At 40.3% G+C, this 72,089-nt stretch overlaps 2 long non-coding RNA genes and 1 other non-coding gene across 4 annotated transcripts in view; 1 reads left to right on the top strand and 2 right to left on the bottom strand.

Moving 5' to 3' along the window:
* Nucleotides 1-11,442, bottom strand: part of LOC144588285 (uncharacterized) — a 25,560-nt gene extending 14,118 nt beyond the window's left edge. The window contains exon 1 of one of the 2 annotated variants that reach the window (XR_013543780.1): nt 11,349-11,442. This is a non-coding gene — a long non-coding RNA (uncharacterized LOC144588285). Of the gene's footprint in view, nt 1-2,537; nt 2,582-11,348 lie in introns of those variants that run through there. The other variant, XR_013543781.1, reaches the window with a different exon arrangement.
* An 8,745-nt stretch (nt 11,443-20,187) lies between these two features.
* LOC144588287 (uncharacterized) lies at nt 20,188-52,351 on the bottom strand. The gene is made up of 2 exons (XR_013543783.1): nt 51,593-52,351; nt 20,188-25,934 (listed from the first exon to the last, which is right to left on the bottom strand). It is a non-coding gene; the product is annotated as an uncharacterized LOC144588287 (long non-coding RNA).
* Nucleotides 33,495-33,661, top strand: LOC140706195 (U1 spliceosomal RNA). Its single transcript, XR_012085872.2, has one exon. It is a non-coding gene; the product is annotated as a U1 spliceosomal RNA (small nuclear RNA).
* Nucleotides 52,352-72,089: the final 19,738 nt, after the last annotated feature.

A 72,089-nucleotide genomic window follows, 5' to 3' on the forward strand; every position in this document is an offset into this window, starting at 1 on the left:
CAGGTGTTTATATGCAGAGGCACATTCTGATTTCAAGCCATTTAGGACTTTATAGGTTATCACTTGGAACAGAAACGTATTGGCAGCCAGTACTATTCTTTTAGAACTGGTGTCATACATGGTCTGAAATACGTTCCTACTAGCAGTTTAATTACCATATATTGCATTCACTGCAGCATCCATGTCATCTTCAAGGAAAATCCTATATGAAGTGCATGACAGTATCTCAACTGAGAAGGTACAGTGTATGAACTACTGTAGCCAGGCTGTTGCTATCTGGGAATGTTCCTAGGTAATGGGCTGATTTTATGAGTTCTCCTCTTGCTCTTTCTTCATCTATTTGCCTTCATCTCTCCATTTTTTTCATCTGCTAGAACTGACGTAGCAATCAAAATAGGTAGTTAATTCAAGATATCAATCTATTTACAAACAATAAGGAAAGAAAGGTCTGCTTTGTGAGGAATTGAAGGAAACTGGGAACTGTAGTCATGCAAAGATGGAGTTTGTTAGGTTCTGTATAAGATGAATTTAAAAGCAATGACATGTCATGAGACTGTTTTGCAGAATTGCTTTGCCTGGTACTGAGGGGCCCAGGAGAAGACCAAACAGCATACAGCTTAATTAGGAATGAGATCTCATATGAATTATGGGCGGAAAGTTGTGTTACACCCACTTCAATTTAATTGGTTAACGGCCTGGAAGTGTCATAAAGAAGGTGGTCTAAAACATGTAGAACAATGGTTGTTCATGTATGTGAAAGTAATGTTTTTGTTGGTGAAGGAATGTTGAGGAATGTGAGAGGAGAGAGGTCTGCCTTTTGAAGAAGAGCGGGGAGAAATAGCCAACTTTTAGATGTGAACATGTAGTCAGAGCAAAGATGATTACTTAGCAAAGACTTTGTTGTTCTTATTTTACTTAGAAATAGCAGATTTATTTAATCATTGTAATGGATGGATATGCAAATTTTATTTATTTATTTATTCATTGATTCAATTTATACAGTGTCTACTCGGGGCGGCTTACAAAAATCATAAAATATCATTGAATGACAATAAAAACATTACAATCGCAATTGTAATCAAAGGCAATCATAATCATAAAACATTTAAAAAATAATATAGTATGATCAAGATGGGAATGAAAGAACAGAAAGATATAATTCAAGAATTGACAGGAGGGAAGGCCTGCTTGAAGAGCCAGGTTTTTAAATGGCTCTTAAAACACCCAGCGAGGGAGCCAGGCGGATCTCTGTTGGAAGGCTATTCTATAGTTGAGGGGCCACTGCCAAGAAGCTACAGCTGTATTCTAATGAAACTACTTCATTTTCTTAATAAAAACAAATAATTCTTCACCAGAGGACTGGTCTCTTGAAATGGCAGGACTTACATCTGAAACCAGAGGATTTGAGAAGGTCACTAAGTTGGTATTGGAAAATGAGTGGTCCTACATGACAAGGCTGTTGTGCATTCTAAGAAAGCACACAGTCAATAGTTTATTGCTTTGAAAGCAAGTAAAGGTTACTTTTAGGATCAGGCTTTGTTGGCTGGGTGCCAACTCCAAAAACAGATGTGGCATTTGTCTCTCAGGAAGATTGGAGTCAGTGTTTGGATATTGAAACTCCAAGAGCACTCTGTTGATGAAGGCAAACCTTGGGCCCAAGATAACAGGTTAAGCAGAGTCCTGTATCAGGCAGCTTCAAATCCTCCCTTCTAATAAGCAGAGTAAAGACATGGAGGTTTTAGGGAAAACACCACGAAAGTTTGATAAAGACTTATGGCATAATATATTCAGACTTCATATATTATTTTTCAGCATAGATCAGGCATATATAGCTTGTGTATAAATCTCTTAGAGCAACATAGACATTCAAAGAAGTAAAGGCCACCAGACTCACAACTGTGTGGCAATGTGCTGTTCTTACTATTTTGCTTATATAGTAAGAGCAGCCTATCACTATACACAAAGCAACTGAACGTAGTTAGCCAGTTTGTTCCACCTGCATGTCATCAATCATCCATTTTATATTGACACTTACAGGTATGACTTTGCATTTGTCATCCATTTTACATTCACCCAACAATATTACATTTAGCCCATTGTTCACTTGTTTAGGAACAAAGCCTGTTCATGGGGCTTGTACTATGCACATCTGAGGCCTAATGGACCTACCTCAGGCAAAAAAAGGTGATAGTTTTGTGCCCACAGTGACTCCCTGACCCATGATTTAGATCTCTTTAGGGAGAGTGATCGTCAAATGTTTGTATGTATATTAACAGTGAAAAAAATTCACTAGGTCACACTATGAGAGAGGTGAAAAAAGTCAGATTTCCAAAGCAGAGAGAAGGATCCTCAAGCTTGAAAACAATTTATCAATCTGCAGATGCAAAGCAGATAAAGGTAATGTACTTTTCTATTTATAAGGTTCAATTTTGCCCTTCTTATATGGTTGAGACCATAGATCCCCAAGAGGTTAAAATGCATTCCCTCTGATATAGGGTGCCCCTTCTAACATAATGGGTTGTAAGTGATTGACATACCAGCACTGCAGAGTTTCACAACTGCGCTCCTTGGCTGCTACACATAAAATGGCAATACAGGGCTGCAATCAGAATTGCATATTATAATATACAGTATCATGTGGGAGTCTGCTGACTTCATTACAGCTGAGCAAGGAGGTCACGTAGGCAGAATGCATCCGCTGAATGCCTAGCTCTTTAATACAGTTAATCTATGCATGTGACAGTTGTTGCCAGGCAGAACGTACTTGATGCCTCATTGGTTGTAATGTGATTCCTATGTAACCTAAGTTCTGAAAAAAGGGAGGTACCAGGCGTGGCCAAGGAAGTTTTCTTTTCCTACAGGCACGGCCGAGCATGCTTCATTTTGGAATCCCTGACTGCAGTCTCCATTGTTTTTCTTCAGAGTACTCTCCCGTTTACTGATGTTAGAGCTGGACTCTGACATGTGGTGCCTCGTGTGACTTTGCTTTTTGTTTGAACTTGCTTTTTGTGTAAGGCTTGCTTTTTGTGTGAGCTTACTTTTGTGTAAGGCCTGCTTTTTGTGTGAGGATGCTTCTTGAGTGCTGCCTGTTTTTGTGAGGCTCATTTTTCTGTATGAGGCCTATATTTTTGTGTGAGGCTTATTTTTTGTGTGAGGCTCGACAACTGAACCGGCTTACACTTACCCACGCCCTGGCAAGTGGTTACAGACACGTCAAGCATCCTTAAGGATCCCGGGTGAGTGTTTTTTGTCCAGGTGGAACATAGCCATTATAGGTTCATCTTTGTCTTCAGCCCAGAAACAATATGTGGATGACCTCCTCTATTTGCTAACTAAAAATGGACACACAGTTAGAAAGAAAGAGGTTGAAAATTTAGTTTTTGCCATAAAACAGGGGTGTCAAACTCAAATTCATCAGGGGCCACATCAGCAGTTTGGTCCCCATCAAAGGGCCGGTTCCGCGGTGCGGTGCCTGCCACCGCCGCTGCCGCCGTCGCAGGAGAAGCAGCAGCGGGAGCCGCCTGGTAGGCCTCATCGGCCTCTATCACCCCCAGCGCAGGCCCTAGATAGCTGATGTATTTTAACTGTTTGTGTAATAATTACACAAACAGTTAAAATACATCAGCTATCTAGTTCTGCTGTTTGATAATGTTGCATGAATAAATTCACCTCTGCCTCGGTGCATTGTTATGAAGACTCCAGTGCAAATGAAGAGAGGAGATGCTGGTCCCGTTGTAACTCATCTCATCCAGGAAGAGCAGGATGTTAACTAACAAGTCACCGCACCAGGACAGGCAACTCCCGCCCTCCCTCCGCAAACCTCTCTCTGACACACACACACGCACACACATCCCATCACCGTGACCCAACCCCAGGAAGAACAAATCTGTGCAACATTTTCCACTGAAACAGAAAGTGGTGCCAGAAGAACGGTAAAGATTTCAAAAAAATAAAAATCTACCTGGAGACTCTCAAAAGGAAACAAACGGAAAAATAACCCAGATACTAAAAAGGGGTGGGAGGGGAGTAAAAGTGCTCTTTTGCAGCCGCCATTTATTCGTTTAGTTTCTCCAATTGTTTAAATGTGTGCAAGAGGGGGGTGGCAACAGCAGAGCTTTGGGCTTTGCAGGACCGGAGGGTCAAGGCGCAAGAGCCCCCTTCTCCCTACCCTCGGAGGCCAGGACGAATATGTGAAATTAAAATAAAATCAGGCTCCTAGATCAACGGCGCCGGCGGCCGCGGCATCAAACGGAGGAGCAGCGGCGGTGGCGGCGGCGGCCTCCCCTCGGTTCCATGCAAGGCTCCGCCAGGCCCCTCTCCCGCCCGCCTGCCACCGCCACTACCCGCCCGCCCGCCCCAAAGACATGGGTGCCGCCCGGTTGAGGGAGGCTGAGAGAGGCCTCCTCCTCCTCCTCTGCTGTGGCCGCCGCCTCCTCCGCCTCCTGGCGCGGCTGCCTTCTCTCACATTCCCGGCAAGTCGGCCTTGGCGAAGGAGGGGCGCCGAGCCAGCGAGCGAGGAAACAAGCAAGCAAGTGAGCGAGGCCCGGGTTGCCGGCGGGGTGCGGTGAGGAGGAGGAGGAGGAAATGGCGGCTGAGGCAGCTTAGCTTAGGCTTGGCGGCGCGGCCTTCCTCTCCTGACTCTGCAGCGCCCGCTGTTTCCTATTGTCAGTCAGTAAGTTGCGGAGCTCCCGGCCATGGCTCGCTCTCTCGCTTGCTCTCCCGTGCTCGCATTCTCCGGCTGACACACACGCACTCGCTCCCCTCCTCCCGAGGGCGAGCGAGCCAGCCGCCGATGAGACGCCGACAAGTTTTTTTCCACCACCATTGAAAAAAAAGGGGAGGCTGCAAGGCTGGCGGTGGCTCCGCGGGCCATCAGATGAGGTCTGGCGGGCCGGATTTGGCCCGCGGGCCTTGTGTTTGACACCCCTGCCACAAAAGATATGTGTCATTGGGTGCCAGAAAGTGGCACAGTAAAGCTGGAAGATTGGTGTAAAATTGGCTGCAACTTTCAGAATTATCCAAAAATTTCATCAAGTGCTTTTTACATGGTGTCAGGTCCGTGCTTGTTTAAAGGGACTGACACCCAATAACATCTTATTTGCCCAACAACAAGAAGCAGGCTGTTTTACTCTTCCTCCATTACCTCAACTGTTGCCATCTGCTCCTACAGTGCATTTAGTGTCACTGCCTTGTTATGAGCCGCAAAAATGCAAACCTCCTGATATTGGACTTAATGACAATGGTGACTTTCTTGCCCCTGATTTATTTCCAGCAGATGATCATGGTCAAGGTCTAATTTGTTTGCTGCAACAGTTGCTTCTGCTTTATTGGATTCGGGGGATTCAAGCTCCATACACCCGGGCTATCCTTGATAATTTGGCTCAACAACGCCTTCTTCCTGCTGATTGGAAAATACTCATTAGGTCCTCGCCATGACAAGGCAACAATCCATGAAGGAAAGGGGATACCAGATAGGTAGGAGTTGAAAATGGTATGCAGGGGACCTAATCAGATGAGAATTGTTTTCTATAGGAAAAGGGTTTTTTAGGCACTGTGGAAGTAAAGGCACTCTTACTCTACTACAACACTTGTGATGGCATTAAAGAATATAAGATTATATTCTTGATTTTAAAACTCTTTTTATGTTGCTGCTAGCATAGTAAGCACAAGATTGCAAGTACCACTGAATTCTGAACATATTGTGCTGCTTTCATTTGGGGCTTTGCAAACCTTGTGCCTAATGTTGGCTCATGATGACAGAAGTGTATCTTCCCACACTATTTCAAAATGGGACACCTCCCCCCCCCCCCGTTGTAGCCATAAGGTATATCTGCTAGTACCAAAAGTTCTGGAAACAAGAAAGTTTTCATTGGGCAAGGATATACACAGATATGCTTCAAGAGGTTCTATCCACTCTAGGTCTTTTCAAGTTGTTAAACTTTTCACACTATTCCATTTACTCTATCTCTTTTAAATAGAGATGCCAGGGTCTGGATGTTTAGACATTATATGAGCAAAACATGTGTCTTGACTTTAGGGTGAAGGCACATACTTCCAAGATCAGGGTATCAGTCTCACAGAAATCAATAGGATTTCTGAAAGAATGGCTGTATAACATTTTAACGATAAAAGGAATTTACAAACATGTTGATTATTTCACTTTTTCCTCCTGCTGTTATTATTGACACTTCATTTCTACTATCAGTCTGCATCAATGAAGTCAGGAAAATGAATGACACCTGCTTTCTGAGGGGATGAAACACTGGAATCTACAGATGTAAAGGCTGCAATCCTGTTTAGCAAGTCACAACTAGTAAGTAAAACATGTTGGATCAATGAGACTTATGGAGAAATTAATTCACCAAATCTCCGCTGATTCAATGGGCCTACCCTATGACTTACCTTGTTATACAACAGGATTTCAGCCAAACAGTGCCTCTTACTTTTTGGTGTATCCCCCCCCCCTCAAAAAAAAAGCAGCTAAGTCCTCTTGGGCTTGGAAAACAATTTTTCAAGACAAGAGAGAAACAGAAACACTTGGAACAAGAACAAGACCATATATATGGGGAACAAAGCCACTTGTGAAGAGAATTACACTGTTCGGGATATAAACAATATTCAACTGGAGGGTAGTGTCCTTGAGGAGAAGATCTCTTGAAGAACAGGAAAGGATCTCTGAATTAATAGTCTGAAAAAGGGTCAGCAAAGATGTGATAGAAAAAAATCATGCCTTCAGTGAGAGAGGAGAGCCCTCTAGGAAGAAAAAAAATGCCCTCCAAGAAGAAAATAAAGCTTTCAGAAAAGAAGGGAAAAACTTTAAAGAGGAAGATAAGAACCTAGAGGAAAAGAATGAACTTCTCCAGGCGTAGAAGAAACTTCTACAAGGAAGTGACATCATTGCACAGTTTTTTTTAAAAAAAGGAACAACAAGCTAACCGAACTGAGGTGTATCATTGATGTTTACCACGGATTAAATATTAACATGAATGGCTTTAACTTGGTGTCAGCATTTTTAATTTCAGGATGCTTACAAAACCCTATAGTGACAGAAGCACATGCTTTCTGAATTTGTTTCTTGATCAGATTTATTTTCCAATTGTCTGATTACAAAAAAAAAAAAAAAAAACCTTCACAAATTTACTAGATTCCCCACAACATAAACATTATATCTGCATGCCTGTTGGTGAGATTTTTTTTCTCCTCACTGTTTCACTTCAGCAAAACCCTATATTTAAATGACCACCCCAACACATACCTTAGAGATTATTTGGTTTACAGAAAATCTTTGTAATTTGTTTAACTGAGTGTTTTCCAAATGCCACCCAAAAAAGTGAGACATGTAGGTCACTATAGTCAGTATCCTACCAAGGGTTTCTTGAGTAGAAAGTCTCCTAGAACTGAAATGTGTGATTATGCTGCTTACAAACAGCAATCTTGATGAAGAGAATGCCATTTGATTGCATAATAGCAAAAATAGTGCAAGAAACACAATCCCATGTAACTTCACTGGCGGATCTTTTTATTCTGCAGAAGCTTGATAGAATACTGGCCAGCATGTTTTAGAAGTACATCCAACTCCAAAAGTTTCTGCCGCAGAGTAATTTCCATTGACCTCACTTCCTCCCAAATGTTTGCAGACAAAACAGCAGCCAACAGTAACATATGAAAACTGGAGAATAAGCAATATTTTCTCCATCAAACTGCAATACTTTACAACAGGTGTGGTGATGCTGTAGGGCTGAGATGAGGTATACCTCTTTGTTGCTCCTCAGTCCTCTAGCTCCAGTTATTGCTTCAGGTTGGCTGTAACAAAGCTGGCAATAAAGCAAAGCTAGTTGAATTATATAATAACTCCATAGCAGATTTTCACTACAAAAATATCAATTTGCATTTGGCAAGGAAAGGTCTGTCATCAGTCCTTATTCAGTCCAGTTTCAAAAGGCATAAAGCCCACAGCATTGTGGGGAACACACAACCCCCAACCACCCATAATTTCTTTAATCAGGAAAACACAAGTCTCTGAAGAGGGCAGCCTCCTGTATCCAAGCAAATAAGCTAGAACTCCAGTTATTGGGGAACTTGTTCATGTGGACAGGCCATCTGGGTATAGAATCCTCCCCTCCTCAACTTTCAGACAGCAGTGTTTCCATATTTTTTGGAAGTCGAAGAGTTGGGCTAGCTTCCTCCTTTTAACTTTGTGATCCCTACATTATTTAAAGCATAATTGGAGACAGTAATTTTCCCCTACTTTCTGTTTTCTTTTTTTAATCCACGTTCTTTCCAATACAGCTATGAAGAAATTTAAGAATGTTGATAAATTCTCAACTATATCAAACTCTAATCGACTAATAACTCTAATACAACTATTCCTATCATCAAGAAGATCATCTTATATGTGCTTGCTATATAGCTGTTAAAGATTAGCCATCTGTCAGAAAAAAATAAAGTGCAGTGAAGATTGGCAGGTCTCAAGGTGCCAGTTGAAATCTCAGGGACATGTTATGCTTCCTCAGATCTTTTTGGGAAAAAGGCAAGACACACATGCTGGATGAGAAGAAAGTATTTTTTCTAATGCAACAAAGTTTAAAGCTTAGATACCTATCGCCAACCTTTTCCTGTCAACACCAAAGCTCGAAGACAAAGCACAAGGGTATTTATATGTGCAATATATTTGTCCAGTGTTGGTGGCACTCTTTTATGATAGCTCCAGTCCCTCATAGGAGAATTCAGAAGGTGGAATCTCTGAATCATATTTGACACCTTGACTCATCACCTGTGGTGTCCCTCAGGGTTCAGTTTTGTCCTCTATACTATTTAACATCTGCATGAAACCACTGGAAGAGCCTTGTGGCACAGTGGTTAAACTGCAGTGAAAGATTCTGCTCATGACCTGAGTTTGATCCTGACAGGCTCATGTAGCTGGCTCAAGGCTGACTCAGTGTTCCATTTTTCTGAGGTGGATAAATTGAGTACCCAGCTCATAAGGGGCAATGTAGCTTGCATAACTGAATTTTAAATTGCCCAGAGAGAACTTTAAGCACCATGAGGTGATATATAAGGAGCACATTTTGCTTTGCATAATTGTCCAGAACATGCTTTGCAAAATTGTCCAGAATTTGGGGGTTTAGTCTCAACTGATGATATGCTTGTTTAGTCGTTTAGTCATGTTTGACTCTTTGTGACCCCATGGACCAGAGCACGCCACGCCCTCCTGTCTTCCACTGTTTCCCGGAGCTGGGCCAAATTCATGTTGGTCATTTCGATGACACTGTCCAACCATCTCATTCTCTGTCGTCCCCTTCTTCTCTTGCCCTCACACTTTCCTAACGATGATATGCAGATGATACCAAACTCCATCTCTCATTTCTACCTAAATCTGAGGAAACATTTTTGGTTCTAGATGGGTGTCTGGCTTGGATGAGGATGAATAAATTTAAATTTAATCCAGATAAAGCAGATCTGCCTTTTACTCCTAGTCAGTAAGAGGCAATCAAGAAATAGGGATTTAAACTATAATAAATGGAGTTACATTCCCTCTGAAAACACAGATGTGTGGATTGGGTGTGCTCCTGGATTCATCCCTGAGCCTAGATGCTCAGGTTTTGGTAGTGCCCAGGAGTGTATTTGCATCATTACAACTAGTATGCAAGCTGTGCTCATTCCTATAGATGTCTTATTTGGCCATAGTGACATATGCCTTAGTTACATCCTGGCTTGGTTACTGTAATGCATACATGAGGCTTCCTTTGGAAAGGGTTTGGAAACTACAGTGAGTGCAGAATGTTGCAGCCAGATTGTTAATCGGGACATAACCCCCCTATTGAAGCAGCTCCACTGGCTGCCAGTTTGTTTCTGTGCACAATACAAAGTGCTGGTTCTAAATCCCTAAACAGGTTGGGTCCAAGCTATCCCAAAGACCATGTCTCCCTTGCTGAGCCTGCTCAGCTGTTCAGGCCTTTCTCTGGTACTACCATTCCCAGAGGTTCCTTTGTTGAAAACAAGGTCTAGGGCCCTCTCTGTCACTGCTTTAGGACTCTGGCATTTCCTCCTATGGGAATCTAGGCTGACCCTGTCTTTGCTGGCCTTCTGTAAGCAGGCAAAGACCTTTCTCTTCAGGTAGGCATTCATTTAGTGATTGCTGTCTTTGGGGGGATGTTTTAAAACAGGACTGTTTTATGTTTGTTGCTTCTCTTATGTGCTTTTAACATCAAATAGTTATTAATATGTTTAATTCTTCTAAATGCTACAATAATTATTGATTTAAGTTTTGGGGGCAAATAAATAAATAAATAAATAAATAAATAAATAAATAAATAAATAAATAAATAAATAAATAAATAAATAAATAAATAAATAAATAAATAAATAAATTGAAGCTCTGCTAGTATTTGTGGAGAACATGAGAGACACTGCAGACTAAAACAACCGGGAAAATCGGCAGTAGCTGAACATGCCCTAAAACAAGCTGGACATAAAATTCTATTTCGAAATACTGAAGTACTGGACAACACCAGCAATCATTATGTTAGACTGCACAGAGAAGCCATTGAAATCTACAAATACCAGCACAGCTTCAACAAAAGACAAGAACATTTAAAACTCAAAAAGCCTGGGTCCCAGCACTGAAAAATACAACCTGCAAAAGGTCAACAAACTCTACCCAGCTACAAGAACCAGTGATCACCACACACAAAAAACCAGCTAACAATACCCATCAATCACAGTGACAGATAATCTCTCCATCTTATCACAACAATACACCCACAACAAAAAAATATGCTGATCACCACAATCACCCATCTCCTGAAAAGGACAAAAGCTGATTCCACAGCTATAAATACTCAACTATCAAAACAAACTGCACCAGAGCACAGACAGAGTTCTGACTCCTTTCCTCTGAAGATGCCAGCCATAGAGACTGGCAAAACGTTAGGAAAAAAAACTGTCAGAACACGGCCAAAGAGCCCAAAAAATCCACAACAACCAAAAGCTGTTTTCTCCCTCTGCTTTCAGGTTCTCATATTAACTGGTTCACCATTTTTAAACAAGATTCTGGGTACATTTACTCATGTACCTCTATTGTATTCTACAAATATTTATTGAGCAATAGATTATAAAGAACAGAGGGGGGGAACAAACCTAAGAGAGCCATTACACAAATTGACAAACAGGATATCTTTGAGCATCTTAGTCTAATGTTAATTATAAGATTTAAAACTTTTGCAACATTTACAAAACAAGGGCTAGTCCCAATAAGCAACATTTCCATGTCTACTTCAGATCCACTGGGCCAATACTGCAAATAAGCTGTGTGCATTTACACGAGTCTCTTCATTCTCATTTCATACCTCTGACAAATATTAGCCTCCTCACTTCTGTTTCATTCCTCCCATGTAGCTGCTAAACACAGCCCTGTCTGAAGTCCAGTAGTAAGTCACAGGTAGAGTAGGGCCATTGAATAGTGGATATTTGTTGAATCAACACATCTGTGTAGGTTCCATTGATTCAGGGGTCCTAATTCAGTTACAACGTATTACTGCATTTTGGAAAATAACCGTGAGATAGGAGGTATAGGAAAGGCTGTAAATTATGCTGATAGAGAAAACATACGCACAGGCAGGGATGTAATTATGGAATCCAAAGTGATAACTTGCAGGCAGATTTTTTCCTAGGGAAAAAAAAACACCAATAACAAAAGTATAAAGACACAGTTACTTCAGATACGTATAGCTCAAGATGGAATAAATAACGTATTAATGAATAGTCAATGTCTTATTGAAAACCTGAAAGCCTAATGCATGAAAAAGTGAAGTATATGATCACAAACATGGTCTATGTATTTTCTCTGCTGTAAGCAAATAAAATAATGAATACTGGCTTGTTATTTTCTGTTTTGGGACAAGGACAGTCCTGGTCCTGGGAACAGAATAGACAAAGTACTTCAGAATCGCTCCGAAAATAAGACCTAACCTGAAAACAAGCCTTAGTATGATTTTTCAGGATGCTTGTAATATAAGCCCTACCCCCAAAATAAGCCCTAGTTAAATGAATCCCTGCCCTCCACCATTGTGCAGCAACCAGAAGATGACATGACCATATTTGAATAAATGTAGATTGTTGTACATGAAAAAAAAACATCCCCTGAAAATAAGCCCTACTGCATTTTTTGGAGCAAAAATTAATATAAGACCCTGTCTTATTTTTTAGGGAAACACGGTATTCACCAAGTGGATAAGAAATGTATCAGTCTAAGGTACATTTTGAACTATGCTTATGAGAAGTAATTGTGTCTTAATACTTTTGTTATTGGTGTGCTTTTTTTCCTAGAAAAATCTGCCTGTAAGTTATCACTTTGGATTCCATGATTACATCCTTGCCTGTGGGTATGTTTTCTCCAGCAGCTACCAGGCCACCACCCCCTCTCTGGATGGCCCAGAGAGAGGATGGAGGTGGCAGAGAAGAGAGTTGGAGGTGCTGGGTTGCGGCCTCTATAGATACAACCACCAACCAGCGGATTGCCAGAGAAGCCATGCACTGGGGCTTCCCTGGCAATAAGTACACTGACAGGCACAGAAGCAGCCACCCAGCTCCTGGCAGGAAAGTTGGGCCATTGTCTCTGAGTATGTGCCCTCTGCCCTGCTGATCACCCTGATCAGATGGGTGGTGGACAAATGCTCAGAGGCAGCATCCTGGCTTCCCTGCCAGGGCCGCTGCCTCCAAAGGTGACACCTTGGGATCACAGTAGCAGCAGCAGCAGGTAGGATGAGGTGATGAGGGCCAATGGGAAGGGGCGAGCGGTTCATCCTGGCTTGCCAAAGCAAACAAAACACCAAGGGCAAAAAAGTTTGGCATTTTGTTTTGCTTGGGCAAAATTGGATCCCTTAAATGAGTTGTGAAAGAAACCATGAAGCATCCTGGTTCACTGGGTTTTTGTTCATGGTTTGATACTGAGTATGCAAATGAGGTGAAATGAGAAAGGGACTCCTCAAAGGTGTCATCAGATATGTCCTTTGACTTGCTAGGATCATACCTCATGCCCCTTGGATTACAAATCCTGGCTTGTCCAGCAACAAAAACCTCTGGAGGAAAAGGAAGACAAAGAAATGAAACAGAGCAATCAATCTCTCAGATGTCTCTTAGGGATGCAATTGACTATTTACAAGCTATTTTGAGCCCATGAATCATTTTTTTCTCCTGACCTTGAGTTTGAAAAAAGCATGCAATACAGATAACAGTCTCAAGTGGGAATAATGGGGTGGGTGCAGCCCCTGTCTCTTGTTAGCTATCACTCCCTGCTTGAAATAAAGCAATTATCTGGTTTGTTTAACAGAAGCCAAGTGGTACGAATGTGCTGTATGTAGTAGTGCATCCACTGTACATACACTGATCAAGATCTCTTTTTTTGCTGGTTTTGTATTTCAAAATAAAAATGGTGAGCCACCCTAAAAAAACGTTCATGCAGTGCTAAATCTGTCTTTGCTAATTGACATGCATGGAATGAGAATGAACTTCCACATGTAGGAATAGTATATATCAGAATGATCAATGTCAGGGACCGTACAAGGAAATACTATTGTCTTAAGACCTTATTGTGAGCTTCACAGAGAAACTCAACAGAATTGGTCATAGGTAGAAACAATTCCCCTTCATGGATTGCTGCCTTGTTGTGGCAAAGGATTTGAGTAATTCGGAGAAGTTATGGGCTATGCCGTGCATGGACACCCAAGACGGACAGGCCATTGTGGAGAGTTCTGACTAAATGTGATCCACCTGGAGCAGGAACTGGCAAGCCACTCCAGTACCTTTGCCAAGAAAACCCCATGAACAGAAACAAAAGGCTAAAAGATATGCTGGAAGATGAGCCCCTCAGGTTGGAAGACTTCCAACATTTTACTGAGGAAGAGCGAAGAACAAGTACAAGTAGCTCCAGAGCTAATGAAGTGGTTGGGCCAAAGCCAAAAAGACGCTCAGCTGTGGATGCGCCTGGAAGTGAAAGGAAAGTCTGATGCTGCAAAGGAAAATATTGCATAGGACCCTGGAATGTAAGATCTATGAACCTTGGTAAACTGGATGTGGTCAAACAGGAGATGGCAAGAATAAACATTGACATCCTGGGCATCAGTGAACTAAAATGGAGGGGAATTGGCAAATTCAATTCAGACAATTACCTTATCTACTATTGTGGGCAAGAATCCCATAGAAGAAATGGAGTAGCCCTCATAATCAACAAAAGAATGGGAAAAATTGTACTGGGATATATTCTCAAAAATGATAGAATGATTTCAATACAAGGTTTGTCCAAGGCAAACCTTTCAATGTCACAGAAATCCAAGTGTATGCACCAATCACCAATGCTGAAGAGGATGAGATTGTAAGTCTATGAAGACTTACAACACCCTCTAGAACTGACACCAAAGAAAGATTTTCTTCTCATTATAGGGAACTGGAATGTTAAAGTAGGGAGTCAAGAGATAAAAGGAACAATAGAGAGGTTTGGCCTTGAAGTTCAAAACGAAGCAGGGCAAAGGCTAATAGAGCTTTGTCAAGAGAACAAGCTGGTCATCACAAACACTCTTTGCCAGCAACACAAGAGACGACTCTACACATGGACATCACCAGATGGGCAGTACCGAAATCAGAAAGATGGAGAAGCAGCCAAAGATGGAGAAGCTCTATACAGGCAGCAAAAACAAGACCTGGAGCTGATTGTGGCTCTGATCATCAGCTTCTCATAGCAAAATTCAAGCTTAAACTGAAGAAAGTACGGCTGGTCAGCTATAATCTAAACCAAATCTCTTATGAATACACAGTGGAAGTGAAGAATAGATTTAAGGAACTAGATTTGGTGGACAGAGTGCCTAAAGAACTATGGATGGAGGTCCATAACATTGTACAGGAGGCAGCAACAAAATCCATCCCAAAGAAAAGAAAAGGCAAGAAAGCAAAGTGGCTGTCCAACAAGGCCCTACAAATAGCACAAATGAGAAAGGTGCAGAAAATTGAATGCAGATTTTGAAAGAATAGCAAGGAGAGACAAGAGGGCCTTCTTAAATGAACAGTGCAAAGAAATAGATTAAAATAATAGAAGGGGAAAAACCAGAGATCTGTTCAAGAAAACTGGAGATATTAAAGGAACCTTTTGTGCAGAGATGGACATGATAAAGGACATAAATGGTAGGAATCTACAGAAACAGAAGATATCAAGAAGAGGTGGCAAGAATGCACAGAGGACTTATACCAGAAAGATCTGCATGTCCTGCACTACCCAGATAGTGTGGTTGCTGACCTTGAACCGGACATCCTGGAGAATGAAGTCAAGTTGGCCTTAGAAAGCATAGCTAACATCAAGGCCAGTGGAGGTGATGGCATTCCAGTTGAACTTTGTATTCTAAATAATTTTAAATTTGATTCAGATTTTTAATGAACTGTTCAGCATTTAAAAATAAAAAACCATAGTGTCTCAATTACTCTTTGCAACATTAGTATGATTAAATTTGGAAAATTAATTACTATCCATAAATACATTGGTAAATTATCATGTATAATTAGGATGTTTAAATAAGATTAACTACATTTTATAATCATATGCTTATTTTTTCAAAAAACTAATGCTAAAATAGTATTCTAAGATATTCTAAATGGATTTACAGGGAGAGTATACACACAAATATGTGGTTATTGGGTGCTCATTGTACTGTTTGATAGATGTTACCCAGTGAAAGATTTTCCCTGCAAGTTTCAGAAACGTATTAAAACAATGGTTTTGTTTGGATAAAAGCTTCATAAACCATGCCCATCCCTACTTTCCTACTAGTTTGGACCTGGACCTACTGGCTTATACGCAGTCACAATTCCCTGTTATATCCAGAGTTTTCATGGTTTCCCAGGTTGATCCGAACTTCACATAGTCAAAATTAGAATCACTGAACAAAATCTGGTATGTAACAGAAAGAGAGAGGGGACAATGGAGGAGAAAGAATGTGTAAAAAATTCATTTCACACATTTCTTAATATTCAGATCAAAATTGCATGCATAACTAGTTTAAGCTGATTTTAAGAAAAATGGAAGTTGACAATTTGTGCAAACAAGGGGCTTTAAGTGTTTTATTCATAAACAAATGGTTTTGAATCATTATGAACTCAATCTTCATTGTGCTAAATTAGGGTTGCAACTTCTTTTTTTCTAATAAACTCATCATCTCCATAAGTTTAGTCTCATGCAAGCACCATGACTGCTGAGTAGTATCAAGTTCAATCCTCAAGTTAAGTTTGAAAAGGGGAGGGCCCGTCAGGGTTTTTTATCCACCAAGGGAACATCTAGTTCCTGTGTAAGTCTTTGAAAGGCTCCCATAAGACACTGACACTGGGTCATGCCTTTCCTCCCCCCCACAAAAAAAAAATCATCGAAATAATGGACAATATATGGCAAGCCCATTCTGCATTTAAGTGGTCACTCCAAAAAGGAGCTCAAACACTCTGTCCATATAAAGTGAAGAAGGAGCAAAACCTTGTTGGTCATCTGGGTCACAGTCATCTCAGTATAGAGAGAGAGGAGGCAAAACACCAACTTAATGTTGCATTTCGCCAATTTCTGAAAAGGAAGAGAAAGAATGTGGAAGTGTCCATATTTGCGCATCAGAGGGAATCCAGAAAGTAATGTTCACTGGTTCAGATCAAACAGAGGAATTATAATATATAAAACATTTCTTAAAGTAAGGCACCAGGGAGATCACAAAAAGTCCCAGTACCATGCCTTCATGAACCTCCTTGTTTATTTTTGTGTGCTCTATGTTCTCCATTCCAATTACTGACCTCATGTTTTTGGCCCTCAATGCAACCCTAACCATTGGAATATGCTAGCCAAACATAAACTTATCTAACAAATAACTGGCATCCTCCCTCTTCAGATATGTTCACATCCAGTTGGCCCGTACTGCTAGTTTAATTGGACTGGGGTTCTTTTGGAGGATCAAAGGGCCATTGGGGGTAATGTGCTATCCATGGTACCTCACCCATAGCCATCACTGGATATTTGCCCCATGTCCTGGTGCTCCACGGCCAGGACACAGCCGCTTTGTCAATTGCCAGTGTGAACACAGTCTCACCTGGCTATTGCTCAATGAGTCTGCATCTCCAATGCCATGTGTATAGTCTGGACTTCCCCCAACCCCTGGTGTATCTGGGTCTCAGTCACTGCCTGGGCCTGGGTCTGGGTCTTCAACACTACTCTCAGGAACTGTGCCCCCACCGCTGCCATCCCAGATGCCCCAGGGAGCTAACGTTCCAATGAAGAAATGCAAGACAGCATCTCATCAGGTAGTTGTCCAAAATGGGATGCCCTATGTGCCTTGGAATCCCTTTCTGCTGTAGCATGGGCCCCCTCCCAAGCTTAATATAGCATTGAAGTCTGGTCATTCTTCCTCATCCAAGGAGGACTGTGCAGGTCATGATCTTTACAATGCTTTACATTTTACAGGGTGTTTACCCTTGCTACACACATGTCCCACTGACTGAAATTGGAGTAATAAAATCCCCACAGTGCTGACACCCAGAAGTGCTCCCATTCTGTGCTTCCAATGCATGAAGTGGTTTGTGCTGATCTGGTTCTTTAGGAAGCTCACAGCAGCAGTACCAGAATTGCTGTATGGTTTGTGGGTGATGCAGGGGAGCTGGGAAGTCACAGATAAGTAACCCCAGTACATGGCTGTAGTTAAGGGCAGCTTGGGAGGTGCAAATAACAGGAGCAAAAGGAAGCCCCCTGGCACATCCCTGAGGAGCAAGGAGTGTGGGTGATGCCCCAGCATAAGGAATTTTGTGGGTGTCTTAAGTCATTTAAGACACTAGTCTGTGGGTAGTTCTGTCATACTTTGGGCTTTACACTTGTTGTGGTTGCTTTTCACCCCTACCCATTCAGCCTTCAGGTGAACAAGTATGGACCCTAATTACCAATGTGCTGTACCTTTTTGTAGGTGATGCAAATTCGGTGCCTCTGGGTAGAAGTGTTGTGGGGCATCGCTTCCTACTTTCAGTGAGTGCAAGATGGGACCAAAAAAGGGACAGAGACCTAGCAAGGTCAAGCACCCTTTAAAGCATGAGGCACCAAGTGGTTCCTTACACACACACACACACACACACACACACACACACACACACACACACACACACACACACACACACACACACACACACACACACACACACACACACACACACACACACACACACACACTTCTCTTCTGATGAAGAGGAGTGACCAGACTTCAATGCAATACTAAACAGGCTCAGTGCTTTAGAGAGGTATCATGCAGCAGGACCACCGCCCAACCCCTACTATGGCAGCCAGAGAGGGATTCCAAGGTGTACTGTACAGAGCAGCCGAACTTACACAAACAGCTGATTAGATGTTTATTCAGACACCTTCAGTGAAATCTGGTTATCAGTTTCAATGCTATCCAAAATGTAATTGTCCTCATTCATTCATAGATTTTTCTTGGAAATTTTTCTATTGTTCTATTCCCTACACACAAGGTTCTCCCAGATATTGGGTGTGGTCTTTTTAGATGAGCAAGGTCTGGGTAAGCATCTGGTCTTCAAGTATCCAAACAGCTTCTCAGTATTATTACTTCTGCTGCTGGCTGTTGCAGCAGCAGCATATCTTAGATGATGAGGTAAACTCTGTGTGCCTTAATATTTTTGGAGTACATAACTTTAAAAACTATTTTAGTGCACCCTCCTTTTGATGAATAGAGGGCATAAATAATTTCAAGTGATTGAACAAAGAAATAAACACTCCCATCTAATAGAGGAAAAATCTTGTCAGGAGAGAATTAGCTGTGATAGTGAATTTGTCCTGCTTTACACGTAATGGCTTCCTATAAGGATAGAAAGCAATTTAAACACAATGAAGTTGTACAATGCTCTCTCCATTAATCATTTATAGAAGTCCTTGTACTTTATTTTATGTTATGGTAAGCCTCTGAAAGCAGCCTTTGAATGAGTGACGTAGCACATATTAAAAATGAATAAATAGCACATTTTGCCAAATACTTTTGCTAAACAGTAATTTTAAACTGCTCTTCAAAAGCCTTGGAGAGCAATCTGTTGACTAGCTATGGATCCATCTCATATCCAAGCTCTTTTGTTTGAATTGTGTGACACACACTACATTTTTCAGAAGTAAAGGCCAAGATACAATGCTTTTCCTACTTTTCAGGGCACTCAAGGGCATTTGTATATTTAAAACACTAAAAAGGGGTGGGGTGGGGGTTGAATCCAAGGACATAAATGTACTTTGTGTCTTATCATTCACCATGTCTGGGAACAGGTGGGGTGACTCTTGGGGGCACAATAAGGACCAAGTGGATATTGTCCAGCTCCAATAAATTTCTTGACATTGGGGGTTGAAGGAATTTCCTGGTTTTGCTTTCATTTTTTCACAAAAGAAAAGCAGCCAAGACTTTAGCAAATCAGGGGTCATGATCTTCCTGTCACCCTCATCGCTCCTATTTTGCTTGAAGCTTCCATTAAGAGCTTGAGAAAAAGATTTAGGAAATTATTTGCATTTCAATCAAGGCTGGTTGCTAAAACATAATCTTGATAGTGAGCCATGCTGGTGGAATTTCAGAAGTACATGATTTAATCAGAAACCAAGCACTGAACAATTGTTCTATCTGGTAATAGTTATGGGTGTGTGAATACAACCCTCTTTGATTCAGTCCAAATTATTTGTTTTACAAATAGCATCTGATTCTTTTCAAACTTTCAATTTATAGCCTACTCACGTCAATTTTCAGCCTAATATTCAAAAGTATTTATCCACATTTATATGGAGTGAACAATGGGTGGGAGAGACTTATGAAGTTTGGGGAAATAAAGAACTCTAACTTGGAAAGTGGGGGGGGGGGGAAGAGTTTGAAGTTAAGTGCCATCAATACTGCTCATCCTTTAGTGTACAGGCAAAGTTCCCACCAGTTATAGTAACTGCAAATTACTAAAATCTATTCAAGGAAAGTTTTTTGAAGATGCAAAGAATATCTTTGCTTACTATGTTAGCTGCCCCACTGAGTAGAGTACCTGTCCCACATTTGTCACCTACCTTATCTGGAGCACATACAACATTAAAAAAAGTAAATCATACAAAATATGAACTTGTCTTTAGTTTTAATAAGAGGAAAGTTGGACTTTTCATTTATTTTGGGGAACTGCAATTGCTCAAAACTCACTCCAGGGCTACTTACTCAGGAAAGAAGGGGAAGAGGGAGTGTTATGTCTCCCTCTATTCTCTTTCAAAGTAAAATCTTCCCACCCAATACCCACCTCTTGATTTCAATTTTCATACACTTAAATTTCATCTAAATTGAGTTGAGTGTAATTCATCTTTGGGGATCATGCTAGGCATTAGGAGCAAGCATTTGAGAAAGAAAGATTCAACTCACTATTTTATTTCCTGCTGAAGGAAACTGCTACCGGCCAGATTTGGGTTTTGGTTTTCCAGCAAGGAATCAGGCATAAATGCAACAGCTGAACCAAAGATTCAATTTTATTTTAAAGAGTGAAGAGCAGGAAAGGTCAGCTGGAACTTCCCTTAAAAGCAGAGAAGACCCCCAAACATATAGTATACACACATTTTATAATGATATGGACAAAGAGGCATAAAATGCTATGATTCTATTGGTCAACTGTACCCCAACTTTGGACCCAGTCCCTCATTGGGTAATTGATGCCAACTATGCTAATCTATTGATTACATGTAGATATGCATATTATGCCCCCATCTCTCCTTGACCTGGGCCCTCGATGCGCCTGAAAGTCTGGGGACAAGAGTGTCCATTTTTCTTATCTATTGGTATGTTTATGTGTCTTCTTCCTGGGCCCTGATATATGGCTTTCAGTATTGTGAATCACTCGTGAATGTTACTTGTTGGCTTCCTCCTACAAGCACTCCAATGATGGACCTTCTATTACATCAAAAACATGGATAGGCAGAGATGGAGTTACATTGTTATTCTATGTCAGCTATAAATACTTATAGTGAATGTTTCAGGGTTAGGTCTTTCTCTCAATGTATTGTCAGTTCTAAAATGTAGTTTCATCTTTTCTCAGTATCAAAACCATCTAATGCATAGATTCCATGGCCTGCTTTTGTTCCTCTCTTTCCCCAAAAGCCTAATAATATAAACATAAATTGTTGATATTATTAGGCCTGCTTTTGTTCCTCTCTTTATCCATGGCCTGCTTTTGTTCCTCTCTTTTCCTGAAAGCCTAATAATATAAACAATATATATTGTTTATATCAGAGGTGGGATTCAGTCGGCTCGCACCGGTTCTATAGAACCGATTCCTAAATGTACTATTGGTTCGTAGAACCGTTTGCTGGCCTGAGATGAATGAAGGAGGAGGGGCCAGGTGACGAGCGAAGAGCGGGGGCACAATTAGCTGCCTCCCTTCCACACTGAGCCTTCGGAGGTGGGGTGTGGGTGAGAGAGATAAACCCTGGAAAGAGCTGAGGCATCACTGGGGGAAAGGGGGGGGGAGGATGAGTCCTTGACATCACTGGAGGAAAGCCCATGGCCTCAAGGCAGAGAGAAGGGTGATTGACAACACATGAGGGCAGGACACAGAGGGAAAAAATTCTGGGGTGAGACCGCTTCAGTCAAACACCCAACCATCCTCGTTTTACTATGATTTTTTTCTAGTTAAACATAACATATAAGACTGTTGCTCTGCCTAGAAACAGTTTTTTTTAATCTCAGAGAATATCCAGGGCATGAACTGGTCTCACTGATCCACGCAAGGTATGGAATAGAAAAAAGTCACACCACAAAGAGATCACACACCCAAACACTTCCTCCTGCCCCAAAACTGACAATTTCAGGAGACAAATGGCACACAGATGGCCCAGGCCACTCTGTAAGAAGGATGAAGACAGCTATCAGTATTTTAACACTAGTAAGATTTACTATTCTTGAAGGCCATATATCCAGGGCCAAGAAAGGAAAACACATAAGCATACCAATAGACATAATTAAGGGGAATTGAAACTCTTCTCTCCAGACATTCAGGTGCATCTTGACCAACATGGGGGGGCTGGAGGGATTCCAAGGGGGAGGGACCAAGGCAGCATTCTCCAGAAAAGACATACACATGAGAGCATACTAATCAAACATTTGTTGACATTGGTTGTTGTGGGTTTTTCTGGGCTCTTTGGCTGTGTTCTAAAGGTTGTTCTTCCTGACGTTTCGCCAGTCTCTGTGGCCGGCATCTTCAGAGGACTGGAGTGTTGAGATTGGTTTCAAGCTTTCATTTTTGAGATTACTTTCAAATAAGTATGCTTCTTTTTGTTCACAGGATTTTTTAAAAAATATAAGAGATATGCAATTTTGCCTATGATGAAATACAGATATGTAGAATGGGTCTGGCAGCAAGGGACTGTTAACCATTACTTAAGGGACTGCAGAAGCAGAACAGAGGTGAGTCCTCTTGAGAGATTTCCACCCTCGGGGATATTATACTACATCAGCTTGTGGAGCCCTTGATGGGCAAAATGGCTGCCCAGATAATAATTATATATATATTTGAAAAAATTAAAAGTGAAAGGCTTTTATCCTGCCAATCAGCAAAACTTTACCAAAACTTGATAAACTCAACATAAGACCCAGGGACTGGCAGTGCCTTGAAAATACTTGTGAGTGCAGTGGCTTTTCATTGAAGAAAGTCCTTAAGGTAGAAAATAAAGCCTCCATCAAGAGAGGCAGTATATCTGCCTACCAGGTGTTGGAAAGCATTGATTTTATTTGATTTCTCACTCTCATTGGTTTGATTTTATCTTTAACCATAATCTAAACCTTTACATCATCTTTTAAGCTCAACCCCTGTTTGGGGGATATAATACCTAAAAGGCAAACCATGTCTGAGCATAAAGCCAGCTTTTTATTAAATATTTCCCTGCCTTAGCTGTTTGCCATGCAGTCTTGACTCTGGCAGGCAAAGACTTTCCAGGTAGGCTTTTAACATGTAAACTGCCCTGGAGAAATGGCTTGCCCTTTTATCTTGTAAAATATATTTTCAGAATTATTTTAACAGGATTCCCTTTAGGACCTTTTAGCAATTATTTATTTGTTATTGCATTTTTATGCTGCCTTATAGTGGGATGTAAAATATATATATATATATATATTTATCATTGTGTCAGTGTTTGTGATATTAAATCGTTTGTGAGCCCACTGCAGTTACTCTGCAGGGAGAAAGATGGGTTACAATTTTTTAAAAAAACAAACAAACCCAGGCTCCAGGTTTGCCCTAAGTGCCAGAGTTTAGAAAAATGGATACTCCTATTTTTTTAAATAAATAAATTCCTGAACTTTGGAGAAAAAAGGTCAGAAGCCTGTTGGTGATTAATTAGTTATGCAAAATTAACTTACAGCAACTCTAATAGGGTTTTCAAAGGAAGTATACATTTTAAAGAGTGATTTTACCATTTCCACTCCTAGTGAATTTCCGTGGCTGAGTGAGAATTTGAACCCTGGTCCAAGGTTGGGGACCACTGCCCTATAGGACATGAGACAGTTTTCTCAGTGTTTTGGGGGGTTTCCCTGCCAACTCATGCTGCAATTTTAAAAAAAAGATAACCATTTATTTTGGCTCCTAAAAGCACAATTTGAGTGGCCATACCTCTGGAGGAGGTGCACCATCAAGAGCGGAGAACCCCTTCCAGTCGATGATCAATTTTGACTTTGGGGAGATTGTGTTGTTTACATCCCAGTGATGAAGAAAGAAAGAAGGCCAAAGAGCAGAACCAGCACTACCACTGCATTTTCCCTGCAAAAAAATTATTCTGCCAGCAATTAAGGGAATTATGTATTTGCAAAGGCTTTCACGGCTGGGATCTGATGGGTGCTGCGGGTTTTTTTAGGCTCTTTGGCCATGTTCTGAAGGTTGTTCTTTCTAACCTTTCACCACAGAGACTGGCGAAATGTTAATAAAAACAACCTCCAGAGCCCGAAAAACCCACAACAACCAATTAAGGGAATAACCTTTCAACTTTTTGGAATTGGCAGGTAGATGCGGGGAATCCATACAAAACCTGTAGTTGCTGTTATTGTTATGTGTCGTCAAGTTGCCCCCTACTTAGGGTGACCCTAGGAATGAGCAATCTCCAACATGGCCTGGCCTCAACAGCCTTGCCCATTTATTGCAAACTCAAGCTTGTGGTTTCCTTAGGGAGCAGGTCTATCTTGCATTTAGCCTTCCTCTTTCCCTGCTGCCCTCCACCTTTCCAAGTATTATGGTCTTTTTCCATAGATTCCTGCCTTCTCATGATGTGCCCAAAGTAGGACAGCCTCAGGTTTGCTTGTGTTTTTTTTTTGCCTCCAGAGATAATTTAGGCTTTATTGGATCTAGAACCCACTTACTCATCTTTTTTGACAGTCCAGGGTATCTGCCATACGATCTGATCAGGCCAAGGGTCTCTGCAAAGATGATCATAATTTTCTTAATTGGGACAATCCTCTTTGAAGAGCCACGTCTCAGCAAGCTGTTTTAAGTTTCTGTTGTTGTTACATGCTATCAATGTCGCCCCTGGTTTAGGGTGACCCTATGAATGAACAATCCTGCACAGCTGCTGCAAACTCAGCCCTGTAGGTTCTCTGATGGTGTCAATCCATCTTACATTTGGTTTTCTTCTTTTCCTGTTGCCTCCAACTTTTCTACAGAACCTAGAATGGGGAGGGATTAAATGATTGTGGCATTGTTCAGAGACCAGTTGACATCCCAGGGTGGCAGCCCTCTCTTGCTTGTGTACAGAAAAAGCTTCATTACTATTACTGTTGCTTTGTGGTATAAACTTTTTTTCGGAAGGGGTCAGAGAATTTGAGAGTTATTAAGTTCATCTTCACTTTACATGTGTGTTACATACTATTCAAGATGACCCTAATGGGCCTTTCAAGATAAGTGAGGTTTTCCTTCCTCTTCCTTCTCTTCTTCCCACACAACTACCTTCCTTGTTTCCCCATACCAGGGAATAGAGATTAAACCTGCACTGCATGGGGTTACACTCTCCCTGAAAACTAAGGCTTGTATTTTAAGACTCTTTCCTGAGGACTTGTGTGGGGCTGAAGAAGAAAAGGGGCAGAGGAGGACAGAGGGGATGAAAATGGAAGGTGGAAATTTGGGGGAGACAGTGGAGGGGGGAGAGTCCTATGTTTTTGGTGAAACTGCATCTGATCGAATCTGGGAAGAGGGTCTTCCTTATTCTCGTTCGTAAGGGGCTGGCAAGGATCTGTAGGGAGAAAAGTCTGGGTGGTTCTTGTAGGGGTTTAGGGGGCAGAGAGGAAAGGGGGTGTCCAGGGGACATGCTTTGAAGCAAGGATTCCTCTTAGGGAATTGCCATGGGACCATGATTTCTGTACTTAGGGTGAGACTGAGATGTATGCTTCTACTTACACGTCCATAAATAAATGTTATTATTACATTTTAAAAGATATTTAATATTAAAAATCTTCCTTTAAACATAATCTAGTTGTCTGTACCTCTTTTACTGTTCTTATTGCAGTATTTAATGCATGAATTATTAAACTACCTTTTGGTATATCTTTTGGTTTAGTTAAAATGGTCATTAGGACATAGAACCTGTTGTTAATTTATTTGAATCCAACAACTGGTTTGTTGTTGTTTAGTCATTTAGTCGTGTCCGACTCTTCGTGACCCCATGGACCAGAGCACGCCAAGCACTACTATCTTCCACTGCCTCCCGGAGGTCTGTCAATTTCATGTTGGTTGCTTCGCAGACACTGTCCAGCCATCTCATCCTCGGTCGTCCCCTTCTCCTCTTGCCATCACACTTTCCTAACATCAAGGTCTTTTCCAAGGAGTCTTCTCTTCTCATCAGATGGCCAAAGTACTGGAGCCTCAGCTTCAGGTTTATATATATTTCCTTCCTACAAGAGGAGGGAAAAGAAAAACAGATAAATATGAGACAACTCTAAAATGTCAGTGCCACTGAATGAGATCAAGAGGCAACTTCATCCCAGCATGAACAGGCAGACATCTGATGAAGCAGTGGAGGCAGTCAGAGCACTTTGACCACAGTTATGGAGGTCATTTCTAAAAGTAAAAGAATTCTACATTTGTTATTCCTGCTCCTGCTCCTTTCTAACTCTCCTTATACTTTCAGATGCTGCCTTCATCAAGCGCAAGGCATGCAGGCTGGAGGGACCCCAATCCTCAGCCCCTGTGTCAACCCCAGTGGGAGGCAACAACAACAAAACTGTCCTATGTTTCTTCCCTCAGTTTGACACTGGGAGGAAAACAAAAACAGCACTCTTAGAGCCCTGCCTTGCCCTTTAAGCAGCACCAGTGCTGGCAATCCCTTCATCTGAAGTAATTAAAGCCTCTTTAAAGCTGCAGACAAGTCAACTCTCATTGATGGTGACAGAAAATAATTCTCCATCTCACTAGTGAGGAGAGAGAGAAAACCTTCTGTTCCTGTCCTCATGTGATGATGAGATAAACAAGGAGTTACATCCATATGCAAAATGCAAGAAGCATCATAAACTCCACATATAACTTAAAGGAGGATGCAAAAAGCTAACCCAAATAAACAAATACAGTGCTTAAGAAGGTTTTCAGCAATTTCCAGAACCACTTTGATGGGTTACCATAACTTTTGCAATTTTACATGACTCAAGAAAGGAACTGCCATGAACTGGAATGATTTCCCTCATATTGGAAAAACTAGTCACAGTGAACATTGCAGCAAATAACACTGGCATTCTATAGGCAGCACCTTTGGCAAAGGAATGAAAAGGACTATATTTGGTCAGGATAGAAGAGTTCAAAAGAGCATGGACTGTTTATTTTATGTTTCACCTTATTAAAAGAAGGCTTGCGCAGCAGTCCACTGTTTTTTTTACAGAAACAGATTTAAAGATTCAAATTTGGTTTGGATGTATTTGGGCTTGATGTCCAAAACAGAATTAACATGTGAAAATCTGAAGTTAAAATTCTGTTACATAATGCATGCAAATTCATAGGGTGTGTTCCATTACTGTCCAGCAGATAAAGTGCCACACCACAATTCACCTTGGTCTGGGATTCCTCTCTGCCTGCAACTAGTTAGATACTGCAGGGGTCAGACCTTAAGAACACTCATGTTTTCTTTGTTTGTTTGTTTCTTTTCCTCTGTTCTAATACCCAGTGTCATCTGCTTTCATGAGGTTGAGGCATTCATTCATTCATTCATCTTCCGGAGGGAATTTCTTCCATAGTAATATAGCACTGAGACCAGTGCATCAATTTATTCATATGGGACATTTGTGCTCCTTTAAGTTCACTTTCAAGCATGGAGCATAACAGATATTTTCACAATACCTAGATGATGTTCCCTTTATCTTACTGCATACCATGTTTTTTGCTTCTTTTTCTGTAACTTTTTATCCTTCCCCAGACTCCTGTTTTACTCTTTTACTTTTGTTTGATTAAAGACTTGCCCTTTAACACAATCTACTTCATTTGCAGTCTGAAGCTCACCTTTTTCTTTTTAAAAAGTTAAAAAATTTAAAGGTTTCCCGTTCCATCACCACCACCCTGGTTCTGAGGCTCTGGATCACTTTTAATCTGTGGAAGCCTTTGGGGCCATTGGGATGTGGGGAGCCTTTAATGTCCGAAAGTCACTGTGAACAGTTCCAATCCCAGCAGCAATGCTCTTCAGACACTAAAGGCTCCACCACCCATCTTGAAATCTTTAGGCAAAAATAAAAGCCTTGCTTTTGAATTGTAGTGCTGGAGGAGACTCTTGAGAGTCCCCTGGAATGCAGGGAGATCAAACCTATTCATTCTGAAGGAAATCAATCCTGAATGCTCACTGGAAGAACAGATCTTGATGCTGAGGCTCCAATACTTTGGCCATCTCATGAGAAATCTCCCTGGAAAAGACCCTGACATTGGGAAAGAATGAAGGCAAGAGGAAAAGGGGATGACAGAGGACAAGATGGTTGGACAGTGTCATTGAAGCTACCAACATGCATTTGACCAAATTCCAAGAGGCAGTGGAAGACAGGAGGGCCTGGCATGCTCTGGTCCATGAAGTCACGAAGAGTCAGACACAACTTACTGACTAAGCAACAACAAAAGCCTTCATCTAATGACATCACCAGCTTGGTCAGATATAACTGCACATGAGGATTTGAGCCATTGTTTTGAAATATCCAGAGGCACATTGACCTGCTTTAGTTTAACATTGAAATCACTGAATCAACACAAAATGATTTGGACTGATCCAGATCAACTTTGGACCAATATGAACCACTCAGATCTGTTCCAGTCAGTCTAAATTAGTTTGGATTTGTGACCCAAAGTGTTTGCATGGCCCAAATAAAACAAATCTTCAATTATTTAAATCTTTAATTGTAAAAATGTTTTTTAGAATGGCACATGTAAATGAAAAATAAAACTCAATAGTAGGCAATTTCTGGTAGCTGGGTATATTTCTACCAAGATAGATAGACTAAAGTGTGAAAAATTAGTAACATACTTATTCATCTGTTGATTCCCACTGAGTAATTCTTGTCTCTCGTATCTCTCATTCCATCTACAGCTATTTTTTTCCTTGGTTGCCTTTAGCTTATGCCACTGGTTCCCAGCCTGGGGTTCAAGACCTCCAGGTGGGTCATAAAGTGTATTCTGGGGGGATCACCATTAGAGATGGGGTATTCGTATTAATATACGAATAAATACGAAAGAATACGAATATCCCCCCGCAGGTGGATATAACAAAGGTCCAGCCTCATGGGGCCAGACTATCCACTCAGCATTCCGGCGCTGATGCCAGTTCGGTGGAGCCTTTCTATCACTCTGTTGTCCGCAATGGATTAGCCACTCTGTGACCTAGCAGAGACGCTTGTCATCCCACTCCTGACAGGAGCAGCTAATCTATTGTGGACAACAGTGCAATAGGAAGACATCAGTGGAGAAATGGTGAGTGGACCCTCATTTCCACCTGTGAGGGGGATATTCATATACAAACACAAATACTCCCATCTCTAATCACCCTTTTTAGTTGCACTGACCTTAAATTGATCCCCTAGATTTATGGGCATTGAATTCAATGCCATTTATTCCCAGCTGGATAATGAAGACATCAGCCTGTGAGCTGCCACCATAAGCTTCCCCTCTTTTATTTTTTTATTTTTTTAGAAGATGGAAAATTTTGCCAAACTGTCTGGGATACTAGCTGGCTTTGGCATTGATGAAGGGGAATCTGCAGTGCTGGGCAATGTCCATCAGGGGAATTTTGCTTTGATTTTACTCCAGTGCTCCCATTGGAGCAAGTTGCTTCCCCCTTCCCACCACCTCCGACCTTGCTTGCTTCTGGTTTCCTAACACCCATGTCACCCTGGGATTGCTTAAAATCTTGAGTGCAAAGAGAAGTTGTGCATGTGAGCACATGTGTGTCATTCTTTCTCACTCCTTGTTCATGAAGGAGGAGGGAAAACTCTTGTTAGTGAAAGAGGATCGAATCTTCAATTATGCAACAACATGTAGTCAAGTTTGGCACACAAAGAAGACACTCACATACACACTTCTCTTTTCTGCTGTGCAGCTAGCACAGACCCAAGCCCATTCCAATTCATTTCCCCAGAAACAAATCCAACAGGAGCTGGAGGAGAGTTAGTGACACCCAAGTAAACACGGCCCCATAGCCTTGCTACTTAGTAGCCTGAGTCTGTGCAGGTTTACTCAGAAGTCAATCCTAGGTTGATAGCTTAGGGCCAGGATGCATGCCTTTTCAAGAAGGCCTGTCTAAATGAGCATATGAACTCCATCTCTACAGCTTGTCTCTCTCAGTCCCTTTCCTCACTGGCATTTCCAGAGCTGTGGCAGCATCCATACTGAAATAGCCTTGACCAGGTGTGTGCGTGGATTCTCCAGAGTGAGGGTCCCATTGCAAGTTAATAAACCAGGAAAGAGCAGATAATTTACGGCATTCTCCCACACATCCTCTTCTTCCAAAACAAGCTGCAATCAGTTGCCTTCCCTATTTGGGGGGGGGGGGGGTCTTTTATGCTCCTGGGCCCTGCCTCTGTGTTCTGGGGCCAGGCAGCTCTCTAGGGAGGCAAGCCTGCACCCCTCACAAGCAGACAGATACCAGACCTTGAAAAAGTACTTTTTTTGGTTTCAATATCATATTCCTCTGGCCAACATGACAAACGGTGTGGGAATTTAGGGACCTGCCATTTCAAAAGTTAACTTTTACAAGCTCTGTGCAGATTGCATACCACAATGATTGCAATAATGTATTCTTTAAGGTTGAGGAATTTGCACTGCCTTTATATTTATTCTTCAATAGGTTTTATCTTAAGCCACTGATGGATTTGGTTTAAGAGACTATCCCTAATGAATAAAAAGCTTTTAAAGGTAAACATAATTATCAAGTCATGTTTTAAGCCCTAGCAATCCAAGGTCAGAAAGCTGTTAAATTTAGAGGAAGAGGAGGAGGAAAATAATAAGATGAGGAGTGACCTGTTTGGGGCCTGTTAAAATTTGGTACTGCAATGCATTATTTATCATAATGTAATAGAAACTTGAAATGTTGGCCTTTTTGAGGCAAAATTAGATAGATTATAAAGGCCATCTGGCAGTTATTTCTAAGGGAAAACATGTTGTAGAAAAGAATTAACAGTAAATGAAGATGTATGTATAAAGAACATGGACATTTGAAATACTTACAAATACTACAAATAAAAAAGCAAAAGAAAATTAACTACTTTTCCACTGCACTGTGAACCTAGTCAGTTTCTTTGTGTTTTGTTGGATAATCCTGCAGTCTTTTATGGGTATCACTATTGTTACTGTTGTTCATAACAGCTTATACTGGGTAATCAAAGTCAGATTCTCTGGCCCAATGGGAGCATTTTTACAGTCTGCAGATCCACCCAGATCCCCCAAATTCAAAACACCCCTGAAAAATAGTTCCCAAAATAGGCAAAGGATTATATATTTATGGGTGGAACACTTGTAGAAAAACACTGTTCTGCTTCCCAGCCTTGGTAGGTCCACTGACCACATTGTGCCCACACTGAAATGTGGAAACATTTTGTTTTCTTTTCAAAAAGTTGTTTTCTGACATTTGCAAATATAGTGTGGCCTGCCATAGAGGCTAGAGACATAAATTTGGCCCCAAAACCCACAAATATTTTCCACCTTTTATAGTCAGCCCTCACTGATAGGAGTGGCTAGGTCACATAACTAGCTACATTTAAAAGAAGTTAAAACTATGTACAGCAGTGCTTCGCGAGATGATTTTAATTTGTTCCACGGAAATCGCTGTCTTGCAAAAACATCGTCTTCCAAAACCCAGTTCCCCATTGAAATGCATTGAAATCTATTTAGTGCATTTCAAGGGGGGGAAATCACTGTCTTGCAAAACACAGTTCCCCATACCATATTGGGGAAAAGCAATGCCCTCATTTGCACTGCCTTTGGAAATATAGTGAGTCTCAGATGGCCATCCCCCTCTTTCTCTCTCTAGCAAAGAAAGAGGGTGAAAGGAGTCAAAGCAGCCCCCTAGTTCCTGATAATGGTGACTCCTTTTGCCCTGATCCTTTACCACAGGGGAGAAAAAGAGGAGAAAGCAATAGAAGACATCACCAGAAATTGCTGCCTTTGCAATAGGTCCTGATGAAGACAAAAAAAAAGATGAAAAGGAGTCTAGAAAAACCAGGGAAATCACGAGGGCAATCCCCCATTAACACAAATTATGCAGTTGAGTTCCCTGCATTTGGGGAAATCAAAGTGATCAGCAGTACACCTGAAGTTTAATGGATGAGCCTCCCCCCTGGGAAAACCACTTTTATGACACGGTATTTCCTCCAACTACCGTACAATTGCACTCATTTCACATGCTAGCAAGGTTATCCACAAAATTCTCCAAGGTAGGCTTCAGCAGTATGTGGACCGAGAACTCCCAGAAGTACAAGCTGGATTCCAAAGGGGCAGAGGAACTAGAGACCAAATTGCTAACATGCGCTGGATTATGGAAAAAGCCAGAGAGTTCCAGAAAAATATCTACTTCTGCTTCATTGACTATGCAAAAGCCTTTGTGTGGACCACAGCAAACTATGGCAAGTCCTTAAAGAAATGGGAGTGCCTGACCACCTTGTCTATCTCCTGAGAAACCTATATGTGGGACAGGAAACAACAGTTAGAACTGGATATGGAACAACTGATGGTTCAGAATTGGGAAAGGAGTACGACAAGGCTGTATATTGTTCCCCAGCTTATTTAACTTATATACAGAATACATCATGCGGATGGAGGAATCCCAAACCGGAATTAAGATTGGCAGAAGAAATATCAACAACCTCCAATATGCAGATGATACCACTCTGATGGCAGAAAGTGAGGAGGAATTAAAGAACCTTGTAATAAGGGTGAAAGAGGAGAGTGCAAAAAACAGCCTGAAACTCAACATACAAAAAAACTAAGATCATGGCCACTGGTCTCATCACCTCCTGGGAAATTGAAGGGGAAGATATGGAAGCAGTGACAGATTTTACTTTCTTGGGCTCGATGATCACTGCAGATGGCGACAGCAGCCACGAAATTAAAAGACGCCTGCTTCTTGGGAGGAAAGCGATGGCAAACCTTGACAGCATTTTAAAGAGCAGAGACATCACCTTGCCAACAAAAGTCTGAATAGTCAAAGCTATGGTTTTTCCAGTTGTGATGTATGGAAGTGAGAGCTGGACCATAAAGAAAGAAGACCACCGAAGAATTGATGCCTCTGATTTGTAGTGCTGAAGGAGGCTCTTGAGAGTCCCCTGGACTGCAAGGAGAACAAACCTATCAATTCTAAAGGAAATCAACCCTGAGTTTTCACTGGAAGGACAGATCCTGAAGCTGAGGCTCCAGTACTTTGGCCATCTCATGAGAAGAGAAGACTCCTTGGAAAAGACCTTGATGTTAGGAAAGTGTGAAGGCAAGAGGAGAAAGGGACGACAGAGGATGAGATGGCTGGACAGTGTCTGCAAAGCAACCACCATGAAATTGAGACAACTACGGGAGGCAGTGGAGGATAGGAGGGCCTGGCGTGCTCTGGTTCATGGGGTCACGAAGAGTTGGACACGACTAAACGACTAAATGACAACGACGACTTCCTCTGCAAGGTATGAACCCCTGACCCCCCCCCCCAAGGCATGGTGACCCCCTGGCTGCACCTCCCACTCAGTACAGGGCTGCACAGCTCCAGTCCTGTGAGAGGCAACGAGAGCTGCTCAGTGTTTTGGTGTGCCCTGTGGAACCCCCATCAAGGGCTAGGTGTTTCTGCCACAATCCTCTAGTGCACAGGTATTAGCATATGCTAATACCTTATGCTAATACCTGTGCACTAGAGGATTGTGGGAGGAACACCTAGCCCCTGATGGGTGCAGCCAGGGGGTCACCATGCCTTGGGGGGGGTCAGGGGACAGAAGGGGGTAGGAGGTGAAAGGTCCATTCCAACTCATACCTTGTAGGGGAAACACCATGTCATAAAAGTGGTTTTCCCAGGGGGGAGGCTGATACATTACACTTCAGGTGTGCTATTGATCACTATGATTTCTCCAAATGTGGAGAACTCAACTGCATAATTTGTGCTAATGGGGGATTGCCCTCGTGATTTCCCTGGTATTTTTACAATCTCTTTACCCTTTGGTTCTTGGCTGTTTTCACCATCCTCTACCATTTAAATTTGCAGCCATAGCCCCATTGGCAATGCTTTGCAAGATGGTTTTTTCTCCCATTGAAACACATTAATTACATAAGACCTACTTTTTTATCCCAAAAAAGTAGGGGAGAAAGTGTATGCTGCTATTTTCCAGGAGGCAGACCCTGGAAAGCCAGCAGCATACATTTTCTCCCCCACTTTTTTGGGATAAAAAAGTAGGTTTTATGTAATTAATGAGTGTTCCAATGGGGGGAAACTGTCTTGCAAAACAGGGTAAAAAAACCCACAAAACTCGTCTTGCGAGGCAAGGACCCAAACATTGTCCAATGGAAATGACCCATAGGAACAATTGTTTCCTGAAGCATAACATCGCTCAAAAAAAGTCATCGTCATCGTCTAGTGAATTCCTCCTTTTGTGAGGTAATCATCTAATGAGGCACCACTGTATTACAAATATCTAAATGACAGAGCATAACAGGTCAATGTACAGAAAGAGCAAGGCTGAGAGGCAGGTATTTTGTGGAAGAAGCATATCATTATGTATGTTTCTCTCTCTCTCTCTCTCTCTCTCTCTCTCTCTCTCTCTCTCTCTGTGTGTGTGTGTGTGTGTGTGTGTGTGTTTTAAGAAGCCATGGTAGGCTAAGAAAGCTCCCACCATTAACCAGGTGTTAACTTAGGATACTAGAGCATTCTTCACAATTCTGTTGAAACAATATATCATACTTATCACCCTGGAAAGTTTTCATGAGTACAAAATAGCAAGCAATGAAATGCAAGCCATCTAATGTTGATCCTAAATCTACAGAATCTCATGCAACTCAGAATTATGTATGTTCATGGAAAACTTTTCCTCTCTACAAAGTTTAAACAGAGCTGCCACCAAGGTAAACACTGTAATAATTATAGCCCTACTTATTTTGTATGCTATAAGTTCATAAAATAAAATAAAATAAAATAAAATAAAATAGATATATTCACAGATTGATCTTAGAAAAAAAAACAATGGCACTCTTTACTTTTAGGACAGAAAAAAAAAAAAGAAACAGGCTTGCTACATCTTCATTTGCTCCCTCAACGTCCTTTTTGCCCTCTTCCTATTCTTCTTTGTATTATAAAATAAAAAGTTCACATTGTGAGATTAGAAGAAAGAAAGAAATCATAGGTACCATAGGTTGAATTTTGTATGCTACAGCCACAAAAATTAACTATAGTGCAACAGTAGAAAATATAGTGAGAAATTAAAATGTTTTTGAATGTTCAAAATATTTTAATACTTTCAAACTTATTAATTTTTTTTGGAAAAAATCTCAATTTCGGTAGTTATTAATGTTTAATTGTCTTTAATACAGTTTTTGTATAGCATTTTAAACTGGTTAACGTTCTATCCTTTTAATTGTTCTGAGGTGCCTTGAAGGAAAGGAGGGAGGGAGGAAGGAAGGAAATCTGAACCCAACATTTCCATATAAATAAATAAATAAATAAATAAATAAATAAATAAATAAATAAATAAATAAATAAATAAATAAATAAATGAATGAATGAATGAATGAATGAATGAATGAATGAATGAATGTCCCTGTGGGAAGACAGAGGAGGTCAAGAGGAAGCATCCAATGAACAAGTATGACGGAGAAGACAGCAGAGGTTTCATTCATGGCATTGTCCAAGAATCTAACCCCATTTTTTTTGTAAATAATTTTTTTATTTGAACATATAAATCTACAAACTACAACAAAATAAAGTATAAAAAAATAAAAAAATATCCCCCTCCCCCCTTTCGAGAACAGAGACTCCAACCTCATTTAAGTCCCGAATTGGTTCAGTATTATTCCTTTTTTGAAATATAGGTAATTTCTTTGTATTAGTAGTAACTTTATTACAGTCAAGGACCAGTAAAGCCAGAACAATATAAAATAAATACATACAATTGTAATTTTGTAAAATTAAGCAGAATTATAAAATTTCCATTAAAAACATGATAAAACAGTCCCTTCTTTCAAATTATTAACATCATTTATGTTTAAATTAAGTAAAACCTTGTGCAGTGTTATATTATAAAAGTGTTATATTGTCAGTCTAAAATGATAACCCAACTATCTGGTCATGAATAACTACTGCTGCAGCACAGAATTTGGCCACTTGTCTTGTGATACAAGGAGTATTGTCAGAGAGTAGCAACTGTGCATAATACTCCTCTGATCTCCCAGGAGATTTACAAATAATAGGAAGTAAAAGCTCCATACGTAAATCCCAATAGCAAGTACAATATAAGAGAACATGACCCACTGATTCGACTTTGTCACTATTATATGGGAAGAGACAATCTGATGGAGGCAACAAAAACATCCCTCCAGAAGCTTAGAAGGTAATACATTAAGTCTAGCAAGTGTAAAAGCCCTTGTGGCTTTAGATGAGATTGTACTGGCTAAATATGAGGAGGTGATAAAAGCAGATTTATTCAGAATGTTAGATTTCCCCAGCTGGACAACATGGTCCTGTAATTCTATATCCCAGACCCTTAACTCCACCGCCTTGACAGCATCCATGAGATCCATTACTATAAGTGTACTGAGAGAAAAACCAATTTTCGATATCTCTTCAGTTATATTCTTCTTACATTCCAACTGAAAAGTATCTGGTAGCATCAGTGGGGCTAAGCTTTCAAAAAAAAAAAAAAGTTTAAGCCAGTGCTTTACCATAAGAACTTTGGCCCACGTTTTGATGGACACTAACCCGACCTCTAAGTGAAGACCCACATTGGAAGTACAACATAGAACTCCAAGGATGGCTCTCGCCAATTTGGTTTGAACAATCTCCAGAAGTCATATGTTAGCGTAGGCAAACAGGTGAGAGCCGTAAAGTATTTGTGAAATAATTTTGGCCTTAAAATCTTGTATTGCTGATGGAACATGTTTACCCCCATCAGTACTGAAAAATCTGGTTAGTGCTACGGTGTTTTTCTGGACACTCATTGCTGCATGGTTTACATGAGTAAGCCAGGATCCTGAAGAATGGAAGACTATGCTGAGATATTTGTATCATGATGCTTGGTCTACAGGATGTCCATTTAGAGACACTTTATGCGTTATTCTCCTCCTACTAACAACCATAATCTTGGTTTCGGCATAGTTAATTATTAGTTGTCCTTTATTGCAGTAGGAGATATATTGAAAAATTAATAAAATATTTATAATAATAAAAAAAATCAAACTGCTTGGAATTAAAAATGATATTCCCTCACTTGAAGATGGAAGGTTGGTAATGTGGTTTATACCTTGAGTCATTAGAGATTATACACTCTCCATACTTGTAAAAATTAAAAGTTTAGCTTATATTGTCTTATCTATGTTGTCTGGTTTCATACTCAGTAGAAACAGTTCTGTAGTTATTGAAAACTTAGAAAGCAATATTTTTGTAACCAAGTATGCACTCCTATCTAATATTGTTTCGCTACGCTGCAAGTCCACCACATATGATAAAAGCTTCCCTCGTGTGTCACACACTTCCAACAAACCTTTGACACATCTGTATAAATCTTTGACAATTTTTCCGGAGTCATATGCCACCTGTAAAACAACTTGTATATATTCTCCTTGAAATTAACCGATTTTATAAGCTTTATATTATTTTGCAATACAGTGGGGTCTTGACTTACGAACGACCCTACTTGCAAACAATTCAACTTACGAACCCGCCCTATAGGGGAAATAAGGACTCGACATACGAACTTCCCTCGAGTTACGTACAGGAAAAAAAAGTGCCCCCTCCCTCCCCTTAGAGGCTTCTGGAGGGGAAAAAGGGTCAGAAACTTAAAAATAAATAAAAGAATGTCACTTACCAGGCCTTGGTAGCCCCCAAACAGCAGGAAAAAGAGCAGGAAACAGCTAAAAGCCGACACCCAGAAGGGAGCCTGGCAGCCATTTTGTGATTTCCCCCCCCCCCGCTCCTGCACCCTCCTCTCCCCCACCTATCAGCTGATCTGCTGACTCTGAAGAGGCTTGGGGAGGCTTGCTCAGCACCTAAAAAGCCTGCCTGTGTGTCTTTGTGCTGAAAAAATCAGCACAACATGCTTTAAAACATGATTTAAAATTGGCTTCAGTGAAAAAAAAAAGTTTTCAAAAGTGCTTTTAAAATTGTTCCCTGCCTCCCCCTTCCTTTCCTGAACCTAAGGAAAGAAAAAAGAAAAATATCCCCCTCTAGTGGCAGAAGGCAGAATAGCAGCTTCCCATTAGTTTCTATGGACGGAAAAGAGCAGATACAGATTAAATGGTTTTCAATGCATTCCTATGGGAAATGCAGACTCAACCTAAGAACTTTTCGACCTAAGAACCACCTTCCAATACGTATTAAGTTCGTAAGTCGAGACCCCACTGTATTTGCAACCATTGATCAATATCAATATTATGTCCTATATTTTGTGCCCACTTAATCATACATTCTTTAACCATCTTGTCTTACATTTTAATTTCTAACAAATAGTTATGCATTTTCTTAATTATTTTATCTTTTGAGCCTAACAGACATTTATCAAATATTGTTTGTTTTGGGTAAACTCTATTTTGTCTTTTCTGTACCTGGATTCCACTTGTGCTCTGGACCATCAGTCTCTCTATATATATATACTATGTCTCTAACTCTTCTTTAGACCTTAACTCACAGTCCTTTTAAAATAAATCTTGATACCTTAGAAGCTTAACTTCCGTCATAAGATTAGGTTGTGCAAAGGCCTCTATAGATGATACCATTACTGGTGTTTTTTGGTAAATTTGTTGAATAAACTTTTTCCAAGTTCCTAATAGAGCTCTTTTTATCATATGGGAATTGAAATGTTTCTGCTCTTTATCTTTTTTATACCATAGAAAAGCATGCCAACCAAACTGCAAATCATGTCCTTCCAAATTGATTAGTCTATCATTTTCCAAGGTTATCCATTTCTTTATCCAGTCTAATACACAGGATCTATAATACAAAACCCAATCTGGAAGACCAAAACCCGCTCTCTGTTTGGCATCTTGCCTTACTTTAGTTTTTATTCTTGGTTTTTTACCTTGCCACACAAATCTCATAATTATCTTAAGTTCTTGAAAAAAGACTGTTTTAATATTATGGGAATTGTCTGAAATCTAAATAAAATTTAAGGTAGAACATTCATTTTAATGGTTGCTATTCTTCCCGTCAACGATAACTGTAATTTGTCCCATCTCTGCAGGTTGATCTGTATCTCTTTGATCAACTTTGTATAATTATCTTTGAATAATGTGCTCGTTTTCTTTGTGATTTGGATCCCTAAGTATCTAACTCTCTTTTCTTCTTGGAAGTTAGTCTTTTCTATTAGCTTCTGTCATTCTTGTTCTCTTTTTAACAAATATTTTTGTTTTCTTTTGGTTTATTTTCATTCCTGCCATATTGCCAAAATTTTTAGCATCTCTATTCAGATCTTCTATTGAGTCCATTGGGTCTTCCAATATAATGACTAGATCATCTGCAAAGGCTCTATGGGTATATGGCCTCTTACTTTCAGTCCTTTTATTTCCTTTTTATCTCTAATTTGTTCAGTTAATATTTCTAGAGTAAGAATAAATAGTAATGGCGAGAGTGGGCAACCCTGTCTAGTACTTTTCTTTATTTGTATTTCTTTTGTCAACTCTCCATTGATCCTATCTTTTGCCTTTTGCTGGGTATAAATTGCTTTAATTTGTTCCAAAAATCTTTCTCCAACTTGTAGCACTTCGAGTTGATACAGCATAAAATTCCAATTCAGATTAGCAAAGGCTTTCTCCACATCCAATAATATCATAGCCATCTGTTTTTCCAGGTGAGTTTCATAGTACAGTATTCCAAAGAATTTAAGATTATCCTTATGTTCTTAGTCATCTGCCTTTCTGGAAGAACACCTGACTGATCTTGATGTATTGACTGTATTAAAATTATTTTCAGTCTAGTTGCCAACATGGTCGCATATATTTTATAATCCATGTTCAGTAGTGAGATCAGTCTGTAGTTTTTTATTTCTTTACCCTCCGTGTTTTCCTTATGTATAAGGGAAATTATAGTTTATGTCCATTTTGGTGGCAATCCTCCCTTTTCTTCTACAAATTCCAAAAGCTTATATGGATTGAACAATACATTTTCTAATTCTTTATAATATTCCGCTGGCAGACCATCTGGGCCTAGTGCTTTCCTGGGACTTTTTTTTAAGGGCTTCTGTAATTTCTGCAAATGTTAAGGGCTCTTTTAAGGACTGAATTTGTTTTTTAGTCAGTTTCATTTTGTTGTGTTTCCATGCATATTCTTTCTGGGCTTCTTTATCTATTTCCTTTCTATTGTATACATTCCGATAGAAATCTTCAGTCTTTTTTATTTCTTCTTGTTTACATTTCTCAATCCCTGTTTCATCTTTCAATGTTTGTATTACTGTTTTCTCCTTCTCTTTCCTTAATTTATATGCTAACCATCTCCCTGGTTTATTTACAATTTTGAAAATTTTGCTTTGCAAATTTAAGTTTCTTTGCATTTTCTTCAGTGAGCAATATATTTATCTGGTGTTGTACAAACTTTATCTTCTCTTTAAATTCTGTATTTGTTGGGTTTTGTTTCAACTGTAACTCATCTGAGGCTAATCTATGTTCCAAAATCTTATATTTTTTCTGTCTTACTTTTTTTTGTTTTGCTGAAAGTCTAATAGCTACTCCTCTAAAAAATGCTTTACTTGCCTCCCAAACCATTATCATTGATGTTTCTGGCCTTATATTCTGTTTGAAGAAGAAATCTATTTCTTCTTTTACTTGCTTGATAAAATCCTCATTTTTTAAATGTGCAGTATTGAGCTTCCAATTAAATTCTCTTAATTTGCTACCCAGTTGTAATGAAATTGGACTATGGTCTGCAAATGTGTTAGGTAAGATGTCTATTTGTTCCAATTCTTTCATTAGGCTTGTTGAGATCCAACATGTATCAATTATTTGCCACAATGTACGTCTATTAGAAATAAAGGTATAGTCTCTTGTCTTTGGGTTACATGTCCTCCAAGCATCTATAATATTTACCTCTTCCGCCAGTTGTAGAACGTTTCTTGAGATTGTACCTCTCTTTTTTTTATTTATCTGATTTTGTGTCTAGTTCTTTGTCAAAAACAGCATTAAAATCTCCTATCACACAATCATAATCTTTGTCAGTTCTAGCTGCTGTTGTTTAAATTTTTTTTCTTGATTTCCATTTGGTGCCTAAATATTGAGAATTAGCACTTTCTTTGATTCTCTTTGGAGTTCCACCATTAATATCCTTCCATTGTCTGAGGCAAAAATTAGTTTTGGTTCCATTTCTTTCTTTATGTACATAGCCATGCCTTTCTTCTTTTTACTTACATCTGAAGCTGCAAAACAATCTTCCCAACCTTGAACATTCCAAGAGTTTCTGGTCTGCTCTTTTCATATGGGTTTCTTGAATGCAAATAATATCAGATTTCTGTTTCTGCAATTGTAGAAATATCTTTTTTCATTTTTGAGGTGAATTCAGGCCATTACATTGACTGAAAAAATCTTCATTTGTTTTCTAGTCATCTTGTTGTTGATTACTATCTTTCTGGTTTTTCCTCATCATGCTTCTGGTACATCTTGGCTACTTCCTGTTCTCCTAGCTCTGTATCTAATTCTGATTGTGATGAGTGATTTGATTTCTCTTGGGGTCTTTCTTCTGGTTTTCCCTTCTTCTTTCTTTCTCCCTGTATTTTTAGATTCTTCTCATTTGTTTTCATAAAATCCTGCGCTTTCATCAGCGATGTTATATCTCTATGTGTCAATTCACATCTATATGAAAGTCCATTTTGTTGGAGTATTTCTTCCCTCTCTGCCTCATTTGCCAGGGAATTTGTTTTAAGACATTAATTTTCTTGTCGTCTATTATCAATTGTTTATCTTATGAGATGCTTAAAACCTTATCTCTAATTGATTTCTTCATAAATCTTACATGAATTTCTTTGGGTAGCTTATTTCTTTTGGTATATGCTGTGCTCACTCTATAAGTTGCTTACAAACACTGACGGAGGTCCACTACTTCTATTTCTGCAGCCAAAGCTTTACTCATTAATATCTCTAGGTCTTCACCATCCTTTTCTGGCACATTTTGAAATCTCAGCATTTTTGATTCTCTCTCCATCTCTAACATTATTAATCTGTTGTGATTTTGTTTTCGATTCTCTTGTACTGCCTGTAGTGTTTCTTCAGTTTGGCTCACCCTAGCATCTGTACCTTTCACTTTTTCCTCAATATCTTGTGTTTTTGTTTTTATTTCCATTATCTGTTTTTTGGCTTCTGATATATCAGTTTTCATCTCCTTCATCTGATCTGCTATTTGGGTGAGACATACATTTACTTGTTGGAATCCTATTGTTAAAATTTTTTGCATGGTGGTCTGCCATTATTTGTTTGATTCTTATGCCACTAATTTTCCCAGGCCTTGAGATTGAGCAGGAGAGGTTCCAGGCATTTGGGGCTTTGATTTTTTTTGAGGCCATTTCAATTTTTGCCCAACAGTTTAAAACACAGCCATGGTAGAAATGTTCCTTCTTCTGAAAATCCTAGCAATGTTGTTATATCCCTCAACCTCTATTCCCAGATTCCCCATGCCGTCCAACGAGAAAAATCCAAGCTGATGACAATCACAGAATTTCAAACCTCAATATTTGTACAGTTCCAACCTCGTTGCTATAATCCAAAGTCCCAAGCAATGTTCCAGATATCAAAATGAAGCTAGGAAAGATCTCCGGCTTTTCCGCTTCAATATTTGTACAGTTCCAATCTTAGTACGATATTCCAAAGTCCCCAAGGCTTTTCACATATCAGTTAGGTGTATTGAGGCTGACACTTAGCTTTCCTCCAGTAGGTGTCATTATAATCCACTGTATGTTCTTTTGACTATAAATCCAATCAACAACTCCAGTCCTGGTTTTCTCAGTTACACAGTCCACTTTCAAGAATCATGTCTCTCCCAGCTAACTTCTCATAGTTTACAATATAATCCTTTACAGTCGTAGCCTCTGAGGGGGGCTTCCCCACCCCAAGGATATTATATAGTTCCCAAGATTTGGTAGCATGCTGTCTACTGTTGAGAAGTCTAGTAGCACAATGTTGTTGGTTGTTTTCTGTCTAGTTTCTTACTGATAACAGCATAAGTTCCATCTGTCATTGTTTATTTCATCAAATAATTTTTCCAGGATCAGGTTTTATTTTATTTTCCTCTCACCGTCTTGCTGCTGGCCTTGGTCAGTCTGCAAAGAGCTGGTTTCACTTTTAAAATAGCAAAACAGCAGAGCCAGTAAGTAAACTCACCACTCCTCCACTTCTTTTCGGCCCTTCCCACTTTATAGTATCATTTTTAGAATAAGGGCTTCAATGTTATTATTGTTGTCAATTTTTAGCTGTAGTTCTTCATTTTCCTCTCCTCCAGGGTGGGTGGGTTACTTACAGTTAGTTGCCTAAGATGGCTCCCGGACCCGATCTATGCTTGGTGATCTCTTCAGAGGTAAGAAATGCAAGGTTGCTGCCCAGCCTTCCTTCCTCTGATGCTCATTTACTGCTCAGGGAGACTTCTCCTAGCCTCCCCTACGATTCCCCATCTCATGAAGGACCCCCAGACCGGGCGGTTCCAGCTTTCCCCAGGAGCTTTTCCCAGGGGATGCTGCCTTAACTGTGACAAGCCCCGCCTCCTGATAATGTGATTTCTGAAATCTGCAACTGCTTATACTACTATGTGAAATTTCTTGATAGTGTTCCCAAAGCCCCAGTGACTACAGGGACCACTGAAGTGTGTTTCTTCCAGACGTGAAATGTTTCAATTGCTATGTCTCTGTACATTGTAAGTTTTTCCAATTCTTTATTTTCAGTTCAGGCATCCCTTGGAATTGCAATTCCGGACACTTCTTTGTTCTATTACTACTATGTCAGGTGTATTATGTTCAAGGTGTTTATCAGTTTGGATCCAGAAATTCCACAGGATCTTGATTTCCTCATTTTCTGACATATTCTCTACCTAATGTTCCCACAGATTTTTGGGACCTTGCCATTCTATCATGTCTAACTTTGTAATCTGTATGTGCAATCTTTGGCCATTCACAGATGAGGTGTGACACAGTTTCCTCTTTTTCTTGGCAGAATTGACATTTGCTGTTAGCACTAACTCCTTGGATCTTAGCTTTCATCATGTTGGTTTGGAGAGCTTGTTCTTGTGCAGCAAAAATCAAGCCTTCAGTTTCTTTCTTAAGGGATCCTCAGTTTTAGACATGCCCATGTTGAATTAGGATCATGCTTTCTATCCCTATTTCTCAGATGTTGACTATGTAGTGGTTTATTTTTCCACCTATTTAATTTCTTTTCAAATTATTGCTTCTTATATTGGGTCTTTGTTTCCATTGTTTTAAAAAAAAATTCCATTTTTACTGCCTTAAGTAATTTTTCTCTGCTTGTACTAATTGAATCATTTAGGCTTTTTTCCCCCCTCCTCTATTACCTCCTGTATTTGCAGTAATCCCTTGCCTCCAAATTTTTGTAGTAAATATGATCTATCCACATTGCTTTTTTGTTGTGGTGTTCAGGCTCTAATTGACTGTAGGGTACCAAAAATTTTTTTCCATAGCAGACACTATTTTGTTATCTGGTAAGAAAATTGTCTTCTTACAAATAAATCAAAGGCACTTTAATATTAGAGTAGCTCCTTCCTTCTGGATTTCTGTTGGGATTCTTTTTGGAGAGGATGAAAACATGTTTTGTTGTTGTTTTGATATGGAAATAGTAGTTGTACCATTTTTTAAACACAAGGGCTAAAATTCAGTAGTATGTCACATCTAGAGTAGGCCCATTTAAATCAATGCAATTTACAGATGAAATGACTCACCAAATCCCCAATGATACAATGAATCCAATCTACTATCATTGCGATTTACTGCTGAATTGTAACCATTGTAGAACTTACACATTTTTCAGAAAAAAGAACACTGACAGCTACTTGAAACAAACATTTTCACACGCCGTGAGACATTTAAATTCTCAAAGTGTCAGAAAATACCTCAGAAGCTATGAAAAGCAGGGTTGTTGGGATCTCTGTGTTTGTTTGCTTTTCTTTTTTCTTTTCTTTCGTTTTTGTTTTTCCCTGCCTCAATGACAGTTATCATAGGCTCCGTTGACTTCAATGGTAGACCTCCAGTTGGGACAAAAATCAGATTTAGCCGGAACAAAGAAGAATTTATAGCCTGATGAACAAATTAAGAATTATGGCAGGGCCCTGTTGCTTATCACTAGATGAAACAAAACATGAAATAGATGTAGGCATCTACTTTTCTTTGAATTATTTAATGTAATCTATTGACATTTTTAAAAATGAAGGAAACTAATTATGTTTTAAAATAAAATGTTTTGGAAATAAGGCGATTATGAATAATTAATATTTTATATCTTGTGTGTCCAAGCTCCTCTCAATTTTGATATTAGTTCTATAGATTTCTACAACAGCTCTCTCTAGTGGATACAAGAATGTTTGTATTGCATAAGTACATCATTCATAGAATCTATTAGCATGCATATATTAAGGTTATGCATTGCTGATGACTGCAAAGAGGCTATAAATGCCTCACACTCTACACATATTCTGAACTCACAAACATCTGAAAGGCCACAGATCCATTTTGAAGGACATCAACCCTGAGTGCTCACTGGAAGGACAGATCCTGAAGCTGAGGCTCCAATACTTTGGCCATCTCATGAGAAGAGAAGACTCCCTGGAAAAGACCCTGATGTTGGGAAAGTGTGACGGCAAGAGGAGAAGGGGACGACAGAGGATGAGATGGCTGGACAATGTCCATGGGGTCACGAAGAGCCAGACATGACTAAATGACTAAACAACAACAACTCAAATATCAGTCTCAAACCAATCACAAAATTGGACACCTACAAACTAACAAATAATATCAGAGAAATTCAAGTTCCAGAACAAAGAGATAGCTCCTCAGCCGCTCTCACAAGGAAGATAACAGCTGAAAATCTCAGCTATGACCCTCACAGATCTAGGGCTGAAGCCTCCACCATTTAGAACAGTTCACCTTCCAAAACTAAACAGGACAGCAGAGGAAAGGAAGCACACGCTAATTTTGCAACCTCTCCAAACAGTACTGTATCTGAATTAACAAGCCACGTGATTTTACAAGCAAAATAAAAAAAACAGAGTAATCAGGTAAAAATGCTCCCAAGGCCAAGGTCTCTTTCAAGAGGTATTATACTCCTTAGAAATGACAGAATACATCATCCACACAAAGAGAAGATACATCCAGCCTGCACATTTGGAACTATCTTCAATTCCATCCCTGAGTGGCTCATGCTGAACCAAAGCAGTATCAGTAGGTGTTTCCCCCAACAAGGCAGTTAAAATCCAATGGATTGACATGTAAATTACCAATAATTTTTAAAAAGAAAAAAATAGCTTTCCCCTTCTCCCTGCAGAAAGGGGAAAGGAGACAGGAGAAGATGTGTAGGATGAATATTTTTGTGTTTTCTTTTTCTTTACACTCCAGTGCTATGTCTCTGGAATAACCTATACAATGAAGTGGTATGCCACTTAACAATGCATGCATTTTTTAAAAATCCAGCTTTCCCCCACTCTTGTAAAGAGGCAGACAGAAGTGGAGGCAGAGGATTTTTTTTCCTTCTTCTTTTCAATCTAGTGCTGTGTCACTTGGGTAGCAAGCCAATGAAGTGATGTGTCATACATATTTTTTTTAAAAAAATCCAGCTTTCCCTGCTCCAATGGAGGGAGGAGCAAGAGAGGAGATGGGGAATGGAGGTGGAGAGGGAGGACTGGCATATACAATGCAAACATAATTTTTATTTCATTTTTTTAAAAAAGACGCAGAACAGTGTTAAAAGTCCTTTCCTTGTCATTTAGTTCTCAGAAGTGCTAGAATAAAATAGTTTTGTCAAGGTCAAATGTACGGAACCCACGCAATGACCTCAGAGCACTCTAAAATTTTTATAACATCTCTTTGTAGTCCAAGTTTTATAGTCTGCCACAGCTAACATTTATCTCTGAAAGGGTTAATTCCAGTGTGAAAACAGATAACTGGTCAATCATATTAAAACTCATCTGGGTAGCAAGATATAAGAAGTTTCATTGTTGGAATGATTCAGACAACATTAACTTGCCTCTTTTTATAAGCCTTATTCATGTACATTGCTGCTATGCATAAAAATCAAAGAATTATAAAAATATGTAACTTTTTTAGGAGTCACATGTTACTGAATCTTCCAAAAACATTCTTACAGCTAGGAGAAGGCTGGAGGCACAAATGCTTAATAATATGAAGACTGTGCTTCATATTATTATGTAGGCAAATATTTCAGTGAGAAATATATATTTCTATCTTAAGTTTTTAGCTATAAAAGTTACAGGACAAACCTGTCCAGCAGATGTTGAATCTTTATTCTGAGATCTAGCTTTTGACTGATAAGCACATCTATCTTAAATGGATTAAGCTTCCATTTGTAAAGCTTGTTTGCTCATTATTTCTAGCTTCCAGACCTCCTATTTCTCAATGGGTCCTATTCATCATATCCCTCCACTGTCTATGGCCTTGGTTATGTTTTTTTGCTTTACCTTTGGATTACACACATAAAAAGATTGGCTTTTCAGGTTTGACCTTGGATTTTATTTACATATACCTATGTATACTTTTTCTACAATTTTTTTTCTGTTAGACTTTCTTTCATCCTCTTCACCCAATGAGCTGCTGGGGAAGGGATTGATTTTTGCCAGGGCTGTGAAACAATCTCTTGCAGAAAACTTTTCAAATTAGGGCAGCTGGCTGACAACATCTCCTAATATGGCTCTTGAACAGAATGGGAGATGAACTAGAATTCTGTTGCATCATCATCATCATCTGTCAAGTCAATTCTGACTTGTGGCAACTCATTTCAGGATTTTCTAGTAGAGAGTACTCAGAAGTAGTTTACCATTCCCTTCTTCTGAAAAGCCTCCTCAAGGCTACACAGGCTCACTCTTCTCCCTGGAAGCACAGTGGGGAATTGAACTCCCAGTCTCTGGCTTTGCAGCCAGGTTGCTAACACACTGAGCATATCCACAGGATATAATTATCAGGGAGCACAGCAATCCTCCCTAGCAAATAATTGTTACAAATAAGAACAAAACCAATAGAGCACAATGACCACAAATCTTGAAAATCTCTTTGTTCCCAGATGTCTCCCAGGGTGTTGATAGCTATGATGTAAAATTTCTCTAGCAATGGGCACTGCTTACAGAAAACTCTTCTTTACAGTATATAGTAATATCCTTACATAAGAGCAATTTAATAGGACTCTGGGTATAATTGTAATACAAGCAGGTTGGGATCCAACTATCTTGTCAAATATATCATCACCAAATAGTTCCTTAACCTTGAGTCTCAACCTAACGTTGATACTCACTTTATTGACATTTATCTCTTTCCAGACATAAGTTGGGGGTTTCTAATCTTCACCTGAAGTAAATGAAACAAAGGAGAGACAATAGTGTGTTATCAGTGCATTGAAAAACTTTACCCCAATGTTTCACATTAAAGTTTCTTTTAGAGTTCAATATAGTAGAGCCAAAGGCAGCATATACATTTCTGGGATTCTATAATATATATATATATATATATATATATCATGCAGCATAGTTCTGCAGTAATATATTTTGAAACAAAATCCTGACCAGTTAGTTAGGAACACTAGAGCATGGTATGGTGTTCCACATTCTCAAACCAAAGCAAATGAGCTGAAAAAATATATATTAAAAGCTCATGAGAATCAACAAGAATGTACTATCACTGTCATTTCATGGGGGAAAGTAGTCTGAAATGAAATGATCAAAGCTATTTCCATTCTAAAAGTGAGGGTAGAAACTGGATTAAAACAATACGGATTAGGAGATTCATTTTTGAAAACTTAGAGAAGACTAGTCACAATTCACTTCAGCATGTCATCCAGGGGGAGAAACTTAATCACAAAGATAGTAGCTGTTAAAATAGTTTGGAGGCTGATGAGAGATTTTGCAGAAGTGGTTTCACAAGTATTTCTTTGGAGGCAATTCGGACACACACTCCTCCCTCAAGAAAACATTATCCACCTCACAGTAAAGTTAGGAAAGTTGAATAAATAGGAATGAATGCAATGATACTCTGAAGCCATTTATAGCTGTTGCAAGATGATGTGGGTCTTGGCCTTGGAGCTTTGCATCTAAGGCAAAGGAGAATTAGACATGATGAGAATAGTGATGCACAGTGGCATACTGAACCATTTCAAATACCTTCTCCACACCCTCATGCTGCAATAACTGAAAACCAGCCAAGTACTATCAATGGGATTATTCTCTAAACTTATTTTACCCTAGTACTGCTTCAAAAACAGAATAGTCAAAATTGAGGCAGTTGCAACTGATCTCATATGTAAAATGCCTTGCAAACAGGCTGTGCCAAAAACTGAGACAACACATGATACCATTTGGTGGGAAGTCTTTTACAGATGGGCTTTCTTCAGAATAACTCTGCTAGGTGGCTTTGTAAAAACACAAGGGAGATGAGACCGTAATTAATATGTGCCTCAATCACCTCTGTGGAGTAGGCTAGGAGTGGGCACAGCTCTTCCCACTCCAGTCAGTCCATGGTTAAAGAAGGGACACCAATTTGGGACATTATTTCCATCATGCTCTGACCCAATCAGCATCTCAAACAGGGATGTTATTTTGTATCTTTCTGAATCTTCATGGAAAAAAATGCATTCCTGTCACTCCTGCCCATCACCATTGCTGGATGACAAACACAGTCTCTTGGTGAGTCAGGGGCTGCTGCTGCTAGTGATGATTTATGCGTGTGACACCCTTGATATGTGGCATTGTATTTAACACTACAATCAAGGCGGATGCAAGGTGGAACTCTACAGAGATGCTAACCCTCAGGTCATTTTAGAGGCAGTTTTCCAGCAACAAGAGCATGTTGCTCTTTGAATATTTTTTTCTAACCTGAGCTTGCTAAAATAAAATATCCACCAGATGGCAGTACAAGCTTATTTTAAAAATCCTCCACAAAACCCTTTTGCTAACGCCACAACACTGAAGTTCGCAGAGTCAATATTTGTAACTATCATTGCTCTTCTTCTCTTTTGGAAACTGTGGCAAATTGGCCTTTTATATATATTTTAGTATCAGTCAGAAGGGACTTGAATCAGATTCCAGTGTCTGGGATGAGGACATGTGAAAAAAATAATACCACCTCACATTTTACAGCACATTTGCCCAAAGAGCCCTGTCTCTTAGTTGTAAATAGGACAGTTTTTTTAAAGAAAACTACAATAAAGGTGAAACAAGAACAAATGCAATGAGAGCCAATCAGTGTGCAGTTTTGCTGCTTATGCCCCCTGGAGGTCACTCTAATAATAAATAAGCACACACACCATGTTTTTTCATTTAACACTCACTGGCCAAAATCCTATTGCTTAGTGTAATAAGTCATGTCAAAATTAGACCTGTGGGCATTTAGTGAGCCAGCTCCCATACAAGTTCCATTTATTCAAACAGGACTACTTTTACTGCTTCTTTCTTTGCTAGTGCAATTTACTACTTTAAGTAACAGTTTTTGGCTAGTTTGTTTCATGTCCAATATCTCAGCACTCTGAGGCAAACCATAGTTTTCTTTTATTACAGTAACATAGCTATGATTATTGTTCATAAATAACAGATTTGCAGAGGCAATGAAGTTCTGGAAGAATTAGGTCTATCTAATGCTACTTGTTGATTTCAAGGCTGTGGAATGTAATGAATCAGGGATTACTTGGGCCAATTCAATAACTGTCAAAAAACAATGATCCAGTCATATACTCTTCTCCAGAAAGAGGATCCTCATATTCAAGAAATGGACAGCTAAAGATTCTGCTTTCACTCTGAGGCACACCATAGTTTTCTTTTATGTGTGAACATGGTAAACTCTAGTTCATTCTAATTCTAGTTAATTAGGACAGCTGAGTGTGAAACAGTGCCTGGCTAAGTGAGACTCATGAAGCTGAAAACTGTTCACCAGGGTTCAAAAGTTTTCAAAAGTTTTTGCTGGTTTCCAGTCTGTATCAGCAAATATATATGTATCTTAACACAGGGTATGTCATGGGGCTTGAAAATCACTCATCAAGGTGACTTGTCACGTATGGGCATGACAAGGGAATTAGGAACTTGAGGAGTATTCCTTACAGTTATGATGAAAAAATTAACAAGTAAACAAACTAGAGTAGAGTAGAAGAAGGAAAGATCTTGTGAATCATCCAGAGTGGCCTGGTAGCCAGATGGGCAGTAAAGAAACTGAAGGGAGGGAAGGAACGAAGGATCTGATTTATAATAAAGCCTTCCCACTTTTTCTGCTTCTTTTGGGCTACTCTCATGTTTATTGGCAGAACAACTGCTTGGCACTTCAAAGCCCTACCTCCTCAGGCAGGTGCCCACTCAGAGGCAGCACCTGGCGGAGGCAGGTGAAGGAAGCCAGATGGATGCCTGCTGAAGGTGGCAGGACTTGGAAACAATAAATGAATCAGCAAGAACTGCCAAACCAGCAGATCGTGCCCATCTGGAAATCAGGAAAATGAAAGGCAGACAATGGGATGTTCTGCATGGGCTTTATACAGCTGATCTCTCTTCCTGAGAGCTGGCTGCACTTTCATCTATGGAACGGTGATTCCATTCAGCTTTACTTTCGAGCTGTACTGAATAAAGGGGACATAGGCACTCCAAATTAACCTACTCAGAATAATAATAATAATAAATTGCATGCATATTTAAATAGATATATTTAGCATCTCTGTTCCAAAACACAACATGGTCCATACAGGTACTTACATAGTAGTAATCATCCCCAGCTAATCATCCCCACAGGGGGCCAGGCTGGCCCCTTCTTTGCTGTCCTTCCACAAGCAGGCAGACATTTATCTTCAGGCAAGCCTTCCCTCAGTAACCAGCTACCTGTATGTGTTTTTTTAAAAAAATAGAATGTTATGCATTACTGCTTTGACTGGATTTTTAGTACTACTTGTATTTTCTGTTTTTCCTTTTCTCAGAGTGACATTTTTAAATTTTTTATATGCTTATTGATCTTTGCCTCAGTATTGTCTGTTAATGATGGAAGATGCCTCCTCATTTATTGTTCATAGTTTTAAATGTTGTCTTTTAATGATGTTAACCACCATTGCACACTCATTGTTTTCAACCTTAAATGTTGTATTTCATTGTTGTAAGCTCCCTTGGGTCCTTTTTAAGGAGGAAAATGTGGTACAAATATTTTAAATAAATAAAATAAAATAAATAATCTTTGAAGACCAAAGAGTTCCATATGTTTTTTTCCTCCCACCTGAGGTAGTGGTAGTATCAGCTGTATTAATAAATGATGGCTAAGGATTTCCTGGCACTGACCCTACCTGCAGATGAGACATTTACTTATCGCAAACACAATCTCTTCCACCGACATACACTTATAGCATTATATAAAATGGCTTATCTGAAGCATTCTTTGAGGTAATACATTGCTGTTGTTGTTGTTGTTCTTGCTACTGCTCTTTCAACTTATATACCACTTGACAACATAATTATGTGAGAAACACCTTGCCCTCCAGCAAGCTGAATACTCAGATTACACAACCTTGGAAGGATGGAAGGCTCAGTCAACCTTGAGCCGGCTACCTGAACCCATCATGACTGAACCATAGAATCGCCATAGGGTTGGAAGGGATCTTGGAGGTCTTCTAGTCCAACCCCCAGCCCAAGGCAGGAGACCTCATACCATCCCGGACCTCCATATCATCCTGGACAGATGACTGTCCAATCTTTTCTTGAAAACCTTCAGCGATGGGTCACCCACAACATTGGGAGGCAAACTGTTCCACTGCTTAAAGGTAAAGGTAAAGGTTCCCCTTGACAATTTTTGTCCAGTCGTGTCCGACTCTAGGGGGCGGCGCTCATCCTGCTCTTCAAGCCATAGAGCCAGCGTTTTGTCCGAAGACAATCTTTCTGTGGTCACATGGCCAGTGTGATTTAGACACGGAACGCTGTTTACCTTCCCACTGAGGTGGTCCCTATTTATCTACTCGCATTTGCATGCTTTCGAACAGCTAGGTTGGCGGGAGCTGGGACAAGCGACGGGTGCTCATTCCGTTGCGTGGATTCGATCTTACGACTGCCGGATCTTCTGACCCTGCAGCACAGGCTTCTGCGGTTTAGCCCACAGCACCACCACGTCCACCACTGCTTTAGTGAGGATAATATCCTCTGGTGGCAGCGAAAAAGGAGTAAAAAACAAGTCATGTCTAAAGGTGAACTTGTCTGAGAGGCAAAACACACAGGGGTCGCTGGGGGTGCACGACACATACATACATACATACATACATACATACATACATACATACATACATACATACATACATACATACATACATACATACATACATACATACATACATACATACTGTACATACACCACCCATTTGGCAGCCAAGGCCACTTCTGGTGGTTTACAACAAATAGACAAGCAACACAATTTTAAAAACCCCACAAACAGTTAGCACTAGTATTAGGCTAAGTGAAATAGATGGCTGAAAAATCTGATTTTTCTTATCATAAAATAGAAAATGGTTCATAAAGAGGGCTCTTGAAACTTTCTGCTTTAGGTTCCTTCTGTGGAGACAAGCTATCAGAACTTTACTTTTATTTATACAGTGGTGCCTCGCTTAACGAGCGCACCGTATAACGACGAAATCACATAGCGATCCGTTTTTTTTATCGCTAATGCGATCGCTTACCGATGGCCCCTATGGCCGGAAATCGCTTTGCGAAGATCGGTAAGCATTTCTCTTACCAATCTTCACAAAACGAAGCCGTGGAGCAGCTGTTCGGCGGTTTCAAAATGGCCACCGGAAGCCCCAAAATGGCCGCGTGCAGCGTTTTCGCGCCCTGCCCTCGCTTACCGAGGGTGCGAAAATGGCTGCCGGACCAGGATGCATCGCTGAATGGTGAGTTTTTGCCCATTTGGGCTTTCCCGTCCCGCTCAGCGATGTTTCGCCATAGCGAAGGTTAATCCGGAACTACTCAGGGCAGCTTACATACATAAAAACATAACAAACAACATCTTTAAAACATTTAAACATCAAAATTTTAACAATTATATAAATCCTTGCCAAGATGGAAAGATTAAAGAAAAAGTAAAGGTCAGTTTAATTGATTAGAGTGAAAGACAGCATCCTTCAGAAATGTTTTGAATCCTTAAATGTCCTTGGAAGTTCATCAGATCCTTAAGTGAGCAGAAACCACCCCCCACTCCCACCTCTGATGCCAGGAGAAATTTGGTGGAACATCTGGGTCCTTTTTATGGAGAAAGGTGGGATACAAATAAATAAATAAATAAATAAATAAATAAATAAATAAATAAATAAATAAATAAATAAATAAATAAATGAATAAATGAATGAATGAATGAATGAATGAATGAATGAATGAATTAATTAATTAATTAATTAATTAATTAATTAATTAATTAATTAATTAATTAATTAATTAATTAATTAATAAGAAAGACTTCACACACACACAACATCCTCCATGTACCATTATTGCAAGCCCCATGATGCAGTAGTTAAATTGTAGTATTGCAGTCAAGCCTCTGCTCACAACCTGAGTTCAACCTGGAGGGAAGTGTGCAGTGGGGGGTCCCTCAAGGTTCTGTCTTGGGCCCAGTGTTCTTCAACATCTTCATATATGACCTGGACGAGGGGACTGAAGGAGCACTAATCAAATTTTCTGATGACACAAAGATGGGGGGAATTGCTAATACTTTGGAAGATAGACTCAACTGAAGGACCTAGGCAGACTTGACCATTGGGCCCTATCCAATAAGATCGGCTACATCAACAGGGGGATAGCACCAAGATCATGGGAAGTGATAGTATCATTGGTGAGGAGCATGCATTAAAGACATTTCTTTGTCTCAGGTTGCTCACAAGGGCATGTGCAGTCGAGATTCCTTTGTTTGCATTTTTAGAGCAAAAATTAATATAAGACCCTGTCTTATTTTCAGGGAAATAGGTGTCACAAAACCGTGACTACTGGTTCTTTTGTATCCCAAGAAGAACAATATTAAACAGCAAAGGACCTCACAAGACACATTAATAAATGCAAAAATTGAATATACTTTATTACCTATTGATTACAATTCTAAATAAAGGGGCTTCATGCATTCAACACATTCACACCACATGCCTACTCACCAAAGAGAGAATTCTTAATCTGCATTGTTCAAGTTCCAAAGAAGGTAGTTGGTTCCAAAAGCTTTTTGGTCTCAGCAGACAGACAGACTAATGTTTTCCCAGACCCCTCTTCTTATATTCTATTTAGGCAGGGTTTTAATAGAGCATGCATTAAAGACATTTCTTTGTCTCAGGTTGCTCACAAGGGCATGCGCAGTAGAGACTCCTTTGGAGTACTGTCTTGCAAATCATCTATCCATTAACTCCGCGAAGACTAAAATTTTAGTCTTCTCCAAATCATGGACTCCATCCCAATGGAAAATACAAAACCTCAGCTTTCAGCAGGTATCATCCTTCAAGTATCTCGGAGTTACATTTCACTACCGCCACTCTTGGTTACTCCACCGTAAATCTGCCATATCCTCAGCTCTTCTATCCCAGAACGCCATGGTCAGATTCTTTTTCAACAAAGGCAACCAATTCATTCCTGCTGCTCTTCAGGCATTCCAACTCAAATCCGTCCCTCAATTACTGTACGGAGCACCCGTTTGGATTGAAGTCGCCAACTCCGAACTGGATTGCTCAATCTCTAAATTTCTTCGTAAGATCCTGGGGATCCCCAACTCAATCAGACTGTCCACGATTGCATTAGAACTAGGTATCCACCTTCCCTCCACCTCTGCTTGGATTTCTACCTTCAAATTTTGGCTGAAACTTCATCTCAACTCCCACCCAACCTCCATCTTATATGATCTTATTCGTGATTCTCACATATCCAACTAGTTCAAACTAGTAGATGCTAAGCTTTCCACCCTCGACCTATCCCCTGAAACCTTGGCCGACCTTGACCTTCCTAAAGCCCACCTTATCATTAAGTCTAAACTACTGGAACAAGAAACTCGGACCCTCCTACTTAATCTAAATCCCACTTGCTCACCATCTTACTTTGGGCTCCCCCCCTTACTGGGCCACCCAGCCAGTTATCTCTTTCACCTGACAGACCCAAGGAAAAGGAGGGCCTTTCCTCTTGCTCGTTTAAACATCTTCCCATCTGCTTATCACTTTGGCAGATACTCCAATACCCCCCGATCAAACAGATTCTGTCCACTCTGTTTCTGCGAATCAGATACAGTAGCCCATATTTTACTTTGTTGCCCCTCTCACTCCACCCTTAGATCTTCCTTGCTACACCCTTTTCTCCTAACCCTCCCTCCCTCCCTCTCTGACCCCCTCCCAATTCTCCTAAGTGATTACTTTCCAACCACTACCCATCTCGTGGCGGAATTTCTGTCAACTATTCTTATGAGAAACCGTAATCCCCATCCCTCCCAACTTCAGTTTTAACCTTCCCCCTCTTTACTTCCCTGGTTACATTGTCTATTTTTCTTACTGTAATCAAATGCCAATAAAGGTTTATGTATGATGATGATGATGACTCCTTTGTTTGCCCCTAGATACATGGTCTTTATCACTTATTGTGAAGTATGGAATGCTTAATGTGTCTTCCACCACTTAGTGGACAGGTGTGGAATCTGCTTTGCTCAGGAGGACCTTCGTACCGGGGTCTTCTTAATCCCCTTGACTCTACTCCCAGCAGCAGATGGTTTTTGTCAATTTACTTCAGAATGTTAACAGTTCAAAAGTTGGACCTCTCACAATGAGGCTTCTAGCTAGAAATACAAAGTCCCATAGTTCCTCTGGTTCTGTTGGTCTCCATCTTTGTGTCCTAACTCTCTCTGGTTCTTCACCTGATCCAGGCCAAACATGTACACACCTGACATAGGGTAGTTGCTACTACCACCTTCTTCTGCCTCCCCTTCTCTTGCCATTGTGTACTTTTGTTTTGGCCCATTTGAGTGCTTTGCATACAACAGAATTTAAAATAGGATGAAGAGTACAGCTTCTACAAATTGATAACCTGACTTCAAAAAATAACCACAATAAGCAGCTTCTGAAGACAATTAAGTTACTAAAGAAGCAGAATTGTTTATGAATCTCTGTGTTATTATGACACAATTAACTAAGCTTGAATTGTCTCTACAGGGAAGTTTTACTGTTACTATTAAGTTTGTTTGTATCTTTGAATTTCCCCAGAAAGCTGAGGTAAGGCTTAGAAAGCCAAGGAGGCAAAAAACGAACTTTACAGTTCAGCAAATTCCCTTTGCCTTTTATGCTTGATTTATAAGTTTGTGGATCCCGAGTGGTCATTAGTGCACTTACTGGCTTTGTTGATACTACAATTGAATTAGTGAAGCAAATTTTACTATATGATCATATTTTTTAGTAGCAATTATTTAAATTTAGTTTTCATTAAACCTTTTCTTATTATTTTAATTAAACTATAGTGAACAGTTTAATAGGTTCTCTAACTAAAGATTAATTGCTTTAAATGTTTTAGACTTGTAATCTTCGTTACTTTGATTATATTAATCATATATTCAGTATATATTGTTTAACTAAATATATAGAAAGACACCCCCAATTTGTTATTATTTAGTTATTACTAATTATCGCTATGAATAATAGGCATAGGATAATTTTATTGATAGATCATGAATATTAGTTTTTGAACTATTATCTCTGACATAATTTATATCTATGTCCATAGCTTAGTCCAGTTTACAACCTAGATTTTGTACTATTCATATCTCAGATCTCTGTATTGTACTGTATTCGGCTGGAGCTAATTTATAAACATGGTAGTAAGAGGAAAATCAAAGAAAACCTTAGCTCATTGCAAAGATGTCCAGAGTACATTTTAAAATCATTTCTCTATAGTACAGGAGAAAAAAGGAAAGAGTAAGATGATACTGGTAGAAATAAAAAGCAATTTACCCGAGGAAACAGTGAATGCTTACCAAGAGAGTACTCACAATATACTCACAATATAGATATACTATCTGCTGGTATAGACCATTTTTCATCTCTCTCTTTAGACAGTAAAGAGTTAGCTAATAGTTCAGCCTTGGAGCTCCTTGGCCCGCAATGTGCATTGCAAGAGTGACTAGAATTGAGACTACTAGATAAGCAATTAGACTTAAAATTATATTTCAAAACTTGATGTCAAAAAGTTACACACTCTTTGAAGCTCCAACTTCTATATAAAATACACTGTGTCCAAGTAGTGCCCCTATTAGAGGCCAGAGGCAACCTATGAGAAGACATATTAGTAACAGACAACAATCTATAGTTCTAGATACTACCCCTTTAATTGCAACAGAATAAGACACAAAGACACTGAGAATTCTTAGATTTGCTCTGATCAAACACCATCTTTTGTTTCACCAACTTCAACTATGTCAATAAAAACAGTAAGGCTTACTAGGCCTGCTAAAAATAAATATAAACATAATAGGGTTGACAGAGCGTTTGAAAGATGAAAGAAAAAAGATTACAAACATAAAAAATTCAGAGTAATGAAGAGAGATGGGGGTATTTGTATTCATATACAAATACCCCCGCACAGGTGGAGATAACAAAGGTCAGGCCCCATGGTGTGGGACGGTCCACTCGCCGATCCACCACTGCTGCGGGCTGCACCATCCCGTTCTATCACTCTGGACTTCACGATGAATTAGCCACTCCTGGCAGGAGGCAGGACAACAAGCCTCTCTGCCAGGTCAAAGAGTGACTCACCAGTTGTGAGCTCTGGAGTGATAGGATGGGATTGCGTAGCCTGCAGCAGTGGCAGATCGGTGAGTGGACCATCCGGCACCATGGGGCCTGACCCTTGTTATCTCCACCCATGTGGGGTATTTGCATATGACTACCCCCATCTCTAGTAATGAATATAAGAAAGAAATTAGCTGAAAAGGGTGAAGTATGAAATTTAGTTATTTCACATTCTTTAAATGTCTACATAAAAGATCCAAAGTATCAAAACCAAAGACAGAAACAAGGCTAAAGAAAGGACAGAGCGTAAACCTTGCCAGGGGAGGGAGAACCAAGGTAGGCAAATAGAAAGAGACAGTATAGACTCCCTTCCCTACCTCCAGCATGTGAAGATCTCAATGCACAAGAAGCAATACAAGGTTTTGCCTTGCCAATGCAATCTAAGGAAGCACTACAAGAGCTTGTACAGCAGGAGTTATTGCACCCAGCATCACAGCAACTAGGATGCAGAGATTCACTTGCCATGACAAGAGGTGCTTGGGCCCCCAACCAGCTGCTGGTCATCTAAGTTCAAGGTTTGGATGGCTGGCAACTGGGGAGGGACTCTATATTTTAGCCAACTAGGTAAGAGCTGCCCTGGTAATAGCTTGGGCCAGGGGGTTGGGACTCATCGTTGAGGGTCAGGGGAGGGGCAGAAAGCACCGCTGGAGCCTGCCTCAGGTTTCTGCACTACATTCCTACTCAGTAGTGGGATTCAAATAAATTAACAACAGGTTCTATGTCCTAATGACTATTTTAACTAGACCAAAAGATGTACCAAAAGGTTGTTTAATAATTCACACAATACTGCAGTAAGAACAGTAAAAGAGGTACAGACAACTAGATTATGTTTAAAGGAAGATTTTTAAATATTAAATACTTGAAAAACAGTTATTGAAGATATTTCCATATTTGAAGAAAGAAAGGGGGGTGAGAGAAATCACTCTCAAAATGGGACAGAGAGACATTCACACATGCAGGTCAAGCGCTTGAAGCGTGCAGGATTTAATAAAAGATTGAGCAGAGCTGTAGGAAGAGTCGGGACGTCAAACCCCTGAAAACAACAAACATAGCTTGAAGGCATTGATAGAGAAAGAGACAAGCCAGCTTAAATAAACACGACATTGGCCCTGCCACAACAGGGACCTGGCAAAACCAGATGGTAACCATGCCGGGGATAATTTAATAATTTAATGTAAATAAAATCCCTCCTGCAGGGATGTTTGCTAGCCATTTTATCCCAGGAGTTTGCCTACTTCTCCAAGCAAAAGGCCAAAAGAAAGGAAAGACCAAGTTCTAGCTTAAATAATCCTGGAAATTTTTATTAGAACTCCGAGATCCATCAGCCTGGGAGGAAAAAAAACATGCTTCATTCATTCCATTGCGCTTGGCCAGAATTTTAAGGACAACTATTTGCAGTCCCTTTTTGGGTGGAAGGTCAGCTTCCAGCTATCCCCCTGGTAAATTCTGGGGACCCTCACCAGCAAAAAGCACATACACATATCCATACACACCGGCCCACCTGGGGCCTAAAAATATAAATATTTTTCCACCATTCAATCCAAAGAGATAAAAAAAACCCAAAGAAATGAGGAAGAAACTGGCCCAATATACCTTCTATCTAAATATTTGTTGTTTGTTGTTAAGTCGTTTAGTTGCATCCAACTCTTCATGACCCCATGGACCAGAGCATGCCACGCTCTCCTGTCCTCCACCGCCTCCCAGAGTTGGGTCAAATTCATGCTGGTCGCTTCGATGACACTGTCCATCCATCTCGTCCTCTATCGTCCCCTTCTCCTCTTGCCTTCACATCTTCCCAACATCAGAGGCTTTTCCAGGGAGTCTTCTCTTCTCGTCAGATGGCCAAAGTATTGGAGCCTCAGCTTCAGGATCTGTCCTTCCAGTGAGCATTCAGGGTTGATTTCCTTTAGAATTGATAGATCTGTTCTCCTTGCAGTCCAGGGGACTCTCAAGAGCCTCCTCCAGCACCACAATTCAAAAGCATCAGTTCTTCGGCGGTCAGCTTTCTTTATGGTCCTGCTCTCACTTCCATACATCACTACAGGAAAAACCATAGCTTTGACTATTCGGACTTTTGTTGGCAAGGTGATATCCCTGCTTTTTAAGATGCTGTCAAGGTTTGTCATCGCTGTCCTCCCAAGAAGCAGGCGTCTTTTAATTTCGTGGCTGCTGTCTCCATCTGCAGTGATTATGGAGCCCAAGAACATAAAATCTGTCACTGCCTCCATATCTTCCCCTTCTATTTTGCAGACGTAATGGGGCCAGTGGCCATGATCTTAGTTTTTTTGATGTTGAGCTTCAGACCATTTTTTGCACTCTCCTCTTTCACCCTCATTACAAGGTTCCTTAATTCCTCCTCACTTTCTGCCATCAGAGTGGTGTCATCTGCATATTGGAGGTTGTTGATATTTCTTCTGGCAATCTTAATTCCGGCTTGGGTTTCCTCCAGTCCGGCCTTTTGCATGATGTATTCTGCACATGTTAAATAAGCAGGGGGACAATATACAGCCTTGTCGTACTCCTTTCCCAATTTTGAACCAGTCAGTTGTTCCATATCCAGTTCTAACTGTTGCTTCCTTTCCCACATATAGGTTTCTCAGGAGATAGATAAGGTGGTCAGGCACTCCCATTTCTTTAAGGGCTTGCCATAGTTTGCTGTGGTCCACACAGTCAAAGGCTTTTGCATAGTCAATGAAGCAGAAGTAGATATTTTTCTTGAACTCTCTAGCTTTCTCCATAATCCAGCACATTTAGCAATTTGGTCTCTAGTTCCTCTGCCCCTTCGAAATCCAGCTTGTACTTCTGGGAGTTCTCGGTCCACATACTGCTGAAGCCTACCTTGGAGGATTTTGAGCATAACCTTTTGAGTGCAATTGTCCGGTAGTTGGAGCATTCTTTGGCACTGCCCTTCTTTGGGACTGGGATGAAGACTGAACTTTTCCAATCCTCTGGCCACTGTTAAGTTTTCCAAACTTGCTGGCATATTGAATGTAGCACCTTAACAGCATCATTTTTTAAGATTTTAAATAGTTCCACTGGAATGCCATCACCTCCACTGGCCTTGTTGTTAGACAAGCTTTCTAAGGCCCACTTGACTTCACTCTCCAGGATGTCTGGCTCAATATTAGCAACTGCACTATCTGGGTTGTCCGGGATATCCAAATCTTTCTGGTATAATTCCTCTGTGTATTCTTGCCACCTCTTCTTGATGTCTTCTGCTTCTGTGAGGTCTCTCCCATTTTTGTCCTTTATGTCAGGCCTGAGCAGAATGGAGTGTATTAATGAGAAGCCATAATGATCAGGTGTGTTAAAACTGAGTCAGGATGACTCAGCAGTGCTGACGCAAGTCAGGGATGATGCAACTCATGGATGATGCAACATGTAATCTGATTGGTCCTGTATATGTATAGATGTGTGAATTGTACAGTCAGTTTTATCTTCCTGCTGAAGATCACTTCTACACATTATGCTGCCAGACTGCTGTAAATACTGCTGTAAATATATGTTGCTGAAGGAAATGCTGCTGGACTGTGTGTGAGTTATTTCTAGACTGCCTGGATGCGAATCGCTCTGCTAAAACTGTGATTTGTGCTAAGAAATGCTGACAGAAGGTTATGGGCCCAGCGCTGCACCCTGCAATACCTGTGTTGCTTCAAGGATGCCGGTGAGTACCAGTGGGTACCAGAGAGGCAAGAGAGTCCAAGGAAGTGAGAGTTTTGCCATTTAGAGCCCAGGAGGGGAAGAAAAATGGAGGACCAAGAGAAAAGCAGCAAAATGCAAGTGTTTGGCAGTATGTAACGTTTTCCAGTAACCAGACTGAATGAAAATAACTACCAGACGTGGTCAGTGAAAGCTGAGATGTTCCTGAGATGGGAGGAATTGTGTGAGATAGTAAGCAATCCCCCTGACCTAGATGAGGTAGAACAAAGGAAAAATGAAAAAGCTTTATCTACAATAATTCTTTGCCTGGAAGACAGCCAACTGGCTCACATAAGTGGACTGCTGGGACACGCTGAAACGAATTTATGTTTGTGATTCATCAGGAACTAAAGTATCCTTAACCAGAAAGCTGTATAAGGCTAAGCTAAAAGAAGGTGAAAGCATGTCCCATCACTTGCAAAAGATGAAAAACCCATTTAATGAGCTTCAGCAGAGAAATATAGACTTTACAGAGTCGCATAAGGCATATATTATTCTGAGCAGTCTTCCAGAATGTTATGACGTATTAGTGACAAGCCTTGAATCTATGCCAGAAAGGGACTTAACTCTTCAGTATGAGCAGGCTTCTTGAGGAGACTAGAAAAAGAAGTGAAAGATCAGAAGATAGAAGGAAATGTGACAGTCCAGAGAGAAGGAGACAATACAGCCCACAGCGAAGGAGAACTGCTTTCAGGAGGGGAGAGCAAGAAAACAAAGCATTTATTGTGAAACTTTGCTTCATCTGTAACTCTGAGAGACATCTTCAGAAAGACTGTTCAGAAGCCTCCAGCAGAAATAAAACTGACAGAAAAGGGAGGATTTTTCTTGTGCACACAGCTGCTGATAAGATCAAGGTCAGAGCTACTTGGATCCTGGACAGCGGAGCTGTTTGCCATTTAACTAATGATAAAAGGTTGTTTTCTTTTCTAGGAGCTTCAGAGCACAGCGTCGTCAGTTTGGCAAATGGAGAACGATTTCCTGTGGCTGGAGAAGGACATGTATTTGTACCATGTTTGAGAAAAGAAATTAAAAATGTTCTGCTAGTTCCAAAACTGGACTGTAACATACTTAGCGTCTCTAAGCTGCATAAGGCTATACAGTGTTTTTTTGCTAACAGCACTTGTACAATTAAGAAAGGAAATGAGATTTGTGCTGCAGCAAAACTAAAATGGGGTTGCAGAGCGTAGGAATGGAATCCTACAGACAATGAAGGATGCTCTATTAGCTGATGCTGGTATGAGCCACGCCTTTTGGGGAGAAGCTGTGGTTACTTCTTCCTATATTATAAACAGAATTTACTCTTCTACTATAGAGCAAACTCCATACTATATGCTCTATGGGAGGGAGCCTTCCATACAGCATATGAGAGTTTTTGGTTGTAGTGCTTGGTTACATGTACCAAAGGAAACCAAAAGAAAAGGAAAACCAAAAGCAAAGAAAATGAGGTTTTTGGGCTATGAAAGAGGGTCAAAGACATATCGTTTCCTGGATGGAAACAAAAATGTAGTAATTTCCAGATGTGCAAATTTTTGTGAACATGAGAACTGGGATAAAGTGCATGCAAACTCTCAAGTGTACATTCCCTTTATAGAAAGACAGAAAAGTCAAGGCAATCAGATAGAGCCAAAAGAAGAGACTGAAGAAAGTACCAGTCACAGCAACTCAGAAGAAGATGATGGAGAGTGTAGTCAGGAAGAAAGTGAACCTGTAGTTAAAGAAGAAAGACAAATCCCAAGAAGGTCAGAAAGGGCTAATAAGAATATCCCTCCAGAAAGGTTTGGTGTGGGAGAAATAAGAGTATGTCATATATACCAAGAGCCAAAGAATTTTGAGGAAGTGATGCTTCTTCCTGAAATAGAAAGAAAGAAATGAGAGCAGGCCATGAAAGATGAGTTGAAGTCAATGGATGAACATGAGGTGTTCACTGAAACCAAGTTGCCACCAGGGTAAAAGGTAATAGGCAGCAAGTAGGTTTACAAGAGAAAATTGCAAAACAATGGAGATTACAGATACAAAGCTAGATTGGTGGCTCAGGGATACACACAGAAGAAAAACGTTCATTACGATGAAGTTTTTTCGCCCACAGTGAAAACTGAGACAGTAAGATTGGCCTTAGCCTTAGCTGCATCAAGAAACTATGTTGTAAAACACTTTGATATTACAACTGCTTATTTAAATGCAGAGTTACAGGAAGAATTGTACATGGCACAGGCACCTGGTTTTGAAAACTTCAAACCAGGAATGGTGTACAAATTAAACAAAGCAATTTATGGCCTACAACAGTCAGCGAGAAATTGGAACCAGTGTCTACATTCAACTTTAGAGAAATTGAAATACAGGAATAATTTGGGAGATCCATGTTTATATGTTAAAGAACATGGAAAAGAACTAGACATTTTGCTGGCATATGTAGATGACATTTGTGTCATGTCTAAAGATCAAAGCCAAATAGATTTGTTTGAGAGGCAATTGAAAAAGGAATTCAAATTGAAAAACTTAGGTCCAATACAAAGTTACTTGGGGATGCAAATCCAGAAACAAGAGAAAGGATTTGTGTTAAGTAAAAAGACAAAAATAGAACAAATGTTGACAAAGTATAACATGTAAGAATGTAAAATTGCAAAAACTCCAATGACAGTGGACTTTCAGAAATCAGAATCTGAAAGTAAGGAGTTTGAAAATCAGGAGATATACCAATCAGCAATAGGAAGTCTGATGTACCTAGCCAATTGGACTAGACCAGATATTGCTGCTGTGGTAAATATCCTGAGTAGACATGTGTCAAAACCCACACAAAACCATTGGCAAGGCGTAAAAAGGGTATTCAGGTTTCAAAAAGGAACACTTGACAAATGTCTAGTTATAAAACCTTCAAATGAGTTAAAGTTAAAAACATTTGTGGACAGTGATTGGGCAGGTGATGTAACAGAGAGAAAATCAATTTCAGGATTCGCAGTACTGTTTGCAGATGTTCTAGTAGGATGGAAATCAAGAAAGCAGAATTCCATTGCAACTTCAACGAGTGAAGCTGAATTTGCAGCTTTGTCTGAGCTGTCTTCAGAGATTACTTGATATAAACAATTAATCAAAGATTTGAAAATTGAAGTAAACCAAGCAATTATAGTGTATAACGACAATACAACGTGCATCCAGATGGAGACAACTGATAAAATGTGAAGCAGAAGTAAGCACATAGACATAAAATATCACAATGTCAGGGAAGCAATAAAGGAGAAATTAATTGAGTTACAATATTGTGAATCAGAGAAAAACTTAGCCAATATTCTGACAAAACCCCTGAACATACAGAAACACATAGAAATAACTGAAAAGTTGGGTATATGTTCTGCTCAAACCTTAAATTTGCAGGGGTGTCAAGGAAAATTACAGGCCTAAGCAGAATGGAGTGTATTAATGAGAAGCCATAATGATCAGGTGTGTTAAAACTGAGTCAGGATGACTCAGCAGTGCTGATGCAACTCACGGATGATGCAACTCATGGATGATGCACCATGTAATCTGATTGGTCCTGTATGTGCATACATGTGTGAATTGTACAGTCAGTTGTATCTTCCTGCTTGAAGATCACTTCTACACGTTATGCTGCCAGACTGCTGTAAATATTGCTGTAAATACACGTTGCTGAAGGAAATGCTGCTGGACTGTGTGTGAGTTATTTCTGGACTGCCTGGACTGCAAATCACTCTGCTAAAACTGCGATTTGCGCTAAGAAACGCTGACACTTTATCATGTTCATCTTTGCATAAAATATTCCTTTAATATCTCTAATTTTCCTGAACAGATCTCTGGTTTTTTCCTTTTCTATTATTTTCCTCTATTTCTTTGCATTGTTCATTTAAGGAGGCCCTCTTGTCTCTCCTTGCTATTCTTTGGAAGTCTGCATTCAATTTTCTGTAACTTTCCCTATCTCCCTTGCATTTTGTTTCCCTTCCCTTCTCTGATATTTGCAAGGCCTCATTGGACAGCCACTTTGCTTTCTTGCATTTCCTTTTCTTTGAGATGGTTTTTGTTGCTGCCTCCTGTACAATGTGGGTGGGTCGGAAGGAGGTGGAGGCCAGGGCATGCCTTACTTGGAAGGAGGCCACCTTGGCCAAGCCCCAGCCCAAGGGGCCACGGGGGAGAGAAGCCTTTGGAGCAACGCGTGCAAGGAGGCAAGGAGGCGGGCCGTGCAAAGATTTTTCCTTTTTGGTTTTTTTTGATAACTAGGAAGTAAACAAACGTGTGAATGCACTCATGTGTCCAAGCCACCCACCCCTTTCAGACCCCATTGGACCAGATCGATTGGATTTGCAGACCTGGAAACCCCTCTGGACCCTGGAAGGGGTGGCGGTCCCAGTGGTGGGATTCAGCAGGCCAACAAACTGTTCTGCAGAACTCATAGAAAATTAGCTACCGGATCTGTGGAACCGGTGCGAACCGGCTCAATCCCACCACTGTTCCTACTCCAGAGTTCCTACTCCAGTCCTCTGAAGATGCTGGCCACAGAGAACACAGCCTAAGAGCCCAAAAAACCCACATCAACCACTTGCAATTATTACTTAATTAAATATTTATAGGCAGAATTTCTATTGTGGCAAGAGCATGGAAGCAGGCCTTCAAATTAAGACTGAAAATTATCTTTTCCAACAGGTCTCTTCTTGTCTTATTACAGGAAGATTCTTTTAGATACTCCTGGCAGAAGCAAATACATAGAAAGATAGAAGTCTTAGGTTCATCACAAGAATTAATTAAGAACATGGACAAAGCAGAATCAAGATTAGCTATAAGGAAGCAGATTTACCAGATAAATCTCCCTGGTACTCAGAGGAGAGCTCAACCAGAATGTTCTCCCTCCTTCTTTGGTATCTGTATTCACAAGACACTCCTGTCACATTTCTTCCATCTAACTATTGCATGTTACTTTTACATGCAAGACTGAATATTATCCATTCAAGAGAGATGCAAGGAAGGTTCTCAGGATAAGCTTATCCCTAGAAAGTGTATCCATGTGACAACACTAGGCTGGAAACTTCTGCACATATTTTGTGCTCTTGCCTTTTTTATGCAACTGCAAGAGAGTGTTTTATTAAACTTTGATTTGATTTACTGGAAACATCATCCTTTGAAGCCCTTGTTCCTAATCTATTAGAAGATAAAAATCCTAATTTTACTAGAGCAAAGTCTAAATTTGTTGCAGCTATTCAGTCCTCCAAGATAATTGAACCAATTTATGGTGTCTAAATATTGCAGTTTATGCTGCTCAAGAATCTTTTGAACAGCTTCTAAGGAAAGAAAGGGGGGGGGGACACCAGAAATTGGTTCATTATTGCTTCACAATATGCTCATGTTGCCAGCAGGAAAAAAGGATGCCAAGCTTTCCATAGCCAGAATGATGGAAACACCAATGGCAGCAATCAAGATGGTCTACAGCAGTGATTCTCAAACTTGGGTCCCCAGATGTTCTTGCATTGCAGCTTCCAGAAATCTTTAAGGTGAAAGAAAAGTTGGATATCCCCCCTATTTAGTGTGACAGTGTGTACATGTATGTGTGAGTAGGGCATCTGTTAATTGTGAATTGAGTGTGTGGATCCAGGTGTAGCAGTGTGTGAATGTGGATGAAACCCAGCTTCCATTTTAGGTTTAGGGCACCATTTTGAATATTTTCGTGCCAACATTGCTAGGGTACTAATGGTTGGACACATGGTTTTATAAAGCTCAGGGTTTTGTTAGCTGGGAATTGGTGGCTTCGAAAAGGTCAAGTTATTGTGATTTGTTCCTGGGGGATAGGCTTTAATTAATATTTTTATTATAATTTCATAGGTTTTATAGGGAGCATATTTAAGTTACACACAGTTGGAAAAGCAAATTATTTTCTGCACCTTTGGTTTCTAATAATATAGGTTTGATAGGCAGTTAATAAGTGATTGAATTAATTAAGCCAGGGAGGAAGGGCAACTGGGGTTACTAGGAGTAGATTTTGGGGTATTAATAATAGTAAGGTAATTTCGGAGATAGATAGATAGATAGATAGATAGATAGATAGATAGATAGATGATAGATAGATAGATAGATAGATAGATAGATAGATAGATAGATAGATAGATAGATAGATAGATAGATAGATAGATAGATAGATAGATAGATAGATAGATAGATAGATAGATAGATAGATAGATAGATAGATAGATAGATAGATAGATAGATAGACAGACAGACAGACAGACAGATAGATAGATAAACAAACAAACAAACAATCCGGCCAACTGCCCTAGTTCCTAATTCCTACTTCCTAATTTACAATAAATAAATAAATAAATAAATAAATAAATAAATAAATAAATAAATACATAAATAAATAAATAAATAAATAAATAAATAAATAAATAAATAATCTGGGCAGTAGCACTAGTTCATTGGATTATTAAACTTCCTATTTTACTAGTATAAGAGCCAGCTTGCTCTGGCAAGGTTGAGAGATAAAATAAATGGTAATAACTTTAATAATAAAGTTAAATAAGAATACTGAAATCAATAGGTTATTAATTATAAGAGTAAACTTGGAATCAGTAAATATATTATATTGAATTGTGTATACCCATAAAGGGAATAAAGTAGGAAAGGCTTTCTATCAGCAATAGCACTGAGAGGTGGTCCTGAAGGAAAGGCAGTAGCTTCAGCGGGATGTCGCTGCCGGTGGGGGTTGCTGCATAGGACAATAGTTTTAGGCAAACACTGGCCAGTAAGTTTGGCTATTAAGGCTACAGCGGATAAGGTTGTTCATCATTATTGGATATAGCTGGTGAGGGTTGAGGAAAGGCAAATAGTACTACAAGAGTTAACAGTGGCGTTGCGTAAGGGACACGGTAATTCAAAGGGAAAGCAACCAGCTAAGAGAAAAATAGCACCACAGTTGTCACCCCCACAGTCCTCTTCGGATGAAGAGTCATGGCCAATTTGGCAGGCGTTACAAGAGAAGATGTCTGCTATGGAAGTGCAGAAGATGCCTCCTCAGCGTAGTGATGAGCAGCCATGTAGATTGGCTAGAGAATCAAGGAGCCTCAAAAAATCTAGATTGAAGTCATTAGCACAGGATCTAATGAATCATTTTACTGCCCTTGAGTCCATACAGGTGTCCAAGATGGTTCAAAGGAAGGACGCTGATGGGTCACCAGTTCGTTCTGGATCAAGGAGCATGGAGAAAGGGGCAGCATCATCTATAGGGGCCAGTGATCCGTGTTCATCAGGACAGGAGGGACAAGGAGAAGTGGAAGAAGTTGAATTTGCTACGCCAGGTGGCTTCCACATCGGATGGTGAGTGTATAATCGCACCACAAATACAATCGCCTCTGCCCGCTTGGCCTTGGGCCGGCCGAGCCATGGGTGCCCCATACACAAGCACACCACAAACGGCACAAGACACGGGGTTCCCCAACGTAGTTTGGCCATACGCTGGTCCTCAGTGGGGTATCTGGTGCATGCGCTGGTGATTGGCACCATCACTGTCTCAGCCTGCTAGTTCTGAGAGTGTAGGGGGTTGGCAGCACCCATCAGTCCCCAACACCAGTTACAATATCATACCTATAGGATCCCTGCCCTATGGGGATTATTCGACACCTCTAGGAGACCATCTGGCTCCTGCAATGAAGGAGAAAATTTGAAGGGGTCAATTTGTAGATATTTTTTGGCCTCCTTAACAGAGAATGTGATAAAAAAGACCTTGGTAAGGAAGATGAGAAAGAAAAGAAAAAACATAGAAGGAAAAAGCCAGATAGAACATGGACCAATTGGCTCCCTGGCTTCGTGATCTACTCTGGTGTCTTGATTAAAATGCAACCATGGCGGGCACCAGCTCTGTTTCAATATTTAGACATCACGATTAGAGCTTACGCGGACTTTGCACGCCAAGCCTGGTTGCGATACGATGAAGCGTCCCAAACGAGGAGTGCTATTCAGCCCAACCTTCGTTGGGACGAACTGCATCCAGGTTCGTGGCTTCAGCATATGATGCCAGCTAAGGCAAATTTAGGTGACAGATTTGATTGTGGTCATCTGAATTGGAAAATGATGCAAACACAACCTACCTGCCCAATGGAGGGTCAGGCGGTTCAACCCCACTTGCTGTGTTTCCAATACAACACCAGAGGTTTTTGTGGAAGAAAGCCATGTAGATTTTGGCACGAGTGCCTCCCCTGCAGGGGGCAGCACCCAAACTCAAGTTACTTCAAAGCAGGTGCTCAGAGGCAGGATAAAGGGGCCGGAGATCCCAAGAAGCAGAATGGGGGCGGGGGTAACCCTGGAAAAGGGGCCCAGCCCACTTAAGGTGGAAGTCTTAGAGGAATGGTTGAAGATGTACTCAAGGGTAGAGGACGCTAGATATCTCTTGGAGGGTTTTAAGTATGGCTTTAGGATACCAGCGGTAGGCAAACTCAAAGAGTATTTTGCGCAAAACCTGTGGTCAGTAAAAGGCATGGAGAGTATAGTGCAGAAGAAAATAGGCAAGGAGGTGATGGAAGGGCGGGTTTTGGGACCTTTCCCAGAAACGCCCATTGAGAACCTCAGGGTTTCCACATTGGGCATTGTTCCCAAGAAAACACAGGGTGAATTTCACCTTATTCATCACCTGTCTTTTCCAGAGGGAAATTTGGTTAATTATGCTATTCCTCCAGAGCTATGCACAGTTAGGTACACTTCATTTGACGAAGCCGTTGATATGGTTTAGAAGTGTGGGGTAGTGGCTGAACTGGCAAAATGTGATGTGAAATTGGCATTTTGGATTTTGCCTTTCACCCGCGGGATTTTAATTTGCTGGGATTTCAGTTTGGGGGTTCATATTACATAGACAGGGCCTTGCCCATGGGCTGCTCAGTGTCGTGTGCTGCCTTCAAAAAGTTTAGTACATTTTTGGAATGGAAGGTTAGACAGTTAGCGGGCTGTACTTCGACGGCTCATTATCTCAATGATTTTCTCTTTTGTGGAGAGATAAATTCAGGAAAATATCAGTTTATACTAAATACATTTAAGGAACTAGCATTGGAGCTGGCGTTGCCTTTAGCCCAGGAGAAAACCGAGGGGCCGGCCACAGTATTAACCTTTTTAGGTATAGAGATAGATACAGTACAGCAAACATCTAGGTTGCCCTTGGAGAAATTGGTAGCCTTGAAGGCGAGGATAGAATCATTATTGGTTAAGTCCAAGGTGACACTTAGAGAGCTGCAGGAGATAGTTGGACATCTTAATTTTGCATGTAGAGTGGTGGTTCCTTGGAGAGCCTTTATCAGGCACCTTAGCACAGCCATGACAGGTTTAAAATGACCGTTACACAGGACTAGGGTTACATGGGATATGAAAGAGGACCTTAGAGTTTGCTTGTCATCCTGCCTTCTGCCAGGACTGGGTAATCAATTGCAGACAACGGTGTGATAGGAAGGCACTGCGGAGTCGGTGGCAGCAGTGAAATTGTGAGTTAACCCTCATTATTTCCACTTGTGTGGGGATATTCGTATTCAAATATGAATATGAATACCCCCATCTCTAATGGACCAGCGTGCCTGCATTCAGAGGGAGCCAGAGACTATATGCCGGCCACAGCCCACTGTGTGAGAGGCAGTGGAACTGTGGTTGGGCCCCTGCCGGTTGCCAGCTCTTTTTCAAGGGAGTTGGCTCAGCCTCCCTCTGCTTCTCCAGGACTGGGCCCTGCTGCTCCTGGCTGCCTCACCCTCCTCTCAACATGAGCC

Source organism: Pogona vitticeps, chromosome 3 (assembly GCF_051106095.1).
Source record: "Pogona vitticeps strain Pit_001003342236 chromosome 3, PviZW2.1, whole genome shotgun sequence".
Lineage (NCBI taxonomy): Eukaryota > Metazoa > Chordata > Lepidosauria > Squamata > Agamidae > Pogona > Pogona vitticeps.